This window comes from Balaenoptera ricei, chromosome 9 (assembly GCF_028023285.1).
Source record: "Balaenoptera ricei isolate mBalRic1 chromosome 9, mBalRic1.hap2, whole genome shotgun sequence".
In the NCBI taxonomy this organism is placed as follows: domain Eukaryota; kingdom Metazoa; phylum Chordata; class Mammalia; order Artiodactyla; family Balaenopteridae; genus Balaenoptera; species Balaenoptera ricei.
In genome coordinates this window covers 63,661,847-63,733,935 of record NC_082647.1, presented here as the reverse complement: position 1 = coordinate 63,733,935, position 72,089 = coordinate 63,661,847, and the positions used below count along the sequence as shown (strand labels likewise).

The 72,089-nt window shown below is 35.9% G+C and overlaps 1 pseudogene; it reads right to left on the bottom strand.

The window, feature by feature from the left end:
* Positions 1 to 49,438: 49,438 nt before the first annotated feature.
* On the bottom strand, positions 49,439 to 55,638 carry LOC132371531 (large ribosomal subunit protein uL6-like; annotated as a pseudogene).
* Between the last annotated feature and the right edge of the window lie 16,451 nt (positions 55,639 to 72,089).

Sequence of the window (72,089 nt, the reverse complement as noted above, 5' to 3'; positions counted from 1 at the left end):
ATATTTGTCTTTCTCCTTCTGACTTACTTCACTCTGTATGACAGTCTCTAGGTCCATCCACGTCTCTACAAATGACCCAGTTTGGTTCCTTTTTATGTCTGAGTAATACTCCATTGCATATATATATATCACATCTTCTTCATCCATTCGTCTGTCAATGGACATTTAGGTTGCTTCCATGACCTAGCTATTGTAAATAGTGCTGCAATGAACACTTGGGTGCATGTGTATTTTCGAATTATGGTTTTCTCTGGGTATATGCCCAGTAGTGGGATTGCTGGGTCATATGGTAGTTCTATTTTTAGGTTTTTAAGGAACATCCATACTGTTCTCCATAGTAGCTGTATCAATTTACATTCCCACCAACAGTGCAAGAGGGTTCCCTTTTCTCCACCCCCTCTCCAGCATTTGTTGTTTGTAGATTTTTTGGTGATGCCCATACTAAACGGTGTGAGGTGATACCTCATTGTAGTTTTGATTTGCATTTCTCTAATAATTAGCGATGCTGAGCAGCTTTTCACGTGCCTCTTGGCCATCTACATGTCTTCTTTGGAGAAATGTCTATTTAGTTTTTCTGCCCATTTTTGGATTCGGTTGTTTGTTTTTTTGCTATTGAGCTGCATGAGCTATTTATATATTTTGGAGATCAATCCTTTGTTGATTCGTTTGCAAATATTTTCTCCCATTCTGAGGGTTGTCTTTTCATCTTGTTTACAGTTTCCTTTGCTGTGCAAAAGCTTCTAAGTTTCATTAGGTCCCCTTTGTTTATTTTTGTTTTTATTTCCATTACTCTAGAAGGTGGGTCAAAAAAGATCTTGCTGGGACTTATGTCAAAGAGTATTCCTCCTATGTTTTCCTCTAAGAGTTTTAGAGTGTCCAGTCTTACATTTAGGTCTTTAATCCATTTGGAATTTATTTTTGTGTATGGTGTTAGAGAATGTTTTAATTTCATTCTTTTACATGTAGCTGTCCAGTTTTCCAGCACCACTTATTGAAGAGACTGTCTTTCCCCCATTGTATATCCTTGTCTCCTTTGTCATAGATTAGTTGACCATAGGTGTGTAGGTTTATCTCTGGGCTTTCTACCCTGTTCCATTGATCTATATTTCTGTTTTTGTGCCAGTACCATATTGCCTTGATTACTATAGCTTCATAGTATAGTCTAAAGTCAGGGAGCCTGATTCCTCCAGCTCCGTTTTTTTTTTTTTTCCTCAAGATTGCTTTGGCTATTTGGGATCTTTTGTGTCTCCGTACAAATTTTAAGATTTTTTTGTTCTAGTTCTGTAAAAATTGCCATTGGTAATTTGATAGGGATTGCACTGAATCAGTAGCTTGCTTTGGATAGTATAGTCTTTTTCACATTATTGATTCTTCCAATCCAAGAACATGGTATATCTCTCCATCTGTTTGTGTCATCTTTGATTTCTTTCATCAGTATCTTAGTGTTTTCGGAACACAGGTCTTTTACCTCCTTAGGTAGGTTTATTCCTAGGTATTTTATTCTTTCTGTTGCAGTGGTGAATGGGGTCATTTCCTTAATTTCTTTTTCTGATCTTTCACTGTTAGCGTTTAGGAATGCAAGAGATTTCTGTGCATTAATTTCATAACCTGAAACTTTATCAAATACGTTGATTAGCTCTAGTGGTTTTCTGGCGGCATCTTTAGGAATTTCTATGTATAGTATCATATCATCTGCCAACAGTAACAGTTTTACTTCTTTTCCAATTTGTATTCCTTTTATTTATTTTTCTTCTCTAATTGCCATGGTTAGGAGTTCCAAAACTACGCTGAATAAGAGTGGCGAGAGTGGACATCCTTGTTTTGTTCCTGATCTTAGAGGAAATGCTTTCAGTTTTTCACCATTGAGAATGATGTTTGTTGTGGGTTTGTTGCATATGGCCTTTATTATGTTGAAGTAGGTTCCCTCTATGCCCACTTTCTGGAGAGTTTTTGTCATAAATGGGTGTTGAATTTTGTCAAAAGCTGTTTCTGCATCTATTGAGATGATCATATGGTTTTTCTCCTTTAATTTGTTAGTATGGTTTATCACATTGATTGATTTGTGTATATTGAAGAATCCTTGCATTCCTGGCATAAATCCCACTTCATCAGAGTCTATGATCTTTTCAATGTGTTGTTAGATTCTATTTGCTAGTATTTTGTTGAGGATTTTTGTATCTATATCCATCAGTGATATTGGTCTGTAGTTTTCATTTTTTGTAGTATCTTTCTCTGGTGTTGGTATCAGGGCGATGGTGGCCTCATAGAATGAGTTTGCAAGTGTTCCTTCCTCTGCAATTTCTTGGAAGAGTTTGAGAAGGATGGGTGTTAGCTCTTCTCTAAATGTTTGATAGAATTCACCTGTGAAGCCATCTGGTCCTGGACTTTTGTTTGTTGGAAGATTTTTAATCACAGTTTCAATTTCATTGCTTGTGATTGGTCTGTTCATATTTTCTATTTCTTCCTGGTTCAGTCTTGGAAGTTATGCCATTTTATTGGCATATAGTTGCTTGTAGTAATCTCTCATGATCCTTTGTATTTCTGCAGTGTCCGTTGTAACTTTTTCTTTTTCATTTCTAATATTATTAATTTGATTCCTCTCCCTCTTTTTCTTGATGACTCTGGCTAAAAAGTTTATCAATTTTATTTATCTTCTCAAAGAACCAGCTTCTAGTTTTATTGATCTTTGCTATTGTTTTCATTTATTTCTGCTCTAATCTTTATGATTTCTTTCCTTCTACTATTCTTGGGTTTTGTTTGTTCTTCTTTCTCTAGTTCCCTTAGGTGTAAGGTTAGATTGTTTATTTGAAATTTTTCTTGTTTCTTGAGGTAGGATTGTCTCGAGGTATTTTTTGATTTCCTCTTTGATTTCTCCAGTGATCTCTTGGTTTTTTAGTAGCGTGTTGTTTAGCTTCCACATGTTGGTGTTTTTTATGGTTTTTTTTCCCTGTAATTTATTTCTAATCTCATAGCCTTGTGGTCAGAAAAGATGCTTGATATGATTTCAGTTTTCTTAAATTTTCCAAGGCTTGATTTGTAACCCAAGATGTGATCTACCCTTGAGAATGTTCCATGAGCACTTGAGAAGAAAGTATAATCTGCCGTTTTCAGATGGAATGTCCTATAAATATCAATTAAATCTCTCTGGTGTATTGTGTCATTTAAAGCTTGTGTTTCCTTACTAATTTTCTGTCTGGATGATCTGCCCATTGGTGTACGTGAGGTGTTAAAGTCCCCCACTATTACTGTTTTACTGTCAATTTCCTCTTTTATAGCTGTTAGCATTTGCCTTATGTATTGAGGTGCTCCTATGTTGGGTGCATATATATTTATAATTGTTGTATGTTCTTCTTGGATGGATCCCTTGATCATTATGTAGTGCCCTTGTCTCTTGTAACATTCTTTATTTTAAACTCTATTTTATTGGATACAAGTATTGTTACTCCAGCTTTCTTTTCTTTTGATTTCCATTTGCACGGAATATCTTTTTCCATCCCCTCACTTTCAGTCTGTATGTGTCCCTAGGTCTTAAGTGGGTCTCTTGTAGACAGCATATATACAGGTCTTGTTTTTGTATCCATTCAGCCAGTCTGTGTCTTTTGGTTGGAGCATTTAATCCATTTACATTCAAGGTGATTATCTATATGTATGTTACTATTACCATTTTCTTAATTGCTTTGGGTTTGTTTTTGTAGGTTCTTTTCTTATTTCCCGCTTAGAGAAGTTCCTTTAACATTTGTTGTAGAGCTGTTTTGGTGGTGCTGAATTCTCTTAGCTTTTGCTCGTCTGTAAAGCTTTTGATTTCTCTGTCGAATCTCAATGAGATTCTTGCTGGGTAGAGTATCCTTGGTTGTAGGTTCTTCCCTTTCATTACTTTAAATATATCATGCCACTCCCTTCTGGCTTGCAGGGTTTCTGATGAGAAATCAGCTGTTAACCTTATGGGCGTTCCCATGTATGTTATTTGTCGTTTTTCCCTTGTTGCTTTCAATAATTTTTCTTTTCCTTTAATTTTTGTCAATTTGATTACTATGTGTCTTGGTGTGTTTCTCCTTGGGTTTATCCTGCCTGGGACTCTGTGTGCTTCCTGGACTTGTGTGGCTATAGCCTTTCCCATATTAAGGAAATTTTTGACTGTAATATCTTCAAATATTTTCTCAGGTCCTTTCTCTCTCTCTCTTCTCCTTCTGGGACCCCTATAATGTGAATGTTGTTGTGTTTAATGTTGTCCCAGAGGTCTCTTAGGCTGTCTTCATTTCTTTTCATTCTTTTTGCTTTATTCTGTTCCATGGAAGTGATTTCCACCATTCTGTCTTCCAGGTCACTTAACTGTCCTTCTGCCTCAGTTATTCTGCTATTGATTCCTTCTAGTGTGTTTTTCATTTCAGTTATTGTATTATTCATCTGTTTGTTTGTTCTTTAATTCTTCTAGGTCTTTGTGAAACATTTCTTGCATCTTCTCAGTGCTTGCCTCCATTCTTTTTCTGAGGTCCTGGATCATCTTCACTATCATTATTCTGAATTCTTTTTCTGGAAGGTTGCCTATCTCCACTTCATTTAGTTGTTTTTCTGGAGTTTTATCTTGTTCCTTCATCTGGGACATAGTCCTCTGCCTTTTCATTTTGTCTGTCTTTCTGTGATTGTGGTCTTTGTTCTGAGGGCTGCAGAACTGTAGTTCTTCTTGCTTTTGCTGTCTGCCCTCTGGTGGATGAGGCTGTCTACAAGGCTTTTCCCAAATCTTAAATAGTAGTAAAACTATTAGAAACAAATATAGTGAAATATCTTATTTATTCAGGATTGAGAGGGATTTCTCAAACAAGACATAAAATGTAGAGTGAAATAATGAGAGAGAAGCATATTAGTATTCAAGTTCAGATATTATTTTTGAAAGAAGGCTTAGCAATCCATTTTTACAAAGTATGGCTACAGTGAAAATATGTCTCAAATCACAAACGGAAGGAAGCTTAGTAATTGGCCAACAACCCCAGATGCTGTAGTCTGAAATGTATCACCCAGCTCATGAAAAGGCTGCACTTCCTGCCAGCTTCTGAGGCCAGTGACCGAGTGTGGCCAGATACAGGGCCAATGCTTTCCTGGAGACAGTGGGCTCCAAAAAGAATTCACTTGGCTTGAGGATTCCCCAGTATTTTTGCTGAAACTTTTTTAGAATTGCTCCTGTCTAATCCTTTTCCTACTCTACCTTCCTTCTTTCCCTCTTAGCTCCTCTAGATTAGACCTGCCACCTGGTTTGACAGATCTCCCAGCCTCCTCTAGCTCTGGGCTCAGTTTTTCCTCATACTTGTGTTCTCCTCTTATGCAGCTAATCTCACTTTTGTGTCTGATTCTCCAAGGACATGAATTAGCACAGAGTGGCAAACACCAAGAAGTAAAAGCAGAAGTGCAAGAAGAATAAAATAAAAATTTAACATTAATTTTTGTTTATAAGATGTAACAGAAAATAAATATCCACAAATGATCTTAGAAGCATGATATCACTCGCACATTCATGGAAGAAAACCAATAATCATTAAGATAATCAATCACCAACATAAGTGGTTGGTCAACTTTTTTAAAAAAAGAACTAGGTAGTAAATATTTTTGTTTTCTTCTGCCAAGGGGCAAAATTGAGAGTGTTATATTGGTACTTAGAAGCCATTTAAAATACATCTATTTACAAATGGAAAAAAATCATTTCAGTTCCTGGCAAAGACAGAGGAGGAGCAGGAAAAGAAAAAGAGGGAGGGGTAAGGGGAGGGAGAAGAGGGGAAGAGAAAGGGGAGGAGAAGGAGGGGGAGGGGAGAAGGAGCAAGGGGAGGAGGAAAAGGAAGCGGGAAAGGAAGAGAAAGAGGAAGAGAAAGAGGAAGAGGAAGGTCATGACAGGCAAGACAACTGGCCAGATTTGGACTCTGGGCTGATCCCTGACAAGGGTAAGAGAGTGCAAGCCTATGAGAGTGGTGTTCAAAACTTTGTTTGGGTATTCCTACAAGAACTCTGAAAAATTGTTTCCCTTTGTATATGTTTAGGATGATACCTGAAGTTTTCATCTTAAGTTTGATCATTGCAAAGGATGTAATTATAGCTACAATTCTATTGTACATGTCCTTTAAGGATGTTTTTATTAAAAATTTAGAGCCTCAGCTTTATTCAATTTATGGAAAACATGTATGTCTAGTAATCCAAATGACAATGCTAGTCATTTCTTTCTCAAATTCAGACTCACTTCATGTCAGAAAAAAAAAAAAAAAGATGACTGCTTTTCATTTCCAATATCATGTTAAGAAGCATCACTACTAAACTCATCTCAGTTCTGATTTTTAATTCTAAGTGATGTGGTAGATAAAAAGATGGGTCTATAGATAGACGTATAAATGAGAGATGGGCAGATGAACAGATAATTGCTAGATAGAGAGGCAGACGGGTGCATGACCAGGTAGAAAAAATATTTTCTCTTTTGATTTTTTTCCCTCTTTATGGTGCCCCAGAGATTTTTATACCTTGGGATTGTGCCACAATAGGATGTGGAATGGATTGGTGAAAGTTGCCCTGTTCCTCTGTGAAGTTGTAGCAGAACGGTTCTGAAAAGAGAGGTGGGAGTGGGAAAGCCACACAGATTCTCTACTAGGTCAGATGAGTTTTGGAAAGGGTACATATGGAATTTAAGGATATGGAAGATAATACCCTCTAATTCTATTTTTGCCCAGGCACCCCCCACCACAGGCACACACTAAAAGTGGTTTATTACCTTCATACTTACAAATACTCTAATTTGAAAACCACTGGTCTCAGATCCCAAATGCTCCATTTATAACAATCATAGTTTAACACAAGAAGGGTTTGCTGTTGGTGGTGGTGGTTTGAATAAATATGTAACTCTGAGCTTACAGACTTAGGAAATTCTGTGACGCTGCACACCAGTTATTTCTCTCTCTCTCACCCAGTTGCTGCTCCGTATAAATATGTCAGTAGTGGAAGATTCTCATTGTTCATCCTCCTCTTCTATCAACCTTCTGGAAGGATAGGTCCTTATACTGGGAGATGACAGACTACACTCTGCTGGCAGTGCCTGTGGTTTACAGTGAGTCACAGCTTACTAACTGCTTAACTTTTTCTCTCTACTTAAAAGTTCCAAGGAGTCATGAGATCACCCTGAGGAAACAACGGGATGTCAAAGGAAGGGTATGATTTTCCCATCTCTTATGTGGATGTAAACATTCAAATGTAAAGTTAAATTAGGAATCTTTGAAATGCATTTTTCTACAAAGGACATCACTGAAAGCACAGTAACGTTTTCACTGAATATAACACAAATTATCATATATTGTTTAAATACTAATAAAAATAAATTAGTTCTCATATGAGTAGTGTAGCACACAATAAGAACACAGGATGTTTTTCTTCAGTTCTATCAGAGTTGATAGAGCAACTAATTCTCCTCTGAACATTCACTGAGGGCACCTTCTGATGAAATAAACAGGTTTTTAAACACCTAAAGACCTAGATATAAATGAAAAATATAAGAAAACAACATTGTCATTGGAATTACTAACAAAATGCTTTGATAAAATCTACCATTAAAATGTGACAGAACATGACTAGATGACTTCCCAGTCTCATTAGCTTAAACATAACCTTACAATAAACAGATGCTTCTAAAAAATGCAGTTTGCAGGGAGTACTCAAAATAAACATGACAATTACCACTGCTGGTTCCAGGACAGTCAAACAGGTAGTGAAACCCAGCATCCTACGGGAACCTGGGTGAGCCTAAGGCTATCAGTGTTCTAATTTATATCTTTTGAAAATAAATTGACTTGTCAGAACACACACACACACACACACACACACACACACACGTAATTTATCTCTTTTATGCAAATACTCTGATCTCCAGTACTTACTAAGCATTCTAGACATGCCATATCATATTTAAGTACCCATTGTGTGTATATTTTTATGTAGTCTTAGAAAACATGCTTTTGCTGTTTTACTTAAGTGAATTCAGGTTAATGTATATTCTAATAAAGAACAGCTTATAAACAAACTCCTAGCAGAAAACAGCTATTTTTGTCATTGTATATTTTAAAAGGCATGCCTGAATGGTTTACTGAGATATAAAGTACATAAAAGCTTTATTAGTGTTTTATTAAAGGACTAGATGCATAAACAATAGGTGACTTCCCTGGTCCTACTTCATAAATAAAAGTGATCTCCCTGGTAATAAATGATCTCTCTGCTTCTTTTGTGGTCTTGCTTCTCAGTCTTTGATTACAACAAAACACTTGGCATAGCATTTGTGATCAGTACAACACAGATTTTGGCCCAATCTCTGTCTCTAAAATAACTTCCTTATTTAATGGAGAACTTGCATAGGAGAAATTGTACTTGTTTTGTTCCTTCTAAAGTTCTCCACTCCTGGTTGAACTTGTGACTCTGGAAATTCTGCTATTTTGGAGTGCTTCCTTGGACCAGGCAATGCCTGCAGAAAGGTTATTTGGAATGGGACTTCTCTAGACATCAGATACATCAATCTGCATGTTACACATTAAGCAATGCTATTCAGAATGTACACACACACACACACACACACACACACACACACACACACACGTGTCAACCAGAAATTATGAATGCATGAAAATGGAAAATAGGTTCAACAGAAAGAGTCCATTATCTAACAAATGATGACCTTCCAAAGCATATTAAAATTCTACAAATCTTAACAGGACTGCTTTATTAGAGAATAGTTGCTTTGCTTCTGGAATCACTGTTTCAGAGGCAAAGTGTGTCTCATTTCACTTGCGATTTTAGAAGGAGATTCAAACCAACATTAAAGAGTGGCATATTTGTTTTCTGAAGGATATTCCCCAGGCATGCCCAAAGTCAGGCTGGCTTCCTGTCTGTGCCATTGTTTGCACATTTTGTAAATATCACTTGAGTTCTTCTGTATCCTATCTATCATAAACTCCCAATTTCCAAGTGACCTCCCAAATTCACTGCCCCACAAATACTGCTTTATATCTTGAAAGACACAGTTTTTAGACTAAAAAAAAAAAAAATTCTCTTCAACAAAGGTCACCTAAACACCATCTTCACAAAGGGGAGACATTTCTACTGTCTATTCTATCTCCATTTTGACTGTGGGCTGCCTGCTGCCTACTTTGCATTCTGTTCTCCAAAAGGCTTATTAATGGGGTCTAGAGGGAGGCTGTCAGAAATGGCAGACTGAATCAAGGGATTTTCCTTCAACAACCAAATGACACACTGAAGCTAGAGAATTAAACAGATGACTAACCAGTGCCCTTTTGTCTGAAGATGAAAGTGGGATTGCCAACTTGCAAACCAATGACTGACATTTGGGTGGATTAAACCATCCTGCTATTGTACTGCTAGTTTATAATCACTATTGCTTTCTTGATCTCAAGTACCTCAGCAAAAGCCTTCTCAGTTTTTAGAGTCATGTTTGTAGAAGCCCTCAGCTGAGCTTTGGTGTAAACATTTATCCACCAAGAAGCAGTTCTCTGACACTAACTGAGAAGAAGCGTTGGCTTCTAGGTATTTAATTAAAACATTAAGGGAAAAAGCTTTCGTGTCAACATTCACAAGTACTTTCCTATAGCTGAGGGTTGCTATAATTGAGTCTCCCTGCAAATGCAACCCTCCCCTCCCCAGCCTTCTCTGAGAACAGCAATAGCTTGAGGTTCACACTTTGCCTCACGCTGTTAGTTGTGGCTTTGAGACTTGGCCCCATGCTGTCACTTTCCTGATTCTCTCAATCTGGTTGTTAGCTTTAATTTCTAAAATCAAGATTGGATGGCAACAAGGGGCTTTAATGAAGAGTGAAAAAGTCATTTGTTAAACAGCATTAAGAATTCTTATTTGCACTGCTGTATAGTGTGGTCAAGCCGAACACTTTCTGCTTTTATGAATCATTCAATTTTCCTTAACACATAATTAATGTTAATAAGGAGAAGGCATTGTATAGGAACTTAATTCATCGTAATAGATGCTGACTCTAGGTGTAGGTTCCTGGGGTGCCACCATTTTCATTGTAAGGTATTGTGAGTACCATGTATTATAAGGAAGGACATGGAGAACAAATCACATATGGTCATTTGATTGTTGACCAAGTTCACACAATGGAAGTACTTAGTTTCCCTTAAAAGTTGCATTTTTCAGTGAAAAGATATCTAGTAATGCCATATTAGTGAACCTTTCTGAAGAGTATCATTTCTAAAAGAACATTTTTAAGCTACTCTGTGCCTTGGACCATTGAATGTAATAAAGGGAGGGAGATTGCCCATGCAATTCTCTTCAATGCATCAAGTCAATTGACAGGAGCTTTATTCCCCTTTCATAAAATGTAAAGGTACAGATTTCACAAAACATCTTGAACCAATCAAGATGGCAGCAGCCAAGTGTTGCAGGAAAGATATAAAAGTGGTTATAGCATCTCTGTTAAACTCATGTTGCATATTCAAAAGTGAATCATTTGCAGGATTCAACAAATTTCCTTTAAAGATAATGTGGCTACAATTTTTACTTCAAACTCATAATTTAGAATAGTCAAATTTACTTGTTATGAACAAGTTAACATTTCAATTTAACAAGAACTTACTGAGGACTTATTAAATTGGTAACACTATACTAAGAAGTAGAAATACACAGTCGTATAGACACAAAAATACCACATAATGCCCAATTTGTGGAAATTATTTTTCCTTGATAAAGAAAATTTTTTTGAAAACTTATATAAAAATGCAGGCTACATATATGTGCTAAATTTTAAGCAATGTAGACAATAAATTGGCATAATATTACAGAAGGGGAAATGTGGATAGAACAGCATGCCAGGCTATGTTCCTCTTACCTTCTGCAATCCTGCTAGCTCATGCAATAACAAGAGTCCTAGACCCATTCAAAACTTAAGTAAGAATCAAGTCCACTTTCACTATAGTCACACTCTGACGGGTTCCTTGGTATTTTCTTTTGTATCTGAGTCCCTGCCTTGATGAACTGCCAATTACTTGAGTTCTGAAATTTCTTTCCTACCATAGTCTCAGTCTTGCCTTTAATCCTATTCTTAAGGCATACATGTTTCTGTCTCTTGAACAACCGTATTAATGGCAAACACCTGTCTGCTTCAGCATTCTTTTCACTTGTCAAGATTCCTGTCTGCTTTCTTGCCATACTGCCTTCTGCCCTCCATCCACTTGAATGTCTTTCATTGCTTATAAGTGCCATTTCCTGGTTAAGCGTCAAACCTATCTGACTTACTACCAATAAAAATCTGTAATGAATATGACCCACTCCCCACAGTACACGTATGTTCTGGCTACTACACTATCAACTATCAACTTACCTGAAAAGGTCAATCTATAGTATATTTATTCTAATATATTATCCCTCAGTGTTTTCCTTCTAAGACAGGACATGAGGAAGAACCACTTGGGATAAAGGGAGCTTCAATGAGAGCACCTCACTTGACATTATTCTGTTTTTTTCTCCAAGAAAATAGATTTCTCTGTGGCTTACCCACTTCAATACCAGTCTCTGTGTAATAACCACTGTTTTTGACATCTATCCCATTATCTAGCTTCTCATCTACACTTACTTAATTTTTGGTATTAAACTATCCGTTTGGAATTTCAGTACAATTCATCAAACACTGAGTGAACACCTACCATACACAGGCACCGTGCTAAGTGCTGGAAATACAAAGATAGAAACACTGTTCCTGATTCTGCAAAAGTTGTCATCTAATGAATACAACTCTGTCACTACCTCAAAACTGGAATTAACTCACTTTCTACAATCTTGATCTCAGCAATCACTTTTGTTCTCCTTACAAGTAGCAAATTGCCACCTTCACTGGTAAATAACTAACGCAAGATTTGACTTCCAGGAAGGCAATTCCAGACTACTGTCTTGAGTATTTCCAGGACTAATTCCCTGAGTTGGAGCTTGAAAGATTAAGATTCATTTTAACCAACTAGTGGGTGTGATATTTAGAGATTATAAAAATGATACAAAAACTAAGGACAGCATAATACTCACCCATTTAAAAAAAATTTTTTTTTCTATACAATGCAGGATTGTACTTCCCAAAGGTACCCAACTGAAGTAAGACACGGGAGCTGAAATCTAGTCTGTATTCTCCTCTCCAATATATACACCCTGGCTTGTAACTGCATCTGACCACACAGGACATTTTTTCTAATTTATCTACCAAAAACTTGTTTCCCAATTTGTCCAAAGAGGCATAAAAGCAAGCAGCACACTGAGCCTACTGACTACTCTTTAATTCTTTAGTATTCTTAACAATCAAAATTCTCAAAAAGGTGTATGACACTATATCCATTTTCTCACTTCCTATTTATTTATAACCCATTCCACCCCAGGTTTTATGCCCATCTTTTTGCAAGACCCATCACTGATATTCGTGTTGCAAGATTTAATGGACACTCTTCTATGTGCACCTAACTTAAAATTCTTAGCAATGGGCACAGTTGGCCATTCTCTTAAAAAAAAAAAGTCTTCTCTCTAATCTTCTGAGAGATCATATTTTCCTGGTTTTCCTTCTACCTCCCTGAATACCCTTTCTTAGTCTCCTTGTTGGCTATTTTCCCTGTACTTATCTTCAAAATATTTTATTTATTTAGTGAGCATCTCAGGCGCTGTTCTTTTCTCTATTTACACATCCTCTTTAGGCAATAACATTTTGTGGCCTTTATGCAGCATCTATATGTTCCCAGTTTATATTCCAAATTTATAACTGTAGTTGTAGAGTTCCAAATTTAACTTTATAACTCTAGTTACAAAGCTCCAAATTAATATCTCTAGGCAAGACCTCTCTTTGCTCCATTCTCCCATCTTCAACTAATTAGGATTATGGCAAGTGAAGATGGTTCCTGTCTTCCATGGTTGTCAGTGCTATAACCCAGGGGAAGAGAGTTTTTTCTCCCTCTGTGCTGACACAATGTAAGGTTTCAAAAAGATCAGCAATACACTTATACAGAAACTGCTGAGGACTGTGCTAAATTAAAATATCTCACCCAGATTTGCACTTTATTACCCAGACAACTGTTTTCAAAGTGACTTTTTTACAAAGAGACTTTGAGTGTAGTTAACGTTCTGCATTTAACTACTTTTCTTGAAGGTCCAAAATATCAGGGAATATTTGTTATCCACATTTATGTTTTCTATATTCTCTACAATACCTAGAATAGTGGTTCTCAATTGTTACTGAACATTAGAAATTCTGTGAAGCTTTAAAAAAATCAGAACCTAATATCACCCCCAAAACTCTGATGTAATAGATACTAAATGGCACCCAAGAATCTCTATTTTTAAAGTTTCCTCCTAAATGTCAACCGACAGATGAATGGATTAAGAAAATAATGAAATATTAGTTAGCCTTAAAAAAGAAGAAAATCTTGCCATTTGTGACAACATGGATGAACCCGGAGGACATTATGCTAAGTGAAATAAGCTATACACAGAAAGACAAATACTGCCTGATTTCACTTATATGAGGTATATAAATTAGTCAGACTTAGAGAAGCGGAGATTAGAATGATGGTAGCCAGGTGCTAGGGGTGGGGGAAATGGGAAGATGTTGGTTAATGGGAAGAAAGTTTAAGTTATGCAAGATGAGTAAGTTCTGGAGACCTAATGTAATGTGACTATAGTTAAAAATACTGTATTTTATACTTGAAGTTTGCTAAGAGGGTAGATCTTAAATATTCTCACTACACAAACAAAAAAATAAAGAAAATGCTAACTATGTAAGGTGATGGATATGTTCATTTACTTGATTGTTCACTATGTATATAGTAGAATACACACCACCACTTCATCACCATATCTGGTTTCCTAGATGAATCAGGATATAGTCAGGTTTGCCAAGCACTGGAATATAACAGTAGATGCTCAAAAACATTTGTTGAATAAACCAACCAATATATTTCAGTAGTCACAGTAAAAAAAAAAAAAATTAATCACATTATTATTATTTAAAGAGTTGCCTTTCTTCTACAGTACAAAATAACTATTGATGGACTTGGCAAGAGATCAGAGGCCTCAGTTCTATTTTGAAAAAAAATCTAGAAAAGCGTTTGTGGATTTTTTTCCAACAAATCTAAACAGGCAGTGATTGCAGTATCCACAATAAATAGCAGGTACACAACCATTCAATAGGAGAGCAATTGATTTGGGGTCCTTTTCATTTAGAAGCAGGCATAAATTAGTTTACATGATGTTGTACCAGCAAATAAGGTTGTTATTTTGATCCAAAAGGTGATTACTTTACCTTAGGAAAGCCTACCCTAAAAAAGGAGATCAAAATGGTTTGGATGGAAGAAAGGATAAATTATATTTTAATTCATTTACTTGATGTATTCATTCTTCTAAAATATTTAACATGAATTTTGTAAACTTCTTAATCAGGTAGAGAAAATTTCAGAAGACATGGGAATAATTTGATGGAAAAAAATTGATTTTTCTCAGCTACCTATGAACTCTGTCATTGTTAACTCTGTTGCTTTCAACTCTAATTGAAGAGATCTATGTAAATTGCCTGTATGAAGTGATTTTTTTCATTCAATACTGACATACATCACCTATCTTGAAGAATTAACCCAAAAAGGTACAGATGGAAAAGAACCCACCATAATTTACAAATGTAATGTAATTCCCTAGGATGTAATTTTGTACCAGAAAATAGGTAATTTCTCTATTATTGTGAGAATTTTAATAGCTAAAAAGAAATAATGGTTTGTTTTGAATCTTATTTGGAAGACACTTCCCTAGGACTAACTAAAACTCTGCCATATGCCAAATATCACCCCGTTTCCCTACGTACACAATGAATGCTTTACTATTGTTAACAGTATTGTTCTTAATAGTTCAAAATGATACTAATATATCAAAAAGGATACAGAGACAAGAACTTCTGAGCATTCCTTGAAGAATGCTGCGGCCAGAGTGTGAGGATATGAGTGCCCATTGCTCCCCTGCGTCCACCTTATAGATTTCCTCTCTAAACTACCCAGAACTCTGGTGCTACCAAAACAAGAACATCTACTTCAAGCAAAAAGGTATATGAAGGCCTTTTTTATTATCCTGCCCTTCAAAATGTCTGAAATATATTCATTGTAGGAATAATAAGTCTAAATTTATTATTTTAAAAGTTTACTCCCTGGGTTTTTTTTTTTTTTTCCTTTGTTTTTATGTCTACTGTTTGGTTATCATGATTTCTTCACCTGAAATTATATTAGAATTTTTTAAAAATTTTAACGCTTAATAAATTGGTCAATAAAAATATAAAAGTACCAACATATAAAAATATGCATTTTAAAATACAGGTCACTCGATATGTAAGATGGCGGAAGAGTAAGACGCGGAGATCACCTTCCTTCCCACAGATACAGTAGAAATACATCTACACGTGGAACTGCTCCTACAGAACACCCACTGAACGCTGGCAGAAAACGTCAGACCTCCCAAAAGGCAAGAAACTCCCCCCGTACTTAGGTAGGGCAAAAGAAAAAAGAAATAACAGAGACAAAAGAATAGGGACGGCACCTGCACCAGTGGGAGGGAGCTGTGAAGGAAGAAAGATTTCCACGCACTAGGAGCCCCTTCGCGGGCAGAGACTGCGGGTGGCGGAGGGGGAAGCTTTGGAGCCACGGAGGAGAGCGCAGCCACAGGGGTGCGGAGGGCAAAGCGGAGAGACTCCTGCACGGAGGCTCGGCGCCGAGCAGCACTCACCAGCCCGAGAGGCTTGTCTGCTCGCCTGCCAGGGCGGGCGGGGCTGGGAGCTGAGGCTCAGACTTCGGTAGGATCGCAGGGAGAGGACTGGGGTTGGTGGCGTGAACACAGCCTGAAGGGGTTAGCGCACCACAGCTGGCTTGGAGGGAGACCGGGAAAAAGTCTGCAGCTGCCGAAGAGGCAAGAGACTTTTTCTTGCCTCTTTGTTTCACGGCGCGCAAGGAGAGGGGATTCAGAGCGCCGCCTAAACGAACTCCAGAGACTGGCGTGAGCCGCGGCCATCAGCGCGGACCCCAGAGACGGGCATGAGACGCTGGGGCTGCTGCTGCTGCCTCCAAAAATCCTGTGTGCGAGCACAGGTCACTCTCCACACCGCCCCTCCCGGGAGCCTGTGCAGCCCGCCACTGCCAGGGTCCCGTGATCCAGGGACAACGTCCCCGGGAGAACGCACTGCGCGCCTCAGGCTGGTGCAATGTCACGCCAGCCTCTGACGCCGCAGGCTCGCCCCGCCTCCTCTGTACCCCTCCCTCCCCGTGGCCTGGGTGAGCCAGAGCCCCCGAAGCAGCTGCTCCTTTAACCCCGTCCTATCTGGGCGGGGAACAGACGCCCTCAGGCGACCTACACGCAGAGGCGGGTCCAAATCCAAAGCTGATCCCCAGGAGCTGTGCGAACAGAGAAGAGAAGGGGAAATCTCTCCCAGCAGCCTCAGAAGCAGCGGATTAAAACTCCATAAACAACTTGATGTGCCTGCATCTGTTGAATACCTGAATAGACAACGAATCATCCCAAATTCAGGAGGTGGACTTTGGGAGCAGGATATATTAATTTTTCCCCTTTTCCTTTTTTTGTGAGTGTATATGTATATGCTTCTGGGGGAGATTTTGTCTGTATAGCTTTGCTTTATAATAGCTTTATTTTACTTCACTATATTATAGCCTCTTTCTTTCTTTCTTTCTATTTTTTCTCCCTTTTACTCTGAGCCGTGTGGACGAAAGGCTCTTGGTGCTCCAGCCAGGCATCAGGGCCATGCCTCTGAGGTGGGAGAGCCAACTTCAGGACACTGGTCCACAAGAGACCTCCCAGCTCCATGTAATACCAAACGGCAAAAATCTCTCAGAGATCTCCATCTCAACATCAAGACCCAGCATCACTCAATGACCAGCAAGCTACAGTGCTGAACACCCTATGCCAAACAACTAGCAAGACAGGAACACAGCCCCATCCATTAGCAGAGAGGCTGCTTAAAATCATAATAAGGCCACAGACACCCCAAAACACACCACCAGACGTGGACGTGCCCACCAGAAAGACAAGATCCAGCCTCATCCACCAGAGCTCAGGCACGAGTTCCCTCCACCAGGAAGCCTACACAACCCACTGAACCAACCTTAGCCACTGGGGACAGATACCAAAAACAACGGGAACTACGAACCTGCAGCCTGTGAAAAGGAGACCCCAAACACAGTAAGATAAGCAAAATGAGACGACAGAAAAACACACAGCAGATGAAGGAGCAGGGTCAAAACACACCAGACTTAACAAATGAAGAGGAAATAGGTAGTCTACCTGAAAAAGAATTCAGAATAATGATAGTAAGGATGATCCAAAATCTTGGAAATAGAATACACAAAATGCAAGAAACATTTAACAAGGACGTAGAAGAACTAAAGAGGAACCAAGCAATGATGAAAAACATAATAAATGAAATTAAAAATACTCTAGATGGGATCAATAGCAGAATAACTGAGGCAGAAGAAAGGATAAGTGACCTGGAAGATAAAATGGTGGAAATAACTACTGCAGAGCAGGATAAAGAAAAAAGAATGAAAACAACTGAGGACAGTCTCAGAGACCTCTGGGACAACATTAAACACACCAACATTCGAATTATAGGGGTCCCAGAAGAAGAAGAGAAAAAGAAAGGGACTGAGAAAATATTTGAAGAGATTATAATTGAAAACTTCCCTAATATGGGAAAGGAAATAGTTAATCAAGTCCTGGAAGCACAGAGAGTCCCATACAGGATAAACCCAAGGAGAAACACGCCAAGACACATATTAATCAAACTGTCAAAAATTAAATATAAGGAAAACATATTAAAGGCAGCAAGAGAAAAAAAACAAATAACACACAAGGGAATCCCCATAAGGTTAACAGCTGATCTTTCAGCAGAAACTCTGCAAGCCAGAAGAGAGTGGCAGGATATACTTAAAGTGATGAAGGAGAAAAACCTACAACCAAGATTACTCTACCCAGCAAGGATCTCATTCAGATGTGATGGAGAAATTAAAACCTTAACAGACAAGCAAAAGCTGAGAGAGTTCAGCACCACCAAACCAGCTTTACAACAAATGCTAAAGGAACTTCTCTAGGCAAGAAACACAAGAGAAGGAAAACACCTGCAATAACAAACCCAAAACATTTAAGAAAATGGGAATAGGAACATACATATCGATAATTACCTTGAATGTAAATGGATTAAATGCTCCCACCAAAAGACACAGGCTGGCTGAATGGATACAAAAACAAGACCCATATATATGCTGTCTACAAGAGACCCACTTCAGACCTAGAGACACATACAGACTGAAAGTGAGGGGATGGAAAAAGATATTCCATGCAAATGGAAATCAAAAGAAAGCTGGAGTAGCAATTCTCATATCAGACAAAATAGACTTTAAAATAAAGACTATTACAAGAGACAAAGAAGGACACTATATAATGATCAAGGGATCGATCCAAGAGGAAGGTATAACAATTGTAAATATTTATGCACCCAACATAGGAGCACCTCAATACATAAGGCAAATACTAACAGCCATAAAAGGGGAAATCGACAGCAACACAATCATAGTAGGGGACTTTAACACCCCACTTTCACCAATGGACAGATCATCCAAAATGAAAATAAATAAGGAAACACAAGCTTTAAATGATACATTAAACAAGATGGACTTAATTGATATTTATAGGACATTCCACCCAAAAACAACAGAATACACATTTTTCTCAAGTGCTCATGGAACATTCTCCAGGATAGATCATATCTTGGGTCACAAATCAAGCCTTGGTAAATTTAAGAAAATTGAAATCGTATCAACTATCTTTTCCGACCACAACGCTATGAGACTAGATATCAATTACAGGAAAAGATCTGTAAAACATACAAACACATGGAGGCTACACAATACACTACTTAATAACGAAGTGATCACTGAAGAAATCAAAGGGGAAATCAAAAAATACCTAGAAACAAATGACAATGGAGATACAACGACCCAAAACCTATGGGACGCAGCAAAAGCAGTGCTAAGAGGGAAGTTTATAGCAATACAAGCCTACCTCAAGAAACAGGAAACATCTCGAATAAACAACCTAACCTTGCACCTAAAGCAATTAGAGAAAGAAGAACAAAAAAACCCCAAAGCCAGCAGAAGGAAAGAAATCATAAAGATTAGGTCAGAAATAAATGAAAAAGAAATGAAGGAAACAATTGCAAAAATCAATGAAACTAAAAGCTGGTTCTTTGAGAAGATAAACAAAATTGATAAACCATTAGCCAGACTCATCAAGAGAAAAAGGGAGAAGACTCAAATCAATAGAATTAGAAATGAAAAAGGAGAAGTAACCACTGACACTGCAGAAATACAAACGATCATGAGAGATTACTACAAGCAACTCTATGCCAATAAAATGGACAACCTGGAAGAAATGGACAGATTCTTAGAAATGCACAAACTGCCGAGACTGAACCAGGAAGAAATAGAATATATGAACAGACCAATCACAAGCACTGAAATTGAAACTGTGATTAAAAACCTTCCAACAAACAAAAGTCCAGGACCAGATGGCTTCACAGGCGAATTCTAGCAAACATTTAGAGAAGAGCTAACACCTATCCTTCTCAAACTCTTCCAAAATATTGCAGAGGGAGGAACACTCCCAAACTCATTCTACAAGGCCACCATCACCCTGATACCAAAACCAGACAAAGATGTCACAAAGAAAGAAAACTACAGGCCAATATCACTGATGAACATAGATGCAAAAATCCTCAACAAAATACTAGCAAACAGAATCCAACAGCACATTAAAAGGATCATACACCATGATCAAGTGGGGTTTATCCCAGGAATGCAAGGATTCTTCAACATACGCAAATCAATCAATGTGATACACCATATCAACAAATTGAAGGAGAAAAACCATATGATCATCTCAATAGATGCAGAGAAAGCTTTCGACAAAATTCAACACCCATTTATGATAAAAGCCCTGCAGAAAGTAGGCATAGAGGGAACTTTCTTCAACATAATAAAGGCCATATATGACAAACCCACAGCCAACATTGTCCTCAATGGTGAAACACTGAAACCATTTCCACTAAGATCAGGAATAAGACAAGGTTGCCCACTCTCACCACTATCATTCAACATAGTTTTCGAAGTCCTAGCCAAGGCAATCAGAGAAGACAAAGAAATAAAAGGAATCCAAATCGGAAAAGAAGAAGTAAAGCTGTCACTATTTGCAGATGACATGATACTATACATAGAGAATCCTAAAGATGCTACCAGAAAACTCCTAGAGCTAATCAATGAATTTGGTAAAGTAGCAGGATACAAAATTAATGCACAGAAATCTCTTGCATTTCTATACACTAATGACGAAAAATCTGAAAGTGAAATTAAGAAAACACTCCCGTTTACCATTGCAACAAAAAGAATAAAATATCTAGGAATAAACCTACCTAAGGAGACAAAAGACCAGTATGCAGAAAATTATAAGACACTGATGAAAGAAATTAAAGATGATACAAATAGATGGAGAGATATACCATGTTCTTGGATTGGAAGAATCAACATTGTGAAAATGACTCTACTACCCAAAGCAATCTACAGATTCAATGCAATCCCTATCAAACTACCACTGGCATTTTTCACAGAACTAGAACAAAAAATTTCACAATTTGTATGGAAACACAAAAGACCCCGAATAGCCAGCAATCTTGAGAACGAAAAATGGAGCTGGGGGAATCAGGCTCCCTGACTTCAGACTATATTACAAAGCTTCAGTAATCAAGACAGTTTGGTACTGGCACAAAAACAGAAATATAGATCAATGGAACAGGATAGAAAGCCCAGAGATAAACCCACACACATATGGTCACCTTATCTTTGATAAAGGAGGCAAGCATATACAGTGGAGAAAAGACAGCCTCTTCAATAAGTGGTGCTGGGAAAATTGGACAGGTACATGTAAAAGTATGAAATTAGAACACTCCCTGACACCATGCACAAAAATAAACTCAAAATGGATTAAAGACCTAAGTGTAAGGGCAGACACTATCAAACTCTTAGAGGAAAACATAGGCAGAACACTCTATGACATACATCACAGTAAGATTCTTTTTGACCCAGCTCCCAGAGAAATGGAAATAAGAACACAAATAAACAAATGGGACCTAATGAAACTTAAAAGCTTTTACACAGCAAAGGAAACCATAAACAAGACCAAAAGACAACCATCAGAATGGGAGAAAATATTTGCAAATGAAGCAACTGACAAAGGATTAATCTCCAAGATTTACAAGCAGCTCATGCAGTTCAATAACAAAAAAACGAACAACCCAATCCAAAAATGGGCAGAAGACCTAAATAGACATTTCTCCAAAGAAGATATACAGATGGCCTACAGACACATGAAAGAATGCTCAACATCATTAATCATTAGAGAAATGCAAATCAAAACTACAATGAGATATCATCTCACACCGGTCAGAATGGCCATCATCAAAAAATCTAGAAACAATAAATGCTGGAGAGGGTGTGGAGGAAAGGGAACACTCTTGCACTGTTGGTGGGAATGTAAATTGATACAGTCACTATGGAGAACAGTATGGAGGTTCGTTAAAAAACTACAAATAGAACTACCATACGACCCAGCAATCCCACTACTGGGCATATACCCTGAGAAAACCATAGGTCAAAAAGAGTCATGTACCAAAATGTTCATTGCAGCTCTATTTACAATAGCCAGGACATGGAAGCAACCTAAATGTCCATCGACAGATGAATGGATAAAGAAGATGTGGCACATATATACAATGGAATATTACTCAGCCATAAAAAGAAATGAAATGGAGGTATTTGTAATGAGGTGGATGGAGTTAGAGACTGTCATACAGAGTGAAGTAAGTCAGAAAGAGAAAAACAAATACAGTATGCTAACACATATATACGGAATCTAAGGAAAAAAAAAAAAAAGCCATGAAGAACCTAGTGGCAAGATGGGAATAAAGACACAGACCTACTAGAGAATGGACTTGAGGGTATGGGGAGGGGGTGGGGTGAGATGTGACAGGGTAAGAGAGTGTCATGGACATATATACACTACCAAATGTAAAATAGATAACTAGTGGGAAGCAGCCGCATAGCACAGGGAGATCAGCTCGGTGCTTTGTGACCACCTAGAGGGGTGGGATGGGGAGGGTGGGAGGGAGGGAGATGCAAGAGGGAAGAGAAATGGGAACATATTGTATATGTATAACTGATTCACTTTGTTATAAAGCAGAAGCTAACACACCATTGTAAGGCGATTATACTTCAATAAAGATGTTAAAAAAAAATAAAATAAAATAAAATACAGGTCACTCTATCCAGTTGCATATGCATGCATGTGCATACACACACACACACTCTCATGCCCTGCAAGAGCCCCAAAATATTCAAAGTGTTTGCATTCTTCAGGACCATATTTTCCTTGATTGTGTGCTCTAACAATCTTAGTGTCAGTAATTTTAAATTCCAGTCATATATCAGATTTGTTAAAATAGCTTTTCTTTCTAATATTTTCCTCTAAAAGAGGTTTTATTTTTAAGGTTTGGAAATAGATTCCTGTGCCCACAATGACTATAAAGGGCACACTGAAAAGCATATCTCAGTTGAAGTCCCTTTGCCTGATAGGGACTGCCTGAATGTTTAAAGACATTAGCTCCCTGCAAATGACATTCATTTCCTGCATATGCAAATTTTCTTAATGTGAAACCCCCCATAACAGGTAGAATGTATAAAGTTAATGAAGCCATGTAATTACAATCACTATGGTGACTGCAATCCCCTGAGAACAATAATGGGATAATATACATCAGTTTTGACTTTCTTTGGAAACAACAGCTTATAATTTGAAAATAGATAGTAAAATATTTTCATTATCTCCCTCTAACTCCTAAGGCAGAAGCAGGTACAAACAGATTATGCTCTTTATTAACTGAAAATAAGATAAGAGAAAGCAAAACTACAATGTTAGTAATTGTTTATTTTCAACTTTCAATGCCTTCATTTGGCCTCATTTTAAAGGCTTTTTCCCATTTAATCAGGAAAACACCAGGGTCTTTGGAGCCAGATTTTTTTTTTTCTAATATCCTGATCTTGTTAATCCCAGGGGGGCTACATAACTAGCGTTTACTGCTGTTGTGCTAAAATGACATGACTTGTAATTGTAAACTGGGTAACAAAGTCCTGAAATATTTGTCAGTGATGTGAGAGGCCAGGGAGTAGGAGTGAAAGGATGATTCTTAGGAATCGTTGCTGTGTTGATTTTTTTAAATTATAATTATTTTGGGTTTTCTGAAAGAACAGGAAGCAAATAAATAACACAGGCGAAAGTCTACAACTTTGTAGGGTTGTCCTGACAGTTGCTAAGCCCATATTTAGCCAACGTCAAGATAATCATACAGTAAAGTATATTTATTCCAGAAGGTTTTTTGGAAGTATTAGATACACTCATTCCTAATTCTCCCATTATTTCACATCCCTGTGCATTTATTTCCCTGAATACCAAAGAAAGTGCAATCCCTGTTCTTTTATATCACTCAGGAAAAAAGAATGTTACATTCCCCTATGAAGACACTGAATCGAACTATTTACGCCTGGAGCATCACAACGTGATGAGCATAGCCCACAACTGAACTGCCCTTTAAACACCTACCAGTTGATTCCACTTACTGCAACTTCCACTCACTCACTCAAAATGGAGGGCCTTTCTTAATCAAGCAGCAGGTTTTGTGTAAGAGTTGGCGGCACACAAATATACACTGAGAATTTTGTGTTCCTAAAATAGCTGAGAAATACAGTCCCCTGCAGAATGAAAACTTTTTCATTCAGCTTTATGCAATTACATGTTTTAAAAATTAACCACTTGAAACTGTTTTGAGAACACTGATTAGTTTTCTTAATCTTCCAAATGAAATTCAATACAACCCATTAGAGATGGAACTAGTCATGGTTAAGCACTGAAAATAATGTATGTATTTATTGTTGTTTTAATTTTAAAAACTAATATTTCTTAGAGCAGTTTTTTAGGTTCACTGCAAAATTTAGCAGAAGTACAGAGAGCTCCCACATACCTCCTGTCCCACACACGTACAACCTCCCAGACTATTAACATTCCACACCACAGTGGTACATTTGTTACAATCAAAGAATTTACCTTGATACATCATTATCATCCACAGTCTGAAATTTACATTAGGGTTGTACATTTTTGGTGATGTACATTCTTTTGGTTTTGACAAATGTACCATAACATTTATACGCCACTGTATTATTATACAGATTAGTTTCACCACCCCAAATATCCCCTGTGCTCCACCTATTCATCCCTCCATCCCCCTAACACCTGGCAACCCTTGGTCTTTTCGCTGTCTCCATAGTTTTGCCTTTTCTGGAAGGTCATGTAGTTGGAATTATACAGTGTGTAGCCTTTTCAGATCGGCTTCTTTCACTTAGCAATAGTAATATGCATAAGTTTCCTCCGTGTCTTTTGATGACTTCATTATTTCTTTTTTAAGCACTGAATAATATTCCATTGTTTGGATGTACCACAGTTGATCTATGGATTCACCTACTGAAGGGCTTTTTGATTGTTCCCAGTTTGGCAATTATGAGTAAAGCTGCTATAAAAATCTGGGTGCAGGGTTTTGTGTGGACATAATTTTTCAATTTACTTGGCTAAATACCAAGGAACAAATAACATGTATTTTGACTTGACTAGCACATTTCTGTGATGGTAAGCTTTCATAAATTGGCCTCTGGGTCAGAACAATAAATAGACTTGGGTGATGAAATGTGTGGATTTAGGCCAACGTTTAAAAACTAAAACTAAAAACCTTAAAACTTCCTTTTTGTCTGATTCACTAATTATTCAAAGAAAACACGTGGAAAATATTAGAAAAGAAAGTAGCTACAGAGATGGTATTTGGACATGCAATTACTGCATTTATTTGAAAAGTCTGTACCATATTCCTATGGAAAGTAAATACAAAACTGCTTTGAATTTTCATGAAATCTGGCCTTAAGGTTTAAAATGAAATAACTAAAGAATACAAGATGTTTTATATTAAGCCAGTCAATTCAATATGAGATCCTTTCTGAACAGTGACGCTAAAGGAAGTGTGTGAGTATATCTATCTATCTAGATAGATAGATAGATAGATATCTCATGGTGTTTATTTATCATTTGAACTTTGAAAATTAGAGAAACTCCTTGGGTAGTCTTGGCTTGACCCTAACACTAGATGGCTGCTGTGGTTATACAGATGGCAAAAAGCAATGAAAGGGTGTTCAACATCATCAGGCATGTATTTGGTGTTTATACTACCTCTCCATCTCCTCTGTTTAAAACCTACTCTAATCAGTTTTTGCCTCCAAAATTCCATCAGATTTGTTCTTGGCAGTGTCACCAGTGACCTCCATGTTACTAAATCTAATGTTGATTTCTCAGTTTTCATTCTATTTCATCTACTGCTGCATGTGAAGCAGTTATTCACGTCTGTAATCATGTTTACTTTCTTTTAGGACAGCATACTTTCTTAGCTTTCCTTCTACTTCACTGCTCCTCCTTCTCAGGATTCTTGGCAGGATCCTCCTCATCTACCTCGTATTTTTGTGATGGTGTAGCACAGGAATGTCTTTGGTCATCTTTTTTATTTGCACTCACTTTCCTGGTGATGTCATCCTGTCTCAAGCTTTCACTTATCATATACATGCTACTCACTCCCCGTTTTATATCTCCAGCCCAGACCTCTCTCCTGAACTTTATAACTATTTATTGAATTAATAGAAGTATATTCTTAAAGCAATGGTTATTTGCAGAATAGTCATGCAAAGCTTTAAAGAGAAGATAACACTTATCTCCTTATACCAATTCAAGTTCTTCGGTTGCATGTAACCAAAAAAACAGCCTCAAATTGACTTTAGAAATGTCTTCATCACCACAGGTGAGCTATCTGCAATAACCTAAGCTTATTATTCCTTACTAACATCCAACACTGGGAAAAGCTTATCTCTTCCTCAACTTTCTGACCAAAAGAACCAGACATCTTTCTGAGTAGGTCATCTTAAATCATGTGCTTATGTCTGAACCAATTGCTATGGCAACTGTGACATAATTAATAATGTTCCAATTAGAGTCCACACCTAGCACCAAGGTTGAGAGTTTCATAAACAGAGGAGCATGCAAAAAGTAAACGAATAGCGTGAAGCTTGAAAGTGTGTATGTTTTGAGGGAATGGTTAATGATCAGTGTAGTTGGAGCATTAAATTGCATGGAAGTTTCTAGTAGGTAATGAAGTTGAAAATATAGTTTAGGACCAGCATGGAAAGGAACAAAAGCGTATTATTTTGAAAAACCACGTTAATATGCTCCAAGTATCTTCCCTTTATTTGTCTTAAAACTCAAAATCACTAAGCTTAAAGATGTGAAGATTAAACATTCTATGATGCCACCTCAAGTAGGTATGTGTGCTAACATTGGTCTGTCAAAGACTATTGGTTTTGTAATAATCATTTAAGAAAGGTTTTAAGCCCATTAAGAATACATGCCTAATTTTATTTGAAATTTTGACATTTTAAAATAATTCTTTTACCCATTAAATTCCAATTGAATAAAATTTAAATAAGATATTTTTATTGGGAGGTATAAAGGCCTTTGGAGCCTTGCTATTCTCAAAAAATTAGAGATCCTATTTATTAGTATTTCATAAGCCAATATTTCCATGAGGTAATAATGCCAATGTCTTACTAATAGAATTATGATTGGTTTGAAGCTTTGCATTTTATTCTAAACTTCCAATAAAAGTTGCAAATTAAGGGGCTTCCCTGATGGCGCAGTGGTTGAGAGTCTGCCTGCCAATGCAGGGGACACGGGTTCGAGCCCTGGTCTGGGAAGATCCCACATGCCGCGGAGCAACTGGGCCCGTGAGCCACAGTTACTGAGCCTGCGCGTCTGGAGCCTGTGCTCCGCAACGAGAGAGGCCACAATAGTGAGAGGCCCGCGCACAGCGATGAAGAGTGGCCCCCACTTGCCGCAACTGGAGAGAGCCCTCGCACAGAAACGAAGACCCAACACAGCCATAAATAAATAAATAAATAAACCCAAAGTTTAAAAAAAAAAAAAAAGTTGCAAATTAAGTACTATATGTTTGCTTTTAGCAAAACTGGAAATTATCCTAATACTTGTCAAGATTATACTAGTATTGACCTGGATTTCATTCACTTATAGACAAAATAAATGGTCCACAAACTTGCATTTTTGCTAATCCTGAACTATGAGACAGAAATAACCCAAAAGCCACCAATAACATTAAATCATAATATTATTAATAACTATGCATTGTTTGAATGATAAACACATATCATTGTTTCCTTTTCAAAAGGGCTGCTACAGATTTGACTCCAGCATCTTGTTTCGCCATACTCCATTAAAAGGAAATCCACAAGTATGTCTAGAATTCATTTTATACTTTGACCCTTTCCTCTGCATTTCCTGTTTCCTCATTGCAGCTACAATTAAAAATAGTGACAGCAGCTACAACCATGCCCCCCATACCCTCCAACATGATGAACTAAATGTGTGCTGGTTCAGCATATGAAAAAACAAAACAAAAAACTTCTCCTCACTGTTTCAGGTCTCTGGGATTTGGTTGAGTCACATTTGTAATTGAAGAGGCTGAATTGTATCCAGACAGCCAAGCAGCATGAAGCACCCCTCAATAATTGATAAAACATTCCAACGCCATACTTTATTTTAAGTCATTCAATGTTAAACCACAGCTATAAATTTCATCACAGGATCTCTCAATTCCTTGTACTATGTTATGTAGGAAGTAGCTCTGAGATTCCCCTGTCAAATTTATCTCTGAGTAAGTGATCCTATTCTATTTTATTTCAATGTATGACTCCCCAGCCACTTAAGGCATATCAATAATATTTATTTTACTATCTCAACAGCAGACTAGCTCTATGATGTTTCTGGCTGTTCACAATCTGAATAGCATTGAAAACACTATAATGTTACTATTTGCCATTTATAAGCTAACTATCATTTGCACAACAGTACTATGACATGATAAAATTGGTTTTTAGAAAATTGTTAGACACCTGAGAGCAAGCTAATATTGTCTGGAATAGGGATTGGATTGTTCTCTGGAATGGAGTACATTAAGAGTTAAATGACCAAGAACTACTTGGAAAGAGAATCCCCTGACTCTGCCTTATTGAAGGGGAGGATCAGGGGCACATGCCTGAAAGAATGATCAGCTAAGAAAAGCCTGCAATATAAATTCAAATTTTATACGTAGACACCAACTAAAAGTACAGGAGGAAACACTGAAGTTGTGTGAAAATTTAGTTATTTCTATATTTCAGTTACCCAATAAAGCTTTTAATTGGGTTTCAAAAAGTTAGCCAAAATATTTGCCTGTTTCCTTCCTCCCTGCCACTCTTTTTTCATTCTTTCCTCCCTCTCTGCTTACCTTCCCTACTCTCTTCCTTCTTTGATTACCATATTAGAAAAGTCAGTAGCAAAACTCAGGTGCTTTATTTTTCAAGGTAAAATTTGTTTTGTATTTTAAATGTATAGAATATGTTCATTTCACCTTGATGCTTTCCACCCACTTGTCAAAATCCTACCTGGTCTATTTGAAAAAATAGAATTTAGGTTAACTATAAAATTAACATATTTTCATAGGAAAATTAGAACAGAAAACAAACAGCATGCTACCTATTCCAAGGAATTTTCCAGCAACTTCTTGGGCAGAACAAATTTCTTTTTCCTCTGAAATTCCACAACCCATTCTTGGAACTCTTTTATGACCCTCTTTACATTCAACTCACATAATAATCACATAAATTTCTATCTACTATTCTAAAATACAGGCTAAGGTCATGTCTTAGTAGCCACTGATGGTCCAGAGTACTGAACATATAAATTCTGATTTTAAAAAGAATGCAGTGGCTTTATATATTCCTTAATATGATTTACAATCATGTCTCCAAAGTTACAGAAAGATTCCCCTAAAAATCATAGAGACGGAAGCTGAAAAAGAAAAACCCTCCTCCAAATAACTAGATAGTAGTATGAACAAGAAAATAAGGCTAAATTAACCAAGGAAAGAAAAATGTGATAATGCCAAATTCAAGCATTTTGAAACAAGAGACTTGCCAACATGTAAAATCTCCAACTAGCTTTCAGTTTTCAAAACACAGAGCACTTCATTAAAAAGGAACAACCTTAGTCTGCTCCCAAAATGGAAATCTAAGTAAAAATAAAGACTTGAAAATAAAAACCAATACTAGAAGCTTGCATTTAAAATTGGAAAGGAGTCTTGGGGAAAAAAAAATACAGACTAACGCCCGATGGTGGTAAAACCTGTATGGTTGTAGTGTATGTTGTAGGTCCAATTAACTGTCAGCATCATCAAGTAAGAACCCAAAAGATAGTTAGCATTTGGTATTACTACTTGGAGAAGAGTACTGCCATACACCATAAACAAATAACAGCCCATGTCTCCATGGGCAGAATTAAAAGAATGAGAAGAGAAAGTTGTTTATATCATCATGGTTTACATAATTGAAAATTTATTGTTGGGGGTCAGCAGAATGGAGAGCTAAAAAGCATGGGTTTTGAAGTCAAATAGGCCTTGATAACAAATCCCGGTTCTACCTATGTAACTTTGGACAACCTACTTAACCTAAATGTTATTATCTTTAAAATCAAAATACTGATACATTTTTATCAGGAGAGTATGTATGCTTACCCCAGGGGCTACATAGACAATCATTAAATAAATGGTCACTCTTATTAGTAGAAACATGACTTTGATACTCCACAAAGTAGCAAATAAAAATAGGCTCATGCTATTATGCCAAAGAAGATCCCACTGCATATAAGGAAGCATTTTCTGATCGTGTGGTTAATGAAACACTTCAGGACACTAAAATGAGAGGTATAACTTCATACTTAAAGACAACCTCCCACACCTCCATTTCTGTAACTGGCAGTCATCCCAGATTCTCTTGGGTGCACTGAGTTTGCAAAAAAAAAAAAAAAAAAAAAAAAAGTTTCCATCAATTTTTAGTGCTGTCAACTAGAAAATAAAAAAAACAAAAACAGTGTCAGCGTCAAACTAAGTTGAAGATCAAAATGCTAAGGCTGACTTTAAAAATGCTTTCTACCATATGAATGATTAATTTTATAAAAAAAAGAAAATCTTCTGCCCTGAGTGCAAAAGAATGTAACCATTACTGAGCTATAAATACCCCAGGCTGAATGGGGGATAGAGAAGAAAAGGACAGTGAAACCCATGACACCTTTCAAAAGCCCTTTTCTTACAGGGTTCTAAATCAAAAACAGATTATTCACCAAAGGCTTTTTGATACCTTGAAGGGTTTCTTGGCTGTTTCTTTGGAAGCTATCATTCACTAGTTCACACTGACGCAACATTAGCTGTCACTCAGAGATGAACTTAAAATTGCTGCCACATGGATGGAAAATCAGTACCAGGAAGAAAGTGCCTTTTGTAAACTCAGAAAACATATTTTCTTTAAAATGGAAAGGCTGACCATATGATAAATGCTTTTCATATAATGGATAAAACCACTCTCTACTTGAAGAAGCATGCACAAGCCCTCTGAGACCTGCAGCTCTCAGATATTTTTCTTCAGATCACATGCAACATTTAACTTTACTGGATGCCTTCGTAGCATCTACATCTTGCATTTCTCTCCTTCATCTCTCCACTTCCTTTATTTTTCTGCTTCAAGAAAGAGCAATTAAAGTAACTTGTAAGTTAGAAAATAAGGCTTTGAATAGAGATTTAAAAGGAGCTAGGGGTTATTTGGCAGGCACTAGATAAATAACGTTTTTAAAAGTATAAAGCATTTTATGGTTGATTCCATTTAATTCAACAAATGTTTGTTGAACATCAAACATATGCATGGCTTTGTGCTAAGGATCATAAAGAATATGAAGAAGGAACAGACAAGAAATTGACCTTCAAGGGGCTTTAATGTAGAAGGCACATATTTTAAAGCGCAAAAATGATTTGCAGTTGGTTGTTAAAGCCTCAATAGATCTAAAAACAATTCAGACAGATCACTGTCAGGGGGAGGAGTGGGTGTTGACTGGAGTCAAATTCAGAAAGCTGAATGGAGCTTTCTCTGATAAAACCACTATAGTAGTGGACCTCAAGTGGCAAAAAAGACATTCTAAGTTGAGAGAACAATCACAGGTGATGGATTCTGAGGCTACTGAAACTTCAAGATGAGTTGTAATATAAGATAAATGAGAAGTTATGGGAAAGATCTAAAAAGGGAAGTTTGGCATTAAATCCTAGATTTACATGCTTAGCTAGAAAATTTGGATTATAAGAAGCCTTTGCAATTTTGGAGCAGTGAATTTACATGATCAGATTTACAGCTTATGAAGATAAACAGACTGTCATATAAGGAATGACTGGAGGTAGAAGATACTGGCAAGGCCAATTTGAAGATTATTTGCAGTAGGGAATGTAAAAAGATAGGACTAAAGCATGCAGTGGGGATGGAGAGGAGGGGACATATTTTGAAATGCCTTTTGAGGGTATAATTGACATATCTTGGTTCCATAGGGAGATTGATTTGAAGATGATTCCAAAATGTTAAGGCTAGTTTCCTGCAAGAGAAGTAATTTCTAATAAATAATTAGGGAAGAAAGTAGGAATAACAGGCCCAGTTTTTGACAGACTGAGATTGATGGCAACAAGAGGTTATGAATTAGTAGGTTGTTCACCCATTCAGCAAAATTCTGGGAGAGATTCCTATGTATCATACCAGTACCAGGCATTAGGTATATGAAAAGGAATGGACATAAAGAAAAGTATTTTAGGTTACTTTATCAATCTATATCACACAATAATCCCATTTATTGACTGTCATAATTATTCTAGCATATAGTTTAATTAATTAGACATTGAAAGCTTCTGTTTTCACCCAGTCTAGAATTTCAATAATTCTATAAAAATATTTGCTTTTGCCTCAAGTTCAAATGGTCACAGAAGTGTAAACATTTAGGACAAAAGTTTGAAGTGATTGCTTTAGGTCTTCATAATCAATAAAATGTGCAATGAACTTTGGGTGTAAAAGAAAAGCTAATAATTCAGGCATGCATTTTTTAAAATTATGTAATAAGAATATATGGCTAATATGTTAGATCCTGGACTTCCCTAAGCCTAAAATTTTGATGAACTAAAATTAAGGACAATGAGAGAAAAACATATAGTGTTGATCTTCAGTAAGTGGATTATATTTATATTTTTGACTAAACATGGAACTTCGGTAAGTGGATTATATTTATATATTTGACTAAACATGGAACTTGTTTTAGGGCCTTCATTGTGAACTTTCCCAGCATGATTTAATAAAACTGTAGTCTGTGAATACACAAACTAGTGTAAGAGTCATTACTTTCATTAAGAATATTACAGTGAATAAATTAACCCAAAACAATAAAACCTGAGCTGTTGATCTATGTTAAGTCATTTACATCTTGTAGACTCATTTTGGGTAGGGAAGAATAAGTGTGTTACAGTGGATGTTTCATTAGCCCTTGCATTTCAATTGACTTTGAAAGCACAGAATAAGAATACAAAAGCAATAAATATCATCCATAAACAAGAATATCATACAGGGTTGTGGCTTTTTTTTTAACAAGATGTTCTGTGCTATTACACTTTAATAGTCCTGCTGAATATGAAAAAAACTAAAGAGGCCTGCCGTAGTGCCATCACTGTATTCTGCAGCCATATTTTATCCTGCTTTATTACATCACTCTGCATTCAAAGCTACATACGTGATGATGTCTCATGGGAAATGCCAAAGATGCTGCAGGAGACCTTAAATGTAATATATTAGCATCTTCCAGCATTCTGTACCTGATGCTAAGGAGCTTGCCTCAGGCAATGCAAAATAAATACTCAGTGTAAGTCACATAATAAGAGCACGTCATATCCACTGGATTTATAAGCCTGAGTATTTGACAGATACAGATATTTTAAAGATGTTTTCATTTAGATACATACGAAAAGGACCAGCTCACTGCACTCTTGGGGGGAGAATAAAGCCAAAGAGATTTCCTTTGACAGCTGGCCATGCGCTGCTCTATTTACACTACATCCTTTGGGGGATAAGATTTCTTTTTACTACTGTCTAAATCAGTGTTATTTTTCAAAAGATGTATATCTCCTATACCAGACCAGAATGAAAATTCCAGATTTTAGTGTAGACAATGCTGAATTAGAATCTCATTGGTGGTTCAACAAAGAGCTCTAGAGATCAAAGCAGCAAAAAACAAAATAAAAAAAAATCTCCTTGTAACAAATATTAAGAAAAATTTAAAATGCTTCTTGAATATAGCAGTTACAAGAAAGGGCCTTTTAAGACACAGTTGGGAATAGGCTGAATTAATACATGGTAGGCCCCACTTGTCATAGCTGATGATGCCTCCAGAATAGAAACTCTGTGCTAGACTTCTAGAATCATGTAATAAAGTACTAGCAGACATTCAGAATAAGACTGATGAGCACAACCCTGAAAATCTCTCAGCTACCTGAAGAGTTTGTAATCCAGATTCAATTCAGGTACTTCAACCTGAAAGACCTCAGGGGCTAAAACAACTTACGCCTGTCTCTCTGTAAAACACCTGTATACTTCACTTAGGCCCCTCACTTGACAAACTCTCCTCTTCCTTCAGCTCTCTGATTTGCCACTTCCTCAGAGAAGTATGTCTGGACCATTCTGCCTAAAGCAGCCCCCACTCCCAACTCATTTTCTTTTAATCACACTGCCTCATCTGCTTCTCTATAGTATCAAAATCTGCAGTCATTAGGTTTATGGATTTGTTTCCTTGTTTACTTGTTTATGACTCTGACACTAGACTGTTTTCTCCAAAGAGGGAGGGATCATGTCTGCATTTCATGACTCCACACCAGCATCTTGCACAGTGCACAGCATATGGTCAGGTTTAATCCATATTTTGTAAAGGAGTAAAAAAAGGAAGATGGAAAAAAGGGAGAAGGAAGGAAGAAAAGAATGGAGAAACGAAGGGAGGGAGAGAGGGAGTGAAGGGGAGGGGAGGGAGAGGGGAGGGAAGAGAGGAGGGAGGGGAGGGACAGAGGGAGGAAGGGGGAGGGGAGGGAGGGAGGAAGGAAGGGAGGGAGGGAGGAAGGGAGGGAGGGAAAAGTTTTTAAAGGATATTCAAAATCTTTTTTAAAACTTGGCCTTGAGTTTAGTCCCGAGATTATTTTTACTCTCCCTAAGTCCTCATTTTGTATTTGTTGGTTCACAAACTGGTCCCTGTACATGGAGGGCAAGGAGAGACTGAAGAAAATGGCAGACCACTCTAGATTGGTAGGTGGCAGTTTTAACAAGCAAGGGAACTTACATATGAGGCTTGTCTTGGGCAGCTGCACCATGAGTAGATTTCCATATCCACTTACCAGTATCTTCAAAGTTTATATAGAGGCCTTAATTGGGGCCAATCACATATTCAGTTAGGACGGTCTCAACAATGCCTTGCTCTGTCAAGGCTGTGTCCTTAAAATGGGGATGGTGGATGGAATGTACATTCCAAGGACAGGGCTAGGAGAGAGAAGCCCCCAATTCCCTGGGTTCAGCTTGCAGGTCAGCTGGCAGTCATGCCATCTCAACAACCTCCTCCAACAATATTGTGCTTATAGTTTCACAGAGCAATGAATGACTATCAGAAATCCTAAGAGGTTTCTGCACACTACTCAGGTCTCGATAACTTACCCCACGTTCTCCTACCCACCTCAAAGAAGGTTCTCCCCTTAGTATTGGTTGGTGAGTCCAATTACTAAAAGGTTTCCTCTTTTGGTGTGGGGAGGATGAGGAAGGCAGATAGAGAGTGGATTTTGTTCTATGCTGCTCAAATATAAACCGATCATTGTTCTCAAGGCTATTACTAGAACTACTGTGCTAACAAAGATGATAATAATAAGGGCTAAAGTGTATTAAGTTTTTACTCTGTGCTTACCAGACACTCTGTTAATCATTTTAACAAGATTTTCCAACAACCAATCCATGTAATATGTACTCTAGTTACCTCCATTTTACATAAGAAATGGTTTCAGAGTTATTTGGCCAAGTTCTCTATGTGAGTGGTGGATCTGAGATTAAAAATCCAGTCAACCTGAGTTCAAACTCAAAGGTCTTATAGACACCTGCAGTACTGCCTTTCCATGGACCAAAAAGCACCCTCCACCACTACCCTCAAAACACCTCCTTCCTCACATGAATATGGGCAATACACACACACACACACACACACACACATATATACTTTCTCTTCCTCAGGTTTCTGCTTAGCTGTTGGAACTCATTGGCTCTATAGAACTGGAGAGGAACCACTCAAGGGTACTCTCTAATGCTTAGGTTTGGTTTATCGTAGGAATACTCTAAAAAAGACTTTGCTATCTCTGTACTAACATAATGAACTACAGAGTTCTTTTTCAGCATATTTTATGTACAACAGAGTCTCATGATATGTAGCATCATAAAACAAAGTTATTCCATATTCAAAATAGTTAAAGGTTGTGTGAAGTGTGAGTGGAGATGCGACTAAGAATGAAGAGGGGAAACCCAGTAAAATTAATCTAGGTGTTTTTTGAAAAGGTTAAACTTCTAAATAGAATTTAATAAATGCATTTCTATGATGATTAATGATGTTGAGCATTTTTCATGTGCCTATCTGTATGTATTCTTTGGAAAAAATGTCTATTCTGCTCTTCTGCTCATTTTTAAATCAGGTTCTTTGTGTTTTGATTTTGAGTTATATGAGCTGCTTATATATTTTGCATACTACCCCCTTCTTGGTCATATCATTTTGCAAATATTTTGTTCCTTTTGGTAGGCTGTCTTTTCATTTTGTTGATGATTTCCTTTGCTGTGCAAAACCTTGTAATTAGGTCCCATTTGTTTATTTTTGTTTTGGTTTCCTTTGCCTTAGGAAAGGGATCCAAACAAATATTGTGATGATTTATGCCAGAGTATTAGGTCTATGTTCTCTTCTAGGAGTTTTATGGTTTCCAGTCTAAGTTTTAGATCTTTAATCCATTTTGTGTTTATTTTTTATATGTTGTGAGAAAATGTTCTAATTTCTTTCTTTTACATGTAGCTGTCCAGTTTTCCCAGCACCACTTATTGAAGAGACTGTCCTTTCTCGATGGTATATTCTTGCCTCCTTTGCTGTAGATTAATTGACCATAAGTATGTAGGTTTATTTCTGGGCTTTCTATTCTGTCCCACTAACCTATATGTCTGTTCCTGTGCCAGTACTGTACAGTTTTGATTACTGTAATTTTGTAGTATAGTCTTAAATCAAGGAGCATGATATCTCAGGCTATGTTCTTTTTTCTCAAGATTGTTTTAGCCAATTAAAAGTTCTTATTTTTACATTGCTATGTATTTGTGTGAAGTACTGTCATTATTCAGCAGAATTTTAAAATTAATTAGTAGGTCTCCTGAAACTTAGCACCAAGTGTCCTACTTACAAGGTCTACTCTCCCATGCAAGTTGTAATGTCTTTTCTTTTCAAGATAAAATCCAAGCAACCTAAATGTCCATCAACAGAGGGATGGATAAAGAAGACGTGGTACATATATACAATGGAATATTACTCAGCCATAAAAAAAATGAAATAATGCCATTTACAGCAACATGGATGGACTTAGAAATTGTCATACTGAGTGAAGTGAGTCAGACAGAGAAAGACAAATATCATATGATATCGCTTATATATGGAATCTTAAAAAAAATGGTACAAATGAACTTATCTACAAAACAGAAAGAGAGTTACAGATGCAGAAAACAAACTTATGGCTACCAGGGTGTAAGGGGTGGGGACGGATAAATTGGATATTGGGATTGACATGTACACACTACTGTATATAAAACAGAAAATTAATAAGGACCTACTGTATAGCACAGGGAACTCTACTCAATACTCTTTAATGGCCTATATGGGAAAAGAATCTAAAATAGAGTGGATATACGTATATGAATAACTGATTCACTTTGCTGTACACCTGAAACTAACACAACATTGTAAATCAACTGTACTCCAAGAAAAATTTAAAAATAGCCCATCATATTTTAATTTCTAAAATCAAACCATGTTGTATATATTCTGCTGGCATATAAGGTAGAACTGCCACTGAACAAAAATTCTCACTCTTAGACATAACCTGATATATATTGATACATTTGTTTAATCAAAGAGGAAAAACAGGAGGCTAGTCCCAGAAACTGTATGGTAGCTATGGCATGACTACTGCATCCCATAAAAATAGTTCTTACATTTTCAGTTTCTTTTCTGAAGAGTGAAGAAGCAGGCTCAAACTTTTGATAACCACCACAGCAAAAGATTGAAAGCATTCTCTCTGTAACCCTGGTCAGGTATGTTTGGAAGGGTAGAGAAGAGGTGAAGTAGAATTCAGCTTCTCATGACCCCATATTCTTTTCCCATAGTACTTCCTCCAGGAAACTGTGACTTATGAAATTGAAGGGCAAATGGCATCAACTTTGTGCACATTCAGAGTCCTCATACCCATGACAAACTGTGCTTGAATTGAGGTCCTACTGTGTCCCTATTGTGAGCAGAGCAGAGGAGTGACAAGTGACAGGACATGGGTCCCCATGGACAATAGGAGTAGTTAAAAGTAAGTTTGTTTTCCTCTGTCTCCAGTGAGCATAGTCTATTCAGTGAAAGCCCAAAGTATTAAATGGAAATTTCATTTTTATGTAACAGAAGCTTTAGATATATTAAAAAAGAAAAAAGTGTTCTTCAAAGGCTCCCTTTCTTTGAAATAGACAAAAAGGAAAGGTGAAATTCATCTGAGAACTGTTCAAAGTCGTCATAATCTCAGTAAAAGGGGAAAAAAATGAAAATAAGTTCAAAACCACCTTTGTTTCTTCAGAAATATTTTACAAATAAAATCAGGGAATATTTGCTTAGAGCAATAAAGCCAGCCTCAGCAGAGAATGAAAGTCATACACATGGATGTTTACAGAAAAGTGTTCTTCATTTGAAGTAAATTTACTTTACAGAACATTGAATTTACATGATTAAGGGGAATAACTATTAAATTTCAGGAAACAGGCAGCCATGAATGCAAGAACCTTCTACCTAAAATACATTATAAGGCATATTTCTGAAATATCTAAGAAAATGTGACTCTATTTAGTACAATGATGTAATAATTCATGGATGATTGAGAAAAACACACTTCTAAAATACTGAGAGTATCATGAGCCAGAGGAACGAACTGGCTCATCAACTTTCCTAATTAATTTGTGGTCATTTGGCACTACTGGTGCCAATTTTATGTTGTAATACAAAAAGATAACAGAATTTCACCAATTTTGTTAAAACATTTTTAAACTGATACGAAGGGATTCTTGCATTCTCAAGAAGTATCTTCTTGACTCAAATCACAAAGGAATAAACTTACTGAAAGCTAATAATGCTTGGTTCGGGTGAAGGGTGTTTCAAAGACATTTGATCACTAGACTTAAGGTAGGAGAAGTCACGTATGTTTTTAGAGTGGAGAATGGAATTGGCCATACTCTGCTCAAGTTTCCAAAGTGGGGAAATGATGTCTCATCCAACCCAAATAGTTGATGAAGGAACTCTTCTCAGGCTTGGGCATGGGAAAGGAGACTAGAATGCAGGAGGCTATTCTAAATTACAATTCTATCATCTTTGGCTAAAACAGGGTCTGACAATTAGATGAAGTGGTGTAAGCAGCATTTACTTATAAGAGAAGAACCTGTGTTTGGAAACTTATTGTGCACTATTAAGCTGAGTAATTCCAAGAAAGTTATAACATCTTGAAGCCACTGTTTTCTCCTCTGTGAAATGAGGATTGTAACATCTACCTCTCACAGTTCTTTTGAATAGTAATTAGTACTTAGTACTACTTACTGGAAAGTAAGAAATCGAACAAAATATGCATTAATACTATATTATATACACATACATATGGAAATAAACACATATACATATATACAGGTGTACATAATATTTATGAGCACAGACAAATATTTTAGCTATCTGGCATTCAGTGTATTCAAAGGATAAATACTATGTACATGGGTAGAAAATTAGTTTAGTGTTAAATATTGCAGGGAATATAGAAGTATACCTGAAATACCATATGCTCCTTTCTTCAAAGAATTTATGTGTATATTATTTTTTATTTGCTAACTTAACCCAAATAAAAATTCTAGGTACTGGTTTTACCATCCCTTTTTTATAAAGGAGAAAACAAGGCACTGAGATGTAAAAAAGTAGTAATAGTAGCAGTAGTAGTAGTAGTAGTAGTAGTAGTAGTAGTAGTAGTAGTTGTTGTTGTAATCCAGTAAACAAAATGTGATGTTATACAAAGTTTGTGATAATGAAAACAGGAGTTATTGCAAGGAAGAAATGGGCCTATCTAATGGATGGTTTGAGGGAAAAATTAAAGGAGCTTTAAAAAAAAGGATATTTTTGCATAGGGAATGAGGATTGGGCTTGAGCCTAATGGATCACAAGCTTTAAAAAGGGTTATTTTGAGACATATCTGGGTTAAGATACAGTGGAATTGGGTATGAGTATCTTGAGATCAACAGTCAAGCATGTGTAGTTTTGTTATTATTGTTTATTGGTGACACTATCATTTAAGATTTTTTAAAGTGGCATGAGACATTTGGTACAAAATCTGACCCCAAAATATCAGTAGATAAAAGTAGAGAGAGCCTGGAATTGTGGGGGGCCATGAAGAGGAGTTTTCAACTGTTTATATTCTTTCCAAAGTGGGAGCAATTTTTTTGTTTTTTTTGGTGGAGGGGAAGAGAAAGCTGATTCTTTAGTGGTATATAGATAGGAATTCAAAGTTTTAAAGGATGTTTGAAGATAATACTTTAAAATATTTCATCTTTTGAAAGCACCTTCACACACATTATCAATAAACTCTCAAATAACATAAAAGGTGGAACAAGACAGCTATTTCTTTCATTGCCGGGTATGAAAACTAAAGAACATAAGAACCATAGAATTTGCTCAGTCACAAATGTAGCAAGTGACAGACACCAAAGTGCAACCCATATTGCCTATCTCCTAGTTAATTACTTTTACCCCACGAATCACACAATCTCTCAGATATATGTGTCACTGTTCCCTTTCCCATACCAGGTAATTTTCTAACTTGCAGTATACTTTCTCTGAGGGGGCTTTTGGAAATTATAGAAATAATAATCATAGAATATTTAAGCTTCATGAAAAGTAGAAATGTGCTTTATAAATATTAAATGGTAGGTGACTAGGAGTATAAAATAATTTTGCTCTAAGCTGCTAACAATGATTAAACATACTTTTTTAAGAGCTGCTCTTTCGAAATTCTACTTATTTTTAAATCCAGTACTTGGCAATGCCCTCCTTTAATGTTGCCTTTTGTAATGTCTGCTTCCTCCTACCCATAAAGTCTGTTAGATTATACTGACATAAATAAATGTAGGCGATATTATGCTTAAAAAAAAGATGGTGTTAATTGGGGACCACAGAAAAGAAAAACAGTGAGAATGAATGTTGCAAGGATATTTTAAATCCAAGAGAAGAACTGGCTTCGCTGATTGTTGAGAATAGTCTGTCCATAAGGAAGAGTGATTCCTAATGAGGATGGATGTACCACCTAAGTGTATACGAAACAGCCTCAGCAAGGAAGAAATTGTGATACATGTATAGAGCCTTTTCTTTGAACCATGCCTGTTATAAGGCTACGTTTGAAGCCAGTAGAAAGCATTCTCCTATGTATTGTACAATAAGTAAAATGGCATGATGGAAACAAATATCATCAAGCTCTAAGAGCCTAGAAATTGTGAGTTCTTTGTTTTCTGAACAAGAGAATTTTCCACTATCTAAATGTCTGACAAGCAGACACTGAATTCTTTACTCAGTTGAGAATTTGTTTCAGTATCATAATAAAGATGAATTGATACAGGATGAGATTATTTTATAGGAAGATAAAACACATTTATGGGGCCAGGTATATTAATAACTAATGATTTTAGTTCCAATTTTATTGAAAGCAATTGAGGCAGATAAATAAATGTAAGAAAAGCATGATTTCTATCTACCTGAGAGAAGCTTATAAATAATTATGTATATTTATTTGTTTTACTTTCCAGTAATTTCAAAGAAAATTTAAATATATATATATACGAAATATTCATTCTCAAAATTGCACTCAAAATTTGCAGAGAAAAAAATTACAGTACACAAGTTTTTTTGTCTGTCATCCTATTATGAAAGGATAAGAAATTCTATTTCATTTCCAAATAACAATAATACCACCTTATGGTTATATGGCACATTTTGTCTGAGAGCATAAACGATCGTCTCAATGCAAGGTATAACAGGATTTTATCACTTAAAATTAATGACATTTCTGGTGGTGAAAATTCAAAAGTGAAAAATAGCATCTGATTTTTGCTGTGCAGGCACAATGCAGACACTGAGAAAAATTTAAAAATTTGTGACTTTGTATTTTCAGATATATAAAGAGATAAGGAGAATCATCTGGAAACTTCTACAAATTTTACATAAATTTTTCAGGAGTCCAGTTTGAATCCTAAAGGTTAAAAATATGTCATACATAAAAGGTTCATTTCAATTTGAAGTACTCATTTGAGACCACTTAAAATCTTTTCTTGGATTTGGAAATCTGTGAGATGGATACATTTCTAGGAATATCAAAGATGAAAATACTGCAGTATAATCTGAAATTCTGACACATCTCATCTGTCATAACATATTTCATATGTATTTTGATATATTCTTAATATATTGGTGACAACAGTAAACTCAAAATTATACTTTGGTCCCAAATTAGTGCAGCCACTATGGAGAACAGTATGGAGCGTCCTTAAAATAATACTAGAGTTACCATATGATCCAGCAATCCCACTCCTGGGCATATATCTGGAGAAAACTATAATTTGAAAAGATAAATGCACCCCAGTGTTCACTGCTGCACTATTTACAATAGCCAAGACATGGAAGCAACCTAAATGTCCATTGACAGATGAACCAATAAAGAAGATGTGGTATAGAATGCAGTGGAATATTACTCAGCCATAAAAGGATGAAATAATGCCATTCACAGCAACATGGATGGACCTAGAGATTATCATACTAAGTAAGCCAGACAGAGGAAGATGAATATCGTATAATATCGCTTATATGTGGAATCTAAAAAAAATGATACAAATGAACTTATTCATAAAACAGAAATAGACGAACAGACATAGAAAACAAATTTATGGTTACCAAAGGGGAAAGTGGGGGGAGGAATAAATAAGGAGTTTGGGATGAAAACATACACAATAATATATATAAAATAGATAAACAATAAGGACCTACTATATAGCACAGGGAACTATACTCAATATCTTGTAATAATTTATAAGGAAAAAGAGTCTGGAAAAGAATATATACATATATATATATATAACTGAATCAGTTTTGTACACTTGAAACTAACACAACATTGTAAATCAACTATACTTCAATTAAAAAAAATTATACTTCGGTCCCAATCAATGGATTATCTGTGGTCAGTAGTCCCCTGATTATTTTAATCCATTGTTATTCTCCAGAAAAAGACATAGTGATATATTGTTAGTAAAGAAGATGAAAGACAAATGATAATGTTATATGTGATTCCTGTAGTTGTCACTTATTAGTGATCCTTAGCATTGATTACACTATAATTTCAGTTGACATTTTAAAATATATAAACATATTCTCAAAAGGTATATTATATAACCACCACCTCTTAGAATTTCAGGGGAATAATGGACCCTAAGAATCATCTAATCTTTTGCCTAATTTTATAGCTAAGGAAACTGGAGTGCACAGAAATTAAAGTGACTTTGCCTTAGGTTTTGCAATATAAGTTGCTAGCACAGTTAGTTCAAAAATTTAGGCCTACTGATTCACTTTACTTACATTATTCTATTGATTTAAGAGTAAATTAAGACGTGTAATTTATTTATTTGTGTACATTAAACAGATGTAAGTCTCAGAGAGCAACGAAATTTTTAGCATAGAACTGTTTTAATAATTTCTTACATGATTGATTTAATTAATTAAATCAGTACTAACATTGCAACTAAATCACTGTGACCTGAATAAAATGTGACTGACCTTCAGTGAGTAATATGTACCTACTCATTCATCAAGTCAATATATAGTGTGTTTCTACTAAGTGCCAGGCCGTGTTTGAGGCATTCAGAGTATAGGGGTAAACAGAAATAAACCAGTTTTTATGCAAGTAATTTTTTTTTTTTTTTAATGAAGACATGGCATAAAGTAAGTATGCTAGTTCATGATAAGCACTTTGGAGAAAAAAAAAAGAAAAATACTGTGTAAGCAAGCCTAAGGCAAGATGGAGTTTCATTTGAACAGGGTGTACAGAAAGGCCTCAATTTAGAAGCTAAACTTTGATTGGTGAGTGCAGAACCCATGAGGAAGAACATTAACGGCAGCAGGAATACCAAATGTGCTGATCCTTAATAGGAAGCGTGGCTGGTGTGCTCAAGAAACAATGAAAGGTCTCGAGCAGTGGTATATGGGAGCAGGTTACTAGTAGAGGAGATCAGAGAAGGGAGGTAAGCAAGCCATGGATTGGGGAAGATTATTAGGGTCCTGAGGCCATGGAGATGTCTTGGACTTTTAGATTTAAAGCCCTCAAAGAGCTTTGAGCAAAGAAATGATCTGATCTTTCTTACATTAACAAGATCACTCTGGTTGCTGTGTAGGAGATAGACTTCAGTGGAACAAGAGTAGAAGCAGCAGGAAGAACAATAGGAAGCTACTGCAACAAAGCAGACAAGAGATGATGTTGGCACCGAAGATTATTACACCACAACTAAGTACTCTGGGAAATCCATTTCCTATAGTGTAACAGATCCGTCAGGAAACAGGTGGATCATTCAAATGTTATTTGAGGAGATTTTAATAAAGAGATTATTTCCAAGGGTAGACCAAGGTCATTAATAAATAGTGTAATACACTGAGGCTAGTTATAACAGGGAAAAAGTAGTACCCTCTAGGTCTAATGGGAGGAAGCAATGGGAGCAAGCTAGTACTGGAACCTAAAGAGGAGAGCTATACGGAGAAGGCTTCTCAATGGAAGTAACAGCCAAAAGGGACACTGGTCACAAACTGGCAGAGAGACATCCAGGGGAATTAATACCCCTATATCAGTCTCCTCTCTCCCTTTGATCTCCTGTTGGTACAGCCTGTTGACCAAACCCAAGGAGAAACCAGAGGGTAAGGAAATGCTTTGATGAGCCCCCCACAGTTTAGACTTTTGAGAATGGAACAAGGTGAAGAGTAAACTGGAAGCATAAACAGAAGATTGTCCTAACTCACACCAAGTACACTCACACACTAAACTGTTAAGAACTTACTATATCTTGTTTAAACACATACATGCAGAAATTTGAAATATATATATTTCAGGTAATAATTCATGAACAAAACTAATTCATTAAAGTCATTAATGTGTTCTTACTCTTGGGCAATGATGTATAAAGTTTAAATATTATGAATTTTTAATGAAATTATTCTATTCAGGATGTCAGTGAAAAAATGATGTGTGTTTGCTCATCTCTGTACTATCCAATCAGACATTCAGGAATTATTACTAGGAGTTACTGAATATGTGTCAGGCATTTAAGAGATTTTCCAGAATATAAAAACATTGAGTTCACTCAAAGTTCTACTTACTTTCTTAACCAGCTTCTCTTCTCTCTCTCTTGACCCTTATAGTACCTGCAGTCTGAACAGATATTTCAGATGCCAGAAAACCATGTCATTTTCCAAGATTAGGTAATATCCCAAGGTGTTTCCTACTTTCAGATTAATTCATAGTAAAATTAGTACCTCTTGGACCAGTAGAGTTCTTAAAGAGAAAATAACAGTACAATAAAAATAAATATTATGTTTTATGTTTTTTAATTTTCCAAGTATTTCCGCATATAAGAACTCAGCTGGTAAGGAAAACATGAATAGCAAAAAATACTTACAGACTTGGCCGAGGAGGTGGAATCTTTGGGTTTTATGGAAAATATATGTTGTCAGCAGTCCAAACAAACAAAGATAACAAGCAAAAACAAGAGTCTAATACAAGTTCAAATTATTTCAGTTACTCAGAAATCACCTCCTGTCCCTACAATTCAGTGACGATTACAGTGTAAAGTTTCATGGCAGAAGGGCAATTTTCCCTGCCCTCTCACTCGAATATTCAGATGCTCTTCTACTGTGGTTTGTAGGTGTATTTCCAGTTATTAAGCAATTAAACTGAACCAGGTAAATAGGAATGGAGAACCCATTTCACTGATAACTCACTGGAAGGTGTTATCTTTCTTCCATTTCCTGTTTTTAATCAACAAGCCATCTCCAACCTATATCACAAGAAATATTTGATACTTGTTTTTGCTTCTATAAGAAAATATATTCCAGGTTCTACTATGATGCATGGTCATTACTTTCTTTGATAGTCCACAAAATTCTATTTATTTGAATTATAGCATTACAAGAAGTATAACTGCTTATTTTGCCCTGGGAAAATATATTATCACTTCCAAGAGGGGAGTCAGCAAACTGATATGTAGTTTGGGCTGGTGGAGCGGAAAGAATATGTGCTTTAAAATCAGAGATTTATTTTATTTTACAAACACTTACATATTGCTCACCATGGGATTCTAAACATTTTATAGACGTTAACTTATAACAACCCTATGAAGAAGACTTTATCCCCCAAGGATCATCATTCTCAATCAAATTTCATGAATAAGGATACTGAGGCTCAAGTGGCTAAACAACTGACCAAAAGTCACATAGCTTATAAGTGGTAGAATGAGGATTTTAAATCAATCAGCCTCTATTCCCAATATGGGGGAAACATATCCCACCTCAGTAAATTGTAAGGATTCAATGAGATGTTTAAGGGCTACCTCCTCTCCCTGTGTTCTGCTTCCTTCCCTAGACAATGAAATATGCTCAGTATTCTTCCTTAAAACAAATGATTTAACAAACAAAAAACAACACTGTCTTACTCCACACCTTCTTCTCTAAGATTACCTGATTTCTCTCCTATTCATTGTCAAATTTATTGAAAGGACTACAGCTGCTGCCTCTATTTCCTCATCCACCCTTTACTCTCTCACTTACCAGCTCCTCCACTCTGTCTTTGAGTCTTCTCCTCTTCACACAATCTGTTTCTATTATGGTCACTAATGACTTTCAAATTTCAAGTTCAATGGAGATTTTTAATCATTAGTTGGTAGCAGTCAACACATTTGAACACTCCTTATTCAGATTACTCTTTTCTTTTGGTGCCCTTGATTCAAAATTCAGAGTTCTGTCTTATGATTCAATTTTCTCATACTACATACTCTGCTGACATGATAATATCCACTACTCTGACTTCAGTTTCCTTGTATGTAGGTTCTTGTGAAATACCCTGGGTTCCAGTGTAGTATCTCTTGCCCTAATGCCCAGCTGCCATCAGCTGCTGACATCTATAGCAAATAAAACCTATGACTTGTTTCCTGATTTGTCAGGCTAATAGCGCTCTTACCTAGTCTGACTAGGGAGACTACTATTTTGCCATGTGATACATTCAGTGGTCTTCAGATACCCACCTGGGCACCCTCTCTTCAGTCTCACAGCATTGTGGATACTGCAGAGGCATAACTGCTCCCTTTCCTCCCCATTTTCTGGGACTATTTTACCCAACTGGATAGACTTCGTTGTGGGGTGCTAAGCCAGATCACATCCCAGATATCTGCTTCCTCCTTCTCTAGGCTTAAAGGAAAACTAGAAAGTCCTGCAGAAAATTGCAAGTATGCTTTTGCCCTTTTCCAACTGGTCATGTTACTGCCTAACATACCACCTGGGTGGCCACATGTTACATTGGCATTCCCTCTAAGGGAAACTTGAATTTTTTTCTAATATGTAGGTAAGAAAGTGAGAAACAAACACCCTTGTTCAGAACTCCTGAAAATTTATCTGGTTGTTTCTATTGCTGGAATTATGATGTTGTGGACTGAACAAGAGAGGAGGGGAGGAGTAAAAGGATTGTTTTACCCTCTAATTTCTGTCTTTGTAGAGCCAGCTCCCCTCTGGCAATGGGAATAGCTACTTTCATTTTTATAATACATACCTGACCTTATAATTTGTTGTTCCCTTTCCTGTGGCTAAGATATAGATATAGCTGATATAGATTTGTGACAACTACAAGTTCTATAGGTCCTTTAGGGCCTGTTGATGGATAAAAGAAGGTTAAATGAGATAGAAAATTAACCATGTTTCTAACTCTGGGGAAGTGTTCCATGGGGTAATACGGGCCAGTATACTGACCAGCATCAGCGGACTCTGACCCTGTCCACTTGGCCCACCAGACTCTAGGGGAGAATCTGAAAGGAAACACTGCTAGTGCTCTCTATGACACAAAAGGATAACCAAGTAGAGGTTTTATGCATAAATTCACTAAATCTCCAAAGACAATTTTAATGACTTCTATTTCAGAAGTTGGAGATATGACATGATACGATTTCTGATTATGCCTTTCTGTGGGATTCTGGAATCTGTGGTAAAGATCACTGAAAGTTTGAAAACGGCATCTCTAAAATTAAAATTGAGTAGCCTATGGTCATGTTTATTTGCCGAAGGCATGGTTGATGATATAAAAATATGACCTATCTCAGTTGGCTAGGCAGCATCTTAATAAATGCACTGACTCATGCTGTGATTTCAGTCACCTGAGATGAGTTTTTTGGATTAAACCCTTTTCCCCCTGATTCCAACTTATTTTTTGTCTTATCTTTACTACCTTCAGCAAATTTATGTAGACAGCCTGTGCAAATGGTGGAAGGAGGATAAAGAAACCTCTTTTGCTTTGTAAATTTGTATTTTGATTTATGTGATATTAAAATTATTCAGAGGTGGTTAAAATAGGGAAACATTTACCCAGAGGTAAGAACCTGAGTGAAAATGAGAAACAGCTGGGGGTATCCAGCTAAATGGGTTTCTTATAAATATCCACTGGAATTATCTGGGGCAAAAGAAGACAAAGATTTAGAAGTGTGATATACCAAAGGGCTCTAGAAATTGCTTAAAACAGATCTTTTCATGCTCATAGTAGAAAATAGGGAAGTGTTAAGAAGGCAATTATCACCTGTAATCTAAATATCAATTGACTACACACGTGGTAACTAATGGACTCAAACTATGAAAGTGAACTATAGCTTCTGCAAGGAGTGAAAATAGCATATTCACTCATTTATTCAAAAATTATTTATTAAGAATCTGATATGTGACAGACACTGGGGTTTCAGTGACAAACTATAAATTGGCGAGACACAAAATAAGCAATGAAATATATGGATAAGCAAAATACTCAAAGGTTATAGTAGGTTCTGTAGGAGAAGTAAGCAGATGTTTTGATAGAAAAAAGAGAAGTTCAAAGGGGGAAATCTATTCCAGATAGGATGGACAAGAAACACCTCTCAGGGTGTGGCATTTCATCTGAGACCTAAAGAATAAGAAGAGCCATGGGAAAGTGGTCCAGATAGAGGTGAGAGTGGATATGAGGATCTAAGGCTAGAAAGGCTCCATGTCTTCAAAGAAGACAAAGAACAATGCAACTGAAGAAAAAGCTAGGGAAAGCACAATGGGTAAAAATCCAGACAAGAGTTAAAGCATGCAGTATCTTACAGATCAGGATAAGGAGTTTCAATTTTATTTGAGCACAACAGAAAACCATTAAGAGGTTTTAAGTAGGGAAGTGATGTGATCTGAATGGTTTTTCAAAAATATTTGTTTTGTGGAGAACTTAGAAGGAAGAAATGAGAAAGTCCTCAGACTAATTAGAATACTAATAGTAATACAGGCTAGAGATGATTGGGGCTTGGACTAGAGAGGGGCAGGGGAGGCAAAGAAGAGTGGATTGAACAGACATGTATTTCAGAGGTAGAACTAACAAACTTGAAATTGAGCAAATACAGTTTATAGAGATAGACGAATTAAGGATGATTCTTGGCTTGAGCAAGTGATGGTTCCATTGTAAAAACAGACGACAGCTTGTGGATAGAGAGGGTAATCAGATGATCTGGGTTTTTTGTTGTTGTTTTTTCAATAGAGGCTTTTATTGCATCTTTAAAATATCACAAGAAGGTCTTAGGAGTCATCAGGCATCTTATTGTTTCCATAGCTAGACAACTCTTAGACTTTATTCATCAGCCTGCTGAACTTTTCCTTTTTCAGAAACATAGACACCATCTCCAAATTTTCTGATATTCTCATTTATAACTGTTCTGGCTTGCTGAGTCAAAATAGCTAAATTTGATACATGTTTAGTGCCGTTTCCTTCAAGAATTAACTCATCATTCTGGACTCAAGATAGTGAACAAAGAACGCCTTGTCTCATGCAAACCCTGCAGATGTAGTTTTCAACCAAGAAATTTCTAATTTCAACAAGAGACCCATTCTACATAATGAGGTTGATGGGCAAGTGGCACAAACCTCACCTTGCAACAGGAGCCCAGTGTGACACCCTTGATCATGTTCTATGCATGACTATAGATAGTGTGAACAGTAACCACTTCCTTTCTATTTCCCTACTATTTGTCAATGCTGGGGTCTCTTCACTCCAAGGAGACTGAATTCTACATTGATGTGACTGAAGTTCCTCCACAGAGTTCCTCTGGGGTCCTTGAAAATAACTGTGCGTCCTTTCAGAGTGATGTCAACATTTTCTGGAATGTCAACAGTCTGATGAGAATCATCTTCGTTCTCACAGTAGAGGTAGCAAAAATCGTAAGTGATCTGTTTTGAATGTATTATGTTTGAATTACCCTAGGGAAGACATCAGGAAGACAGCTGAATATATGTGACTGAAGCTTATAGAAGAGATCTGGACAAAAGATACAAATTTGGGAGTCATCAGCATGGAGGTAAATATTATTTATGGTCATAGGACTAGGTAAGATCATCTAAGTGCCATTTGTTATGATGAGTAATATGTGTGTAGAAAACCTGAAAGTCTTTTGAGAATAAAATCTGAAACTTAAAACTATTTTTGCTAAAGAAATCATCACAGAGGAGTGACCCACACTATATTTGGGTTTTGTTTCTTGATTCACCTATGCCTAAAATTTATTCTATTTAGTTGTACAAGGCTTCTTGCATTCAAAGGATCTCCTGTAATTCTATCATTTTATATACTATTTTCAAAGAATAAATGAGCATGTTAAAGATGTTGGTGATTTACATGAAGACTTCGTCAGAATAGTTAAATCTACAAAAGACAAAGAGCTGGCTGATGAAAGTGTTGACAAAGGTAAGGCTATGTGTTGAATGACAGAAATAGTTTTCACAAAAATGCAGTTCAGAGTGATGACTTGGAATGTTAGAAATAAATGATATTAGTTACATTAAAAGTTATATATTTCTGTAGAAACAATTATTCAAGTAGAAGATTGGGGATACATATCTATGTAATAGTTGTTTTTTTTTTAATTTGGAGGTTAAAAAAAATAAAGGTTAAACTTCAATTAACCATGTGGGATAGGTACTTAAAATAAAATGTAAATTTAAGCTGTGTGGTAATCAGTTAAAATCAGATAGACCTGAAGTGTAATCCATGCCATCACTTCCCAGCAATGTGTCTTTGGAGTCTTACTATCTATGCCACTTGTCAAATTCTCATAATAACAGTCTAGAACATAAAGAGCTTTCCTCAAACATTGTTTGAAGGGATTTTTCCATGTTACTAAGCATATTACAAAATTATTTTAATAGTTGCACAATGGTCCATTTACTGAAAGTTCTAAGCCATCATTTATCTATTATCCTTTTGTTGGATGTTTAGGATATTTTTCATTTTACATTATTATCATAACTTTTTATTTGTTTTGAATCTCAGTCCTTGGTATTCTGCAGCAGCTCTGCTATACACACCCCCCCCAAGTCTATTCACTTGACCCTCTCTTACAGGATGTTTAGATAGCCTCTACTCCTTCACTCTCCTCTCATACCTCCAATACCTCTTCTCTATTTTTCCCCTTAGCTTGTTGATCTTGCTTCCTATGCTAAAAAAAAGAAAAGAAAAGAGAAAAAGAAGCAAACAGAAATTCCAAGCTGCTACAATCAAGTCACCTATTTGTATCTGTGCCTATACATTCTGTCTTCCCTTCTGTTACTTTGAATGAACAGCCTGTGTTTTCATTGAAGGACATTTCTTCCACTTGTACACCTGCTCAAACACATTGCTCCAGGAATTTTTGTCTTGGACATTATACCTTTCCCTCGACTAAATTATTCCAAGAGCATACAAGCATTCTTCTGTTTATCCCATCTTAAAAAAATCAGAAAAAAAATTCTCAATACCACATCCTTTTTCTACCTTATCTGCTCTCCTTTAGAGGAAAACGTCTAAAAGTTTTCTTTATAAGCTGTCTTCAGTTCCTTTCTTTCCATTCTCTTGAATCCTGTCCAATTAGCATTCCACCCCATATGCCATCAAAATTTCCCTCAAGGTTATCACTACCTCCATATTTTAAGCCAATAATAAATGCTCCATCCTCATCTTATCTAAAAGACCAGCAGTACTAATAAGGCTGAGGATGGTCTCCTTAATATACTCTCTTCACTCAGCACCCAGGTTTTCATGTGCTCTTCTTTCTCGCCCAATTTTTATAGCTGCTCCTTCTCATTCAGTTTTGCTGGGTTTACAGTATCACACGACCTCCAAACACTGGAAAAGCTCGAGCCTCAGTTCTACTCTTAAAACCTCTTGATTTTATACCATCAGTCACTGCCCTGTGATCTCATCCATGAATTTTTTATGCTGAAAACTTTCAAATTTATATCACCAGCTCAGACCCCTCTGAACTCTACACTTAGATGTACAACTTTCTAGTAAGATATACCTGTTGGATGTAAGAATTTCAAAGACTAAACTCATGATCCGTACCTCCAAACCTGCCCTTCCCACAATCTTTCTAAAAATCAATAAAATCAATCTTCCTAAAATCAATCAGTATATCAATACTCTCTTTCCCATTTCTCAGGCCAAAAAAAAAAAAAAAAGTCATTCATGATTTGATTATTCTTTTTGCCTCTTATACTTTTCCTCTGTCAGCACACTCTTTCCTTTCTACCTTCAAAATGCAGGCAGTGTCTGAACATTTTTCATTATTTCCGTTACTCCTATCCTAATACAAGCCATCACTATCACTCACTCAGATTACCATAACCTTCTGGTTCAGGAGTGTGCACTTTTACCCACAAGGATCAGATAGTGAGTGTTTTAGTTACTGCAGGCCATAAGGTCCTGTTGCAGCTACTTACCTCTGCCACAATGTGAAAGCAGCCATCTACAGTATGCAATTTAATGAATGTAGCTGTGTTCCAATAAAACTATTTACTAAAACAGGAAGCTGGCCAGATGTGATCTATGGGCTGTAGTTTTCCAACACCTATTCTCGTTTGTCTCTCTGACTCATCTTTCTTTCCTAATATCTATTCTCAACACAAGGGCCACAGTGATCCCTTTGAAATGAAAATCAAAGCACATGATACATCTACTCAAAACTGCTTGTGCTCCCCATTTCACTCACAGGAAAAGCCAAAATTCTTAGTATGGCATACAAACTTCTAAACAATATGTTTCCTCAATTTTGCTCCCTGTGATCCAGCCACATTGATCTTTCTGCTGGTCCTTGAACTTGCCACATGCATGAGGGCATCTGTCCTTTCTATGTCCTGTCTGAGAACCCATGGAACTGCAAAGCTCACTTTCCACATTCCTTTAGGTCCCTGATCAAATGTCACATTTTCAAGGAAGCCTTTCCTCCCTAAGAAATTACCATCACCCTCCTCTCAACATGCCCCATTCTCTTTTCCTGCTTTATTCTTTTTCCACCATTACCAGCTGGTATGCTAAAAAGTTTAATTTTTATTTGTTTGTTCCCGCCTCAGAATACGTCCCATTACAATATTGGATATACTTGAGGATAAGTTTGTTTTAATGGTTTTCTATTTTATCCCCAGAATCTAGAACAGTTTCTGGTATATAATTTGGGACCAGTAAATAAATATTTGTTGAATGAAGCACCGTAAATGAACATGGGGAGGGCAAGAGAGAGTTCTTGGCCTAGATGTACCGAAGAGAAATTACTGCATCACATGGTAGAAGTTATTTAAAACTTCAAATGTAATACACCAAGGTTTATCTCTAAATTTTTTTACGTAACGTTTTGATGCCCTTTTTTCCCCTCTGTTTCTGTGATGCTTAATTTTTTGTGTCAATTTGATTGAACTAAGGGATGCACTGATAGTTGATAAAACATTATTTCTGGATGTTTCAATGAGGGAGTTTCTAGAAGAGATTAGCATTTGAATTGAACTGAACAAAGCAGATGTCCCTCCCCAATGTGGAAAGGCATCAGCCAATCCCATTGGAGGCCCATACAGGACAAAAAGGTGGAGGAAGGGTGAACTTCCTCTCTCTCTGGTTGATCTGAGACATCCATCTTCTCTTGCCCTCCTGATTCTGACTTTCTGACTCAGACCAGTACTTACACCATTGGTCTCCCAATTCTAAGGCTTTCAGACTCAGATTGAATTCCACCACTGCCTTTCCTGGGTCTCCTGTTTGCAGACAGCACATCCTGGGACCTCTTGGCCTCCTTAACTATGTGATCCAATTCCTATAATAAATCTCCTTTTATCTCTATTACATCTATATCTATATTTACTATTGGCTCTGTTTCTCTGGAGAACCTTGACTAATATAGTCTCCAAAATGAAAATGACTGTTTATTTAACATGCTTTCAGTATTACCCAACTGAACTACATGTACACGGTCATATGTATACTATTTTAGTTTACATACTAATCTCATATTTTTCTCCTATTATGTTCATAAATGAAACAGATAGGTCCAATATTTTACTTAGGAGCAAAGAACTTCAGAGACTACTTTAAAGCATTCTGTGTATTATAGCACTTACACCTCTAAACTCTAATCATTATTTTCATTGTTGACAACTCCCATTAGATCAGCATGCTGTTGAGTATATCTAACTAATTTAACTAGTAATTTAGTAACTAACTTAACTGGTAAGACCCAAGATCTCCCAATTTCAGGTGTGAGAAAAGCACAGAATGAATGAATGAATAAACAGATGAATCAATGTTTAGCAGTACTGGCATCAGGGCTTGGGCTCCCTTACTTCTAGTATGGTCTTCTCTCCACTACCGCATGCTTCTTTTACAGTGACTTCACAAATACTTGTTAAGAGGTAGACAGTCCCCTGAACTTCAAGTTCTAAAAACAATGACAAAAAACCAAAAGCCCTACACACCCAACTGCCATTCTAACTAGACAACAGATAATTCATGAAATGAAAAGACTAATAAAAGCAAACCACAGAATTGGTTTCACAAGGTTATTCTGAAAACAAATGCAGCAATAAATCAGTCAGTGGCTTGGTGTGAAAAGAGAACCTGGACAGAATAAAGAACGGCTGCTCAACAGATGAATGGATAAAGAAGATGTGGCATGTATATACAATGGAATATGACTTGGCCATAAAAAGAAACGAAATTGAGTTATTTGTAATGAGGTGGATGGACCTAGAATCTGTCATACAGAGTAAGTCAGAAACAGAAAAACAAATACCATATGCTAACACATATATATGGAACCTAAAAAAAAAAAAAAAAGGTTCTTAAGAACATAGGGGCAGGACAAGAATAAAGACACAGACATAGAGAATGGACTTAAGGACACGGGGAGGGGGAAGGGTAAACTGGGACGAAGCGAGAGGGTGGCATTGACCAAATGTAAAATAGATAGCTAGTGGGAAGCAGCCGCATAGCACAGGGAGATCAGCTCAGTGCTTTGTGACCACCTAGAGGGGTGGCATAGGGAGGGTGGGAGGGAGACACAAGAGGGAAGGGATATGGGGATGTAAGTATACTTATAGCTGATTCACTTTGTTATACAGCAGAAACTAACACAACAATGTAAAGCAATTATACTCCAATAAAGATGTTAAAAAAAAAAAAAAAAAAAAGAAGGGCTGGTAGATAAATCCCTTCCATGATTCTATAATAGTAATTCTTAAATGTATTTTAGTTTGGGTTTCTGAACCCCTGGCATCAGTATCACACAGGAAGCTTGTTAAGAATTCAGACTTTGTGACCCCCCCCCCCAACCCAATCTCCGAATTTCTGGAGAGCTAATCCTGGAATCTGAATTTTAACTACCCCTCAGATTCTTATATACACTTTAGATTTACAGTCAGAGCCTTGCTACTCAATGTGCTCTGGAACCAGCCGCAAGGACACCACTGTGGAAGGTGCTAGTGATAATGCATATTCTCAGGCCTCTCCTCAATCCTACCAATCAAAGTCTTCATTTTAACAAGATCCCTGGGTGATATGAATGCAAATTAAAATTTAAGAAGCACTACTCTTGAGAGCATCTTTCCATAAGCAATGAAACATAAAGGAACTATTATTTCCCCTATTAGCTAGTCTTTCTTTACACTTTCCCTTAATCGCTCTCCAATGTTACTTTAGAGCCCTACATGGAAACTAGACCATTAATTTACATAAGATAGAATTATGTAATACATAAAAACAGAATGGTCGAAGAGGAAAGGACCTTAGAGAGCACCTCTTTGAACTCTTTCATTTTACAGATGCAGAGAAATCAGACCCAGAGAGGTCATCTGGGCTCATGAAGATAACTGATGGTTAAGCCAAGAATATATTTCAGGCCCCCTGATTCTGATTTCCTGGCTAATTATATGCTGTTTCCTTCCAGAAGAATTTTACTCATAATTGGGATTTTACTAAAAATTTGGCCTTTAACTTATACAGCTTTTTTTCAAAGCAAAGTCAAATAGTTAGCTAGTAAGAAATCCACTGTTAGTCAAATGTGACATCATCAGTCATCCTAAAATGGGGACTAATTAAAAAAAAAGGACTAGGCTCCTCTATAATCAGGAAGATTATTTTTTAATCTAATTCATTTTTCAGAATAATTACTCAAAATGAATCACTGTCAGTTTATAATAATAATCAGAGAGGAGTTAGAAAATATTGGTGATATTGCAGGGTTCAATTTCTTCCCAAGATAAGAAGATCAAATCAATCCAACAACTGGGAATTGCATTACAGCTATTTCTAAATGGAGTTTAGCTGCATCATTTTACATTCCAGGTTCTTTGGTCTCCAATGTTCAATTTTCTTGTGTGAAAAATATATGCACAGTGGATATAAGATGGTATTTTGGAACTAATTACAGCCTCTTTCAGCTTCCTAAAGGAGGCTTTCTTAGCACAAGCAAATGCCTTCCTTTATTTCTTTCTTTGCTTTTTGTCTAGTCAAAAAGGAATGACAAACAACTCAGTCCTGAATGATTCTCTTTTGAGTTGTGAAAGGGACAAATAAGAAAGGAATGTGCCAGTAAAGCAATAATACAGTGAATTTACATATTAATGATGATCCACTCACACAGGATTTGTTTCTCAAATAAACAACCTAAGCTATTCTGCCTCTCCTAACGTGTGAAATCGTTTAGCATAGTGCCTAACACAGGGGTTCTAAATAAATATTACTGTTGTTTTTTATAAACCCCAAACCATAACATAAGCATTTCCCCCAAGTATTAAAGCAGATTTTTAAGGTCCAGTTAACTCTTTCAGAAGAGAGAACATTACATAACTCAAAATGTAACTGTTTGTACTTAGCAGTTGTGAAATAATGTCGCTCAGGACGCAAACAGTTTTAACAGAGGAACCCCATTGAGTGGATTCAGAGTGTGTGCTGGGGGAAAAAAACTGTGCTGACTCATGGTCCATCTGATATTGTTTTTCTGACCAAATGCTTCATTATATAAGAATTTCTTCTTTGATATGGCCACTTGCTGTTAAAACTGCTCACTGTGACCTCAAATGTCACAAGAAGCAATGCAAGCACATTGGGTTACTATTTGCGAGACAGACAGATGACTCAGTCTAAAATGGTTTTAGAGGAATTGATCTTGAGATAGGATTAGATAGCCATTTGTTAATTTTTTTAGCCTAAGCCTCAGTTTCTTCTCTAAATTGAGGATACAAATATCTACTTCAGAAGGTTTTTATGGAGAGGATTAATGTAATGCTGTAGGAAAGGTTTATATCAACTGCCTGACCTAAGTAAGACACTCAATATTACTGATTTCCTTCTCCCTTTATACATGCTGGTCTGGTGACTTCTTGTCTATGTTTGTAGAAACAGTAAAAACTATAGAAGCTGGCAACCTCTGTTCAATCCAAACCAACTTACACAACCAAGAGAAGACCAGCCCTATAATGGGGAGAACTGCCACAAAGGATAGTCAGCAATCAGGAGGACAGTACCCCTTGATTATGTCTAGCTCTATGTATGCAAATATATTTGGAATTCAGTTAAAACAACTGACACAAGAACTTTGAATTTAAGAGTCTTAATTTCAAAGAGTAAATGAATACCAGAGCTTCTATCTTGCCCAGCAATTTTTCACATGAAAGCAATAGCTAATTACTTTCTCAGTAGAAAATATCAGACTTTGGAAGTGCAAACTACTTGTAATTTTTCAGTGGTCACCAATAGTCTCAAGTAAAACCTAGTAAAAGTAGATAAATAAAAGGAAATCCTACAAGACTGAATTTAGCCATCTTTCTATTTTATACACATGTACTTCACTTAATTGAGCTAAGAGGATACAGTATTCAATTGACGGTTTTAGTCAATTCAGGCTTTACAACAATGATTCAGTCAAAGGTTCATACTGGCAAACTCTGTAGCCCACCAACCCAGTGAAATATTGAAATCTTTGGGAGTATGTTCTCAGGCTGTGTAAGCACCATGAATTTAATTCAATAAATTTTTTTTTGCTAGATTTTTCTCTGCTAATAAAAGAGCTTCAACAGGAGACACTTGATGTTTTAGCATACCACAAAAATCAAAGTATATGTTGTAGAATTAGGACTGGGTTCTTAAGAAACACAGCAATAGTTAAGCCACTGCATGAATGTAGTATGCATGATATCTATACCGCATTGGACAGTCAGAAGCTTGGAAAATTAGCTACATCGTAAATAGTGGTTTGATTGTACTGTGAAAATGATCTAATTCATACTAAGAGGATAAAAAAATATATATTATCATGAAAGAGAAAATCTTGGGAAGATGGGAATTGTGTCAGTTTGCTAGGGCTGTCATGACAAAATACCACAGACTGGGTGGCTTAAACAACAAAAATTTATTTCTCACAGTTTTGGAGACTGAAGTCCAAGATCAAGGTGTCAGCAGATTTGGTTTCTCCTGAGACCTCTTTTCTTGGCTTACAGATGGCAGACCTCTTGGTGTGTCCTCACACGGCCTTTCTCTATATGTGTGCATCCCTGGTTCTCTTTCTCCTCTTATAAAGGATATCAATCATGTTGGATTAGGGCTCTACTGGTCTCATTTTAACTTAACCACCTTTGAAGGTCCTATATCCACACATAGTGTGACATACAGTTACATGAATTAAGATCACCCAAACAACCTCATTTAATCTTAATTACCACTTAAAAGGCCCTATTGCTAAATATACTTACATTCTGTGGTACTGAGGGTTAGAATTTCAATATAAGAATTTGGTTGGCGTGGGAAGGGGGTGGGGATAAGGGACACAATTCAGCCCATAATAGAAATATATCTGCATGTGGCCAGGTCCTGGTTCCTGCTGTGAATTTTCTATTAAACTGATTTCCTTTTATGAAACAGTGAATTAGGAAATTCTTGCATGTTTTGTTACATATCTATCATTCTTATTATCACTCTTGTAGGTCTTTAGGTTAGCTATTGATAGGACATAGATGGTATATTTTGTCAGACCTTTTTACTATGACTAAGAGTTTTGTAAAAATCTTTTACTTGGAATGAAGTTAATAGCTGAGCATAAAACTAAACAACACATTTGGCATCCAAGCTTCCTTCAAAAGTCTCATTGGAACAAACTGCCAGGTTCAAACAATACAGTAACTTTCTTTTTTCCCCAAGTCAAAGGATAGAATTAGAAGTGTTGTTAGAGAAAATGTAATTGTCAGTGTTATGTAAATATAGACTTTGGAGGAAAGGTTCTCAGAAAGAACCTTTGGTTGGTATTTCTGTATAGATTTAACTTCTAATAAATTGTTAAGTCATACTGTGAAATGTGAAACTAATGTAGAGAACAGTAAATTCATTCAATCCTACATAATTTTGGAGCCCTAAAAGGTGAATTTCTCTAATTTCTTTTGCTACAAAGTAAAGAGTAAGCTTTAACAAACTTTTTCAGTATTTGATTCCTCTGGAGAAAAAGTAATTTGGATGTTAGATATAACACAAACTATTTAAAATATTTGCATTATCTTGGCTGAGCAGAGCCGTAAGCCTAGTTTCATAGGAACTGATGGTATTTTTCTAATCTTCTGTCTGGTGCACTAGTTTCAGCCTGACACTATGTCTATGACTTCCTCCTATAGCCTATTAGGATGGTACAAGACACCATCTGCCCTTCTGGGTTTCCCTTCATACAAATCTGGGTTCTATCCTCTCAAAGACAAGAAGGGGGTTTCTTTGCCTTTCCCAAGACATGCTGAAAAACGTTTACTTTAATACTGATATGTTTTACCACATATTTCATTTTCATTTCATCTCTATTTCATTCTTTTCCTAACTAGTAACAGTATTTTTTACTAAAAAAATTAATACGAGAAAATGTTTCATTCTGAGAACACATTGAGTAACAATAGAGATCAAGGTTAGAAGGTTTATAAAATGATCACAAATATTTCAAGACAGATAATTCAAGCTGAGCATAACTCTGTAAACATCCAGATTTTTTTTGGCCAGGGATCAGGGTAGGGAGAATCATTTTATTCTCTTATTTGTAAGTGGTCATTTAGTTGCAAGCAATAAAAACCAACCCTCCCTCCCAAAAACAGAAAAGAAAATATTTTAGGATTCTTAGTTCACAGAATTGAAGTTTAACATTCAGTTATAAGAAGAACAGAAATCATCAGAGCAGCTCTAGAGAGTTTTATCTCTTATAAATTGAGATACACAGAGACTGGAAATGCTACTAAAACAGGAATTTGTTAGAGATTACCAGATAATAAAGATACTGCAAAGATTTATGGCAAAAGAATGAGAAAACAAACATCCCTTAACCAAAATGCTATAAAATAATCCATTGTTTAGATCACTGGAAGCAAAAGATGGAAGATAAAGAGAAAAGATTTATCCCATAGAAATAGTCCTGAAATAAGCATGGATCACCAAGATGGCACAAAGTTCTAAGATTTTCTTCTAACTTTCAAATCATACTGAATAGAAAGAAAGCTTTGGAAAAGTTAGTGGCTAAAATGGACTAACCCAGAGCTTTATCAGCATTTTTAAAGGATATGCTTTTATAAAAAAAGAAACCACACAATAAAACATGACAAAATACAAGAAACAACATGGCTCTCAACTTGGTTTATGCCATTAAGATCCTATACATTATTCTTTATAAAGCAAAAGATGTTTTACCCAACACTAATCTATTCATGTAGGAACACTGACATTAGCCAATTATTCAAGTCCACCTACAAACTTTCACCTAATTTATTATATTTAATATTTATACAATATTGTCTAACTCTATATCATATAAAAGTATACATTTATGAAAAAATATTACATAGATATATTTTATTTACAAGAAAAAGTACATAAAGTGTGACTCTGGGGAAAAATATAGAAAGGTAGAATAAATGGGCCAAAATAATTAAAAAATATAATTGAAGAACATTTCTGAAACTAGAGTTGAAATTGAATACTTAAAAGATAAAGCAAAGTATATAGAAATATGTTTTTATATGTTTTCTTTAGCCTCTTCCATAATAATACTCAACTTTAGAATATAGTAGAGTAATATCTAAAAAAATTTGAAAGGATGGTGGCACATCCTTTATGTACAGGCAATTTGTCTTTCAAAAATACAATAACAAACAGGCATTCTTTACCAAGCTTGACACTGGGACTATCGCATATATGAAAATTATATTTGATGGTAAGCTAAAAGATTAATCAAATTGAAGTATCCTAGAATGGAGATGTTGTGATGAACAGATTTTAGAACTATAAAGCTAATACTCAATAAAGGAGAGAATTAAGGTTTCATAACTGTAAATTAGCAGTAGGTACCTTGACAATATAAAAATAAAAGTATAATGAAATAATATACTATAGAGATGGAGGAGAAAGAAGTGAGATAATGTCCTTATAATTTTTGTCAAGAATTCAATATAGACTAAAACTGAAATATTAAGAGAAACACAATAATGAATTCATAACCTTAAGTGTCTTCATAATATTCTTTTACAAGTTGAGAAATTTCTTTAGATACTTATGTAATTTATTATAGAGAAATATTTATCAGAAATTAAGCAATTCCCTCAGTTTCATCTTATTTTCTTTTTGTAAGTACATTTACTTAGTGGTTTATATAAAATCAGGAATAATGAAATCCCAGGTTTTAAAATTAGTTCTATTTATATGCTTTTATATTTTCATAGAGATAAGTCTGGAACAACGTTACCCAGTTGTTAACAAATGATTATATCTCAAATACTTTGTTTCTTTTTTTTTCTTTATCCAATGCATGTTTTGGACTGCTTTTATATAACAGCTGCATATAATCTTAACAGAGAAGTCACAATTCTTTCCAAAAAGTGTACTTCATATGATAACATATATAGATAGAGTATTTAAAATATCAACTCATACAATTATAAATTGGAGAGACTCATAGTATCTATCTTAGAGGTCACATGAAGATTTATTGTAAAAACTTAGAACAGTCCCTAGCACATAGTAAGCATGCAGTATGCATTAGCTACTCCTTCAGCTAACCACATCTATGCTAGTAGAGCTATTATTTTTACTTAAGTGAGAATCTGATAAATTATAATTTGCAACTACTACTCATATTTTTTTTTCTCTTGAAAAATAGAACTAACAATAACTACTAAGCATTATTATGGGGATTAAAAAAATCATTACTTAAAGGCAGATGCTGGGTAGTTGTCTAGGCTAACTCTAAGTGATTCACTCTTTCATACCACCTCATTGTACCCATTTATAATTAAATACCTGCTGTGACTCAAGTATTCTGTGAGGTACTCTAGACACAGTAGTGAACAAGATAGATTGCAGGTAGGAATTCATTTCTCATCAATAGTAAAAATTCTGTATGGTAAATCTTATAATATAAAATGTCTAATGTCCTGATTAGCATAGTCAATATATTTCAATGTTGACTGTGAAAGAATTCAAATGTTTAAACTACATTGTTATTAAGCTTATTTGCATCCATATATAAATTAATTCTGATATAATATTCAGTCATAATTTTTTGAAAGCATCAATAAGCTTTTAATATTTAATACTGATTCAAATGAGGTTTTGACTTACATCCTCATATGTTCCATATCATTTCTTTCAGAAGACTGTGAGGCTATGCTAAAGAAAAATGAGTTGTAAGGTCAAGAGATCCCCATTTCCCAACAACAAATGACCTCCCAGTAGAAACCACTGCATGTTCTTACTACAACTTAATTACTTTTTGACAAATTCTCTTAGTGTTTCATAAATTAATTATTTTAATTAAGGCAATGCATTTTTTAATAAAAGGGCTTTACAATATACTGGCTCTGAAAATAATAAATTACCAAATATATAATATCAAACACAAAAAACTCCAATAATGGACACATTCCCTAGAAGTTATCTCTGTTTAATAATGAGTATAAACCACTATCTAATACAGTCGTTAAGGGCCAAATTTTAAATTAGCTTAAAAATAGGGAATTTTTTAGATAAAATGTTGAATACTTAAGCTAAATATTTGCAAATCCTCACACTTATAGTAAGAAAATTATGTTTTAGATGTTTAAGTCTTAAATAGTTAATAATAGTAATTTGCCAGCTTGATACATGATTCACATAAATACTTTATTACTAGCAGTTTAGAGAAATTATGTTACTTTTGTAATTACAATTCACTTCATCTTTTGATAGTGAGTGAGTTTTGAGTATGCTTGAAAATGTAAAATTCATAGACTAATTCTGAAATGTTATTCCAATAAAGTAAGTTCACTCTTGAGAGGAATTTTATCAGAATGATAAAGTGGTTTTAGTCAAGATGTGAATCCAAGTCATTATGGGAAAGTGACAGTCTCCTTGGTTAGCAAGGAAGGTGTTGGAATTGGGTAAACAAATAAAAACTAAAATGTTAAGTGAACAGAGAATCAGGAGCACGAAAAGCCTACAGTAGAATGTCTTATCACACCAGCTAGGTAAGAATTATAAAAACTAAACCAGGAATAAGATTGCTAAAGAGAAGTCTTAACAAAATGTTCCAGCTGAGAAAAAGATGCAGCAACTAGAAAGGAAAGCAGGCAGTAGAAACTGCCTCTGAAGCCACTTTACTGCCTCCAGAAGGAAATGTTTTCATGGGTGTGGCATTTTTTTACCAAAAGCATAATGTTCAGACTGGAAGAGGCCTGGCACTCTCAAATGCCTCTGCTGGGAAAACAAATAGGTAAAATTTTTCTAAGTATCAAATTCATAGTACATAAAAAATTTTCAAGCAAACATGCCAATATCATATGATCACCACAGATGTAATATTTACAATTTAATATGAATATGCAAAAAAGATTTTCCTCCAACAGTATTTTTTGAGAGAATTGATCAGAGATTATTTTAATAGAAAACCTAAACAGTCAACAAAAGGCAGTTGGCTAAATTAATTATGATAATGCTATGTAATCATAAAAACTCTTGAAAAACTCCAGTAAATTGATATATATAGGGACATAGATGGCTGTCATGTACGGTGAAAAACGCAAATTGCACAACTATATGTATGATGTGAATACGTTATATATTCATATAGTTATACATATACACTTATACACATGTGCTTGCATATATTTGTATGCATAAATTACAGATTTTGTGTACAGATACATGTTTAGAATAGAATAAATAGGTAGATATTATCCATATGAGGGATTGTTTTTTTGCATAATCAGTTTCTGTCTCAGTCAAGGTTGAGACAAGATCCAAAACTTTTAACTTTCCCCTCCAAATCATATTAATTTCATAAAGCTTCAGAAAACTTTTTACTCAAGATACTGTAGAGAAAAAGAAGGGAAAACATTATGTGGAGTATAGAAAAATAATTTAATAACCCTCATGGGACATTTCTGTTCTCTTGCCAAATTCTCTTGTCATTTGTCTTCTCTCCCTCATCCTCATCTTCAATCCAGCTCTCTCTCTCTTTCCCTCATATTTCCTCCCTTTCTCTCTCTCTCTCTCTCACACACACACACACACACACACACACACACACACACACGCTTTCCTCCCACGGCTCCTTATTCATCCCCTCATATTAGTCTCTAAATCATTATTTTTTAAGCAACTTTGCTTTTTTGCATTCTCTCATTTCCAGCAACAATGAATATAAAGAGTTCCTATTTCATAAATGGTTATCTCCCTGGGAAAAAATAAAATTGCAATATAGTCTTTTGTCTATGAATACACATATGTTTTAAAAAATTATTGCATGGTATTCACCAAGCTGTTGATAATAGTTATAGTAAATTTCAGGGAGTTAGGTTGAGAACAGTTAGACTCACAATCTGTATATTCATACACGTCTGGCTTGTTCAACTGCTTTGCAATAAAAATAAACTATTTTGTATATTTTGTGTAAAATAAATATTTCATTCCAATGTTTTCACTCATCTGTGTTATTCTTACAAGCTCCTATCTTGTCTTCTACCTCTAATCTTACCTCTTTCAATATACTGTTAATAGTGCAGCCAGCATGATTATTTTTAAATGCAAAATTTATACTATTGCTCATGTTATACTCTTAAATAAATTGGTTTGACCTTAGGATAAAGGTCAGCTTTCTTAACAGAACTTATAGGCTTCTTATGAACTATTGTTACCTTTTTCCTCTTTAACCTAATCTATTGTCATTCTTTTGTCATATTTTTCTCTTTAGGCCTTTTAAAGGTCAATTCTTTCTTCTATGATATTTAATAATTTTTTTCATTGCTAAAATTTCTCTTTCCCTTTTCTTCCAAATCCCCCTATTCCCCACCTAACTCTTATTCAGCCTTCAGGATTATACTTAAATGCCCTTTCTTTTATTAATTCTTCCCTGAATTCACAAGTCCCAGTAAGTGTTCCTCATATATATTCTTACAGCACAATGAATCTTTGCTCTTAACACACTTGTAACACAATACTTTTTAAAACTTTTCTATAGTCTTCATTAGATACTAAATTCCCTGAGAAAAGCCATTATATGCACTTTATTCAATGCTACATCCCAAATGCTTGGCATGTAGGAGGTGTTAAAATAGATGTTTCAATAATAATCATTAAACCATTTGGTAAGTGAACTGAATGTCTATTCACTATTCATGTAATAAATAATATATCAGACTTGCTCTATCAGCCAAAATGGGATAGCTTGTATCAGACTAACCTTCCCATCAAAAGCAAAGGTAAACTTTGAAAAATACAAAAAAAAATCCTTTCAATGCACAGAAGAGCAACTAAGATGCTTAGGATTTGAGAGACAAAGGTCTTAGAGAAAAAAAAAAAAAAAAGGTATTGAAGAGAGCTCTATGTTCACCACTGCTTTTTCCTCAGGGCATTTTTTTTCTAATTTGCATTGCAGGGCATAGAGGGCAAACAGAAAGTTGTGGCTTGGAGGGTGCAGGAGTCTTATTGAGTAAGAAAGTCAAATTTGGAGTTTGAGGTTCCAATGAAGCAAGAAGGAAGGCAGGAGCTAAGATCCTCTTGGAGGTAAGGAGACAATAAAGATGAGGGTCCATTATTTTACACGGTCTCCTTCAAGGCATTTGGGGATTCCTCAGCTGTACCTGCACTGAGTAAATATTTAAAAGACAGCTGCTATGAGGATAAAATGAGTTTCTGAAAATATTACAGTGTTAATGAGACAAAAATAGAAGTTTAAAGTCCAGAAAAGAAGAAGTGCAGACCAGACACAGCAGAAGAGAGAATTAGGTAACTGAAAAAGCGGTGAGTAGGTGAGTAGAAAAGTATCTAGATTGAAGCAAATACATGAATAAAAAGAATGGAAAATACAGAAAAAAAGTGAAAGAGATACATGGGGCATAATAAAAATTCTTTTGAAAATTAAAAATAAGATGACAATTTTAAAAAGAAATATAAATATATTACTAATTGGAGTATAAAAAGTGGTAAGAGAGAATATGAGGCAGAATAAATATTAAAGTAGGTATTGGTCAAAATTGTAAGTACTGGCCAAATTGATAAGTCATATCATGTCACGCATAACAGAAGCTCTTTGAACTCCAAACATGATTAGTTTTGTAATTTTTTTGTAACAAAAAAATTACACTCAGGTACATACATCATGGTAAAACTGCTATAAACCAGTGACAAGGAGAAAAATGAGAGAGGCAAAATCAAGAAGGAAGGGATTATTGTCAAAGGGCTAACAGTGAGATGGACAGCTGGATTTTTAAAGAAAACACTGAAAGCCAAAAGACTATAGAATGACAGCTTTAAAGGGCAGAAAGTAAATAACTGTCAACCTAGATCTGTATTCAGTAAAAATATCCTTTTGAAATGAATGAAATAAAAAGTTTTAAAATAAAAACTTTTTCCATTAAAAAAACAGAAATTTGTATAGATGAAACTCATGAGAGGAAAAAACCTCAAAACAATTCTTCAGGAAGAAAAAATACAATTCTAGATAAAGGTATTATAAAATACAAATAAACAAAGGCTACCCAAAAGGATACATTTCCATATAAATCTAAATAAATACTGACTGTTTAAAGCAGTAATAATGATTTCAAATATATGTGGGAATGAAATGCATGAAAACAACAAAACCAAAGCACAAAGGTATGAATGAAAAGAAATTGTTAGAGATATTTATAATTATCATAGAAGAGGTAAAAGTATTTAAAATGTACTCTTATAAGTATGGATGTTATAATCTCTACATTTAGTAATTGATTTCTGATAAATAATACACAGGGAAATTGACACCGTTGGAGATCTGAGCCTAGGCCATAATAGTTGATACAGTTTTTGCTGGTTTCTCTCCCTCTCATTTCTATCTCTATCATCTCTATCTCTATTTCTCTAGGTGCTTTCCCCAGAAATCCATGCATCATGCTGTGGGGAAGCCACATAGCCACATACCAATTCCCAATATATGTGCTTCTGTCATATTTCCAGTTGGGATTCTAGCCGATGGGATCCCAGCATCAGTCACCAAACATATAAATCAGTGAAACTTCAGATAATTCCAGTCATCAGCATTCAAGTTGGCCCAGGTAATGTCGAGTGCAGCAAAGACAATTTATCCCACCTAGCCTTACCTAGATGGCTAATTTCTAAGGAAAATTAATGTTGTTTTTGTTTTAAGGCAATAAATGTAGATAACAGAATACCAAGTGTTGGAAAGAATATGAAAGAGCTGGAACACTCATACACTTTTAGTGAAAATATAAATTGGTACATCCACTATGAAAACTATTTGTAATATATGCCAAAGAGTAATATAAAAAATATCCATGACCCAGTAATTCAATTCTAGCTGAATATCCAAATGAAATATATATGTATAGATATAACATACATTATGCATATATACACTGAAAGACATATTCATAGCAAAATTTTCATAATATCTAGAAACTGGCAACAATCTAAAAGTTAGAATGAATAAATAAATTGGGGTTTATTCATACGATGTAATACATTGTAATTTATATAATACAATGTAATGTTACTATACCATAATATAAAGAACTAATGATACATTCACCAACACGATTATTTTTACAATCATAAAAATGGAAGCTTGATATAAAGAAGTATATATGGCATGATTTAAATGTGGAAAAAAAGTGTTTGGTTAGAATCCAGTTAAAAAAAAGAAAACAGAAACCATTGTAGTTATTTCATACGAAGAGCATTTAATACAGGGAATTAGATACAAAAGTAATGAAAAGGCTTAGAAAGAAATAAAAGGAAACTAGGATACTCAGAGAACAGCAAATGAAGGAAGGTGACATAAACTACTTAGACTAGAAAAATAAAAAGAAAATGAATGTAACTGAGAGTTCAGGGCTGCTATGCTGCTGGGCCTGCCCAAGGAACCACCACCATGGCTGCTACAAGGGAAGTCGAAATGCTAAACAACCACTGGCACTACAGAAGCCTGCAGAAGCCCATCCATGTTGCTGCTCCGGACAGAATCAGAGCCTTGAATACCCTGCCACTGAGACTGAGAGAGCGCTCACTGCTGCTGTGTGCTCAGTGACTATCTGTGTCAAGCTGCTGAGGCTGCTGGAGTGACCAAGGTCATGATTTCTCACACTACTGCTGCCCAAGCAGATAGCCAGGTACCTGTACTTGCCTATCTCAGTTACTGTTCCCTGAGACTCTACCAGGAGCAAATAAAAAGTGGTTCTCCCTTTCTTCCCGGTTTTAATAACATGTCTGATCTTCCCATTTGAAGAATTTAACCAGAAACCTACTACTGTCAGCGAGGCCTGTTTAATCTTGCTTCTAGTTCCCTGCAGTATACATACTAGAGAGGATACAGTGCAGAATAACCATCATAGTCTATCCTGTTACACCCATTTAACCAGGGAATTGAATATAGCATTAAAGTATTGAAAAAGCCGGGAAACAAATAAAATGTGTAAAATGAGATTACTCAGACATTAACATTAATAACTGAGGAAACTACTTACTACCCCTAGGTCAGGAGAAGCAAAAGGGAAAATCGTGTTACCCAGTGCCCACAAGCACCATGCTCTTGAGGCTGTTGGAGCTGGCAGACTGCATGTGGGGATTAAGGAAAGGGAGGATTCTGGCTCACCCAACCAAGAGGATGGAGGTGCTATTCACTGAAATATGCAATGTTAGAGAAATACAATCAAGTCTTCTTTGCAGAAATGTAAAAGTCTACCTACCAATCCCATTGGTGCTGCAGTGGACCAGGAACCCACAAACATAGCAGAGGGGAGCATGAACAGGCAGAAAAGTTGAAGAAGGCCAACTAACAAATAACCGACACAAGGAAAATGTTTTGCTATTAAAAATATAAAAAATATTAAGCAATTAACATAAATTACTAGCAAGTCAATATTTTTGTGTTAATTTGAAATCTACAGTTATTAAAGTTTTCAGAAATATTAACAAGCATTTAAAATTATTCCAGTGGCAATGCACATTTATGTACACAATAATACCAAATTCCATGCAGGTTGATGAGCCTAGTGTTTGCCCTAGAAATTATAAACAGAACTAATGTGGAAATTCAAATATAAACATTGCAGGTCAAGAGGTAATATGAGATACTAAATGCTTTCACTAGTTAATCTCCATGAGAGAGTAAATATCTTCAGATAATGATTTCAATCATGCTCCTGAACAAGCAGCTCTGTGATTTCAATATCTAAACTCAGCAGTTTTCTTGTTCATTTGCATTATCCAAAAAGACTTCTTCCTGCTCTTAAAAGACACTTTGAAAGTAGGTTTTACTGACCTTGAATGTTTTCTAAAACTCGTATTCTATGATATTGGACTCTATCTCCATCATAAGAGGTGATGAACCATGTCACCTGTATGTTCTCCACAAGCATTCACTGAAAACCTACTACCTTACTATGCTCCATGTGTTGAGGGAGGAAAAAAGGAAAAAGTGAAATTGATAAATCTTTCTGTCCAATAGGTATTTCAGTCCAGTAGATAACTGACTACTATATTTGAAAAACTCAAAGGAAACGGACTTGTAATGTTTAAAGAAGAGTAATGCTAAATGAGCCTGGGGAGATATATCACACCCAGTCATTCACAGCTAAGGGAGCAATATCGAAGAGTTTGGTCTTTATCTTAAGAAAGACAGGATGATATTAAAGAATATTTAATGATGTAGTGTCAAGATCAAATAAGTGTGCTTTGAAGGATCACTTTAGCTGCTATGCAGAGAATGGATTCAATGATGTTACTGCAGTGGTTAAGCAGAGAGACACTGGTGGAACTGACATGGACAAAGTGTTATGGGAAAGGAGAGTGGTAGGCAGATTTGAGAGACATTTAGTGAGTAAAATCAATATAAAGTGTTTATGGATTGGATGTGGAGAGTGGTGAAAAAAGGAGAGGAGGCACTGACTATAATGCCAAGGATTAAGACTGGCAAGAATGAATGAACACTGATACCAAACACTAGAGCAAAACACCTCATATCCTTTTATATTTGACTTTCATTCTCACTGGGACACCAGAAGGGGTTTCTCAAAGGCCCTTAATCATATTCTGTCTCCAAAACCAACAGTTATTTCTTGGTGTTCTCTGAGTTATTAATAGGTTCTCTTGGTTTCTCATACTTCTTTGATCTGATTGTTCCCAATATTCAGTTTTCTTGGAGGATTTACTCTTAGCCAAATCTTTGGCCATGTTTCCTGTTTTCATTGATGGTAACACTCACCCCCCGCCCCAAGTACTGTAGTCAAAACCTTAGACTTGTTTTAACTCCTTTCTCTCCTGTCAAATGGTTGACAAGTCCTATTGATTTTTACATCTAAAATCTCTCTCTCATTTTCTCATACTCTTCATTACATACTTCCATGTCTATAGCACTTTTCTCCTCACAGTTCCCACCAACTCCAAATCTATCCCTCTCCATTTCAGTTTATACATGGTTGACATACTAACTGTAGATATCTTCTTAATTTTCTGTTGAAAAAGATTTACTTTCTCTGAGAACAAATTCTCTACACCATCACCTACTATACAATGTTCTTTTTACATCCGATACTAACTTCCATTCCAATCTTGATGGAAACTGCCCACTATACTAGCCATTCTAAGATTTACCAGTCCATATAAGACAGTATTATTTATGTTTTAAAAAGTACATACACACATACCTGTGAAAATACTAGTTCCATCCATGAACTGAAATCTATGACTTGGAAGAGAGGTGAAAGGGAGACATATTTTGTTGCTGAATCATTCATGTTTTGTACTATGCAGTATGTAATATGTCTTTAAAATATTCAAGTCATCTTTTCAGAATATAAAAATGCAATGGTGTCATTTTATTTCAATAGGCATAACATTTAAAGGACAAATTTAACCTTCAACAGTATTCAGACACTGAAATTATACCTGCCTTTGCAAATACAATCAAGTTACCTTAAACCCAAAGAATTTTGTGCTAAGCAGATTTGGGAACCGCAGAGAAAATATGTGATCTCGGCATTTCTTGGAAATATTCCACCTTAGGAAAGCTAAGCCAATATCATCCATTTAGTTTACGCCTAAATTTTAAACTGGACCCAAGATTTATATTTATATGTAATTAGTGTATACTTACATAAAAAGTGAGCAGTAGAGTGAGATAACTACCTGCCATGCCGACCTATTTCCTTTTTGCTCTTTCAACATTTCTTCTGTTTTATTTTTTTAGATAACATTTCAGTTTTCCTCTGGAAAATCAACTGTTTTCTTTTTTAGTCTGTGTAGTCTGAGATGAGTTGATCCTAGCCGTCTCGGGTGTATGAGTTTACCCAACAGGGAAACCAAGAATCAGTCGGTGAACTTGACTGTGATCAATTCACAGATGGGCAGAATGTGCCAACGAATCCGTTCCTGGGCTTTTGTTGCAATGTTTAAGTAAGCAGCACGCCTTCTGTGTTATTAAGCAAGTAGAATATAAGCTTAG